The 71,743-nt window shown below is 39.3% G+C and overlaps 4 protein-coding genes across 7 annotated transcripts; 2 read left to right on the top strand and 2 right to left on the bottom strand.

Annotated features, from left to right (window-relative positions):
* Nucleotides 1-14,280: 14,280 nt before the first annotated feature.
* On the bottom strand, nt 14,281-17,945 carry LOC138890175 (uncharacterized). Its single transcript, XM_070173539.1, has 4 exons — nt 16,910-17,945; nt 16,617-16,723; nt 16,269-16,460; nt 14,281-14,964 (listed from the first exon to the last, which is right to left on the bottom strand). The coding sequence occupies exons 1-4, from the start codon at nt 17,943-17,945 to the stop codon at nt 14,281-14,283; spliced, it is 2,019 nt and encodes a 672-aa protein (XP_070029640.1).
* Nucleotides 17,946-25,263: 7,318 nt separating this feature from the next.
* LOC104227857 (uncharacterized) lies at nt 25,264-33,311 on the top strand. Of its 3 annotated transcripts, none has more exons than XR_711199.2 (5): nt 25,264-26,283; nt 29,400-29,541; nt 29,634-31,904; nt 32,262-32,703; nt 32,935-33,311. XR_711199.2 is itself a non-coding variant. In XM_009780214.2 (4 exons), the coding sequence occupies exons 1-4, from the start codon at nt 25,322-25,324 to the stop codon at nt 32,628-32,630; spliced, it is 3,744 nt and encodes a 1,247-aa protein (XP_009778516.1). In that variant the 5' UTR covers nt 25,264-25,321; the 3' UTR covers nt 32,631-33,311. The 3 variants fall into 3 exon arrangements, 1 of the variants encoding a protein (XP_009778516.1); XR_711198.2 differs by having other exon boundaries at nt 32,894-33,311; XM_009780214.2 differs by having other exon boundaries at nt 32,262-33,311.
* A 6,772-nt stretch (nt 33,312-40,083) lies between these two features.
* Nucleotides 40,084-44,398, top strand: LOC104227858 (5'-adenylylsulfate reductase-like 4). 2 transcript variants are annotated; one of them, XM_009780216.2, is made up of 5 exons: nt 40,086-40,552; nt 42,394-42,581; nt 42,658-42,782; nt 43,631-43,878; nt 43,954-44,398. In XM_009780216.2, the coding sequence occupies exons 1-5, from the start codon at nt 40,346-40,348 to the stop codon at nt 44,083-44,085; spliced, it is 900 nt and encodes a 299-aa protein (XP_009778518.1). In that variant the 5' UTR covers nt 40,086-40,345; the 3' UTR covers nt 44,086-44,398. The 2 variants fall into 2 exon arrangements, with proteins under 2 accessions (XP_009778517.1, XP_009778518.1); XM_009780215.2 differs by having other exon boundaries at nt 40,084-40,552; nt 43,631-44,398.
* A 17,537-nt stretch (nt 44,399-61,935) lies between these two features.
* LOC138890174 (uncharacterized) lies at nt 61,936-63,388 on the bottom strand. The gene is made up of 3 exons (XM_070173538.1): nt 63,176-63,388; nt 62,861-62,992; nt 61,936-62,046 (listed from the first exon to the last, which is right to left on the bottom strand). The coding sequence occupies exons 1-3, from the start codon at nt 63,386-63,388 to the stop codon at nt 61,936-61,938; spliced, it is 456 nt and encodes a 151-aa protein (XP_070029639.1).
* Between the last annotated feature and the right edge of the window lie 8,355 nt (nt 63,389-71,743).

Genomic DNA, 71,743 nt, shown 5'->3' with positions numbered 1-71,743 from the left:
CATGGGCTAGAGACATGAGGCATATGTTCCATGAAAAATATTATTATCTTCTGCTCGTGGGTCTCAGAATAATACGCAGTTGGAAAAAGTTATCCGGAAGGAATATTGAGATTATTAAGTATTTTTCATGCATTTCATACATGTGCATTGACCCATGACCAGATAGCGTTATATACGCGTATATATGTAAATATATGTATATGGTATATGGGAAAAGGTTACGGCGTTATATACGCACCACCACCTGATCAGCTGGTATATGATGATGATGTTGCCCACAATGGCCGAAATATGATTCAAACGGCGTTATATACACATATATATGTAAATATGATTCAAAGGGCGTTATATACGCGTATATATATATATATATATATATATATATATATATACATATATATATGTATATATATATATATATATATATATATGTATATATGTATATATGTATATGGAATATGGGAAAGGTTATGGCGTTATATACGCACCACCACCTGATCAGCTGGTATACGATGATAATTTTGCCCACAGTGGCCGATATGATATGATGGAATGCCCTCAAAGGCTGATGATATTATGAAACATGTACCTATGCACGACATGACATTCATACGCATATGTATGATGTTAAAAGTAATTTATGATTTATAAAGTTATTCAGACTTACAGGTTGAGTCATGTACTATATATGTCTTCCATATCTCTCATGTATTTATTTATGTGCCTTACATACTCGGTGCATTTTTTGTACTGACGTCCCTTTTGCCTGGGGATGCTGCGTTTCATGCCTGCAGGTCCCGATAGACAGGTCGAGAGCCCTCCAAGTAGGCTATCAGCTCAGCGGAAAATGTTGGTGCGCTCCATTTGCTTCGGAGTTGCTTGTTTGGTTAGTATGATTTAGACGCATATTGTTTGGTATGGCGGGACTCTGTCCCGACCCTTATGACATTTATGTATTCTTAGAGGCTTGTAGACATATGTCATGTACGTGAAAGATTGTACGGCCTTGTCGGCCTATGTTTTGAGTTTATAAAGGATCATGTTGGCCTATTAGGCCCGTATGCATGTGTATATGATGATGTATTAAGAAAGATACGTTACGTTGGTACTCGATTGAGTAAGGTACCGGGTGCCCATCTCGGCCCATCGGTTTGGGTCGTGACAAAAGTGGTATCAGAGCAGTTCTTTCCTAGGGAGTCTACAAGCCGTGTCTAGTAGAGTCTTATTTATGGGTGTGTCGTGCACCACACTTATAAGCAGGAGGCTACAAGGCTTTTAGGATTGTCACTCTTTCTTCTTACTCTAGATCGTGTGGTAGATATCACTTATAAGAATTCAAATTCTGAAATTCTATTTTATTCGTAATAAGACGATGCCTACATCTGAAAAGAAGGTTGGAAAAAGAGATAGTTGTGGGAGAGCTGAGTTGGAGGAACTGGATTTTGGTATGATGCATATGATAGGTAAATATGAGGTCTTTAGCAGATCATGGGTATACTGAAAGGTGTAAGCTTCCTGATAAGAATCCTTAAGGCAAGAATGCATATCCATCTTTATGGTGAAGGACAATGAGAGATTAATAAGATAAGTACAAGTTTCAGTAAGTAAAAGGAGCAAGGTGAAAATGGGTATGAGGTACCCAGTTAATGAAGGTTAACATCATTTATAATTGAGGCAGAGGAATATAAGATTTTTGAGTTATATTCAATAGTAATAGAGGTATATACAATTGGTCGCACCCATTCCAGATATGCTCTATGGGGATTAACAGAAGTAGTATAAGAAGATATGTGGATGAATTTTTTGCGTCGGTTGACATTTCCGAAGGATATTGCAAATATGCTAATAAATCTCTTTATAAGATACCCAGATGGTGCACTCTGAAATAGTGCAGCCAGATATGAGTACTACAAAGACATGCACTATAAGCCTTGAAGGGATAAATATTACCTTAAGTGTGGCTCTCATCCCTAGTAAATCAAGGATGTTAAGAAACCCAAAGAGCCATTGGATGGAGAAAAGGGAAGCTAAGAGCAAAAGAATGTCTTGTTCAAGTTTTCAGAATAAAGTGATAGGCATAAATGTTAGCGGGAAATAAGAAAAGAGTTAATGAAGCATTATGAGTAAGATGTGATACATTGATGGAAACGGTAGATCAAAATATGACAATATTACAAAATCTATAGTCAAGTGAAGGAAGAAACGAGAAGTGACAGGCCTTAGGACAACAAAAGAGTACAGACCATACAATCATGTCCTCATTTCAAGAAATAAGTTTGCAACTCTATCGTGATTACCAAGAGGAAAAGTTAGACCCCAGAGTAATAGAACCAGTATGGATTGGTGAACAAGATAAACTAAACATAAATTAGGGACTGAGTGACTGATGATAGTCGCCATCATAAGAATTTCAGATTTTGTTCCGCCAATAATAGAATGGACGACAAAAGAAGATTCATGAGAAATTCAGAGAATGGTCATTCAGGAAGGCGCTTCCCTACAGCAGGCAATGTGAGCCACGTTCAGCTTAAGGGACTGTATGTGCCAGTTATACTAAGTTTCACCCTCGTGACTAAGGAATTTTACTATCCTTGGTACCGAAGGATTACCGCAAGGCAAGTAAGGGTCATCGATGATGTGAAAGGATGCCAAAGATGAAAAGGTGAAACATCTATATGAAGGTCGTCGTAGCTCCAAATCTTAGTACTCCCCTAAAGGGGGAAATATGGAATGATAAAAGGAAGAATGCAATAAAAATGAGAAAGGGATGAGATTGCACTTACCCAAATGCTACAGATATGCTACGACTCTAGAACATTATGCAAACGCGATGTCAAGGAGAAGAAGTAAGGGTTCCTTCCCAAGATGTTATTGACAATTAAGGAGCCAGTGCGAGACGTAAGTTAAGACCAAGGAAATAACTCAAGAAAGATTCCGCGAAATATTGACATGAGAATGGGCCAACGAGTAGTTAGTAGTTGATTCACAGCATGCTCCCCCCCTCTTAGCTGTTTAAATTTTGTATATTTCCTTCTATTGCATATATCTGCACAGGTTGTTTTTGGTAGGTCCTGTCTAGCCTCGTCACTACTTCGCCGGGGTTAGGCCAGGCACTTACCAGCACATGGGGTCGGTTGTGCTGATGCTACACTCTGTTCATCTCTTTGCACAGATCTAGGAGCAGCTTTTGGACCTCAGCAGTAGGATTTGATCGGGAGCTGACTTCAGTCCAGAGACACCGAGGTAGCCTTGCTGACGTCCGCAGGCCCGGAGTCTCTCTCTCTCTCTTTATTCAGTTTGTTATCTTTTGTACCGAAACAAACAATTTATAATTTTCGTTTAGACAATTGTATTTAGTAAATCTTAGAAGTTCGTGAGCATTGTGACAACAATCTTGGGTAGAGGATTATGTTAAACTTCCGCATTTAATTTCAATTATCTAAGTTTAAAGACTTTCGCTTTTATTTAATTGTCTCGTTTTGTTATATTGTTGCGAATGTTATCAAAAATGTTTTAATACTTGGCCGGCCTTGCTCCAATAGTAGGCGCCATCACGACTCCCGATGGTGGGAAATCCGGGTCGTGACAAGTTGGTATGAGAGAACTAGGTTACTTAGGTCTCACAACTCACGGACAAGCTCGGTAGAGTCTGAGGGATCGGTACGGAGACGTCTGTATTTATCCCACAGAGGCTACTGAGTTAGGAAAACTTCACATCTGTTCTTTCTTGTCGTGCGGTTCTGTTTCCCCAATACTGATTGAATTTCTACTCCGTTCTTTCGTAGATGGCGAGGACACGCGCTTCCTCATCTACCGCGTAGCAGCCTGAGCCCCTAGCAGCAGCTCCTATTAGGGGCAGAGGGCGAGGCTGAGGCCATGCCAGAGGCCAAGGTAGGGGCAGAGCTCAGCCCCGAGTAGCAGTTCCAGAGGTGGGGCCTCATGTTGATTATAATGAGGAGGTTCCAGCTCCAGCAGCTCCGGTGGGCCCAGCTCAGGTCCCAGAGGGTTTCATTGCCACCCCACTTCTTCAGGACGCCCGGGTTCGATTGGTGGGCCTTATGGAGAGAGTCACCCGAACAGGTTTGCTTCCTGTAGCACCAGCCACTTCTCAGGCTGGAGGAGGGGCTCAGACTCCTACTACACGCACTCCGGAGTAGGTAGCTCCCCAGATTCGGACTCCAGCGGTTCAGCTAGTTGGGGTAGTTCAACCGGGTGCCATAGCTCAGACCGACGATGGCGGCTATGTCCGTTGATGCTTTGTGGAGACTGGATAGGTTCACCAAGCTCTTCACTTCTACTTTTGCCGATGCATCTACTGAGGATCCCCAGGATTATCTAGACAGCTGCCACGAGGTTCTCAGAAACATAGGTATTGTTGAGACCAATGGGGTTGATTTTTCTACATTTCGCTTGTCTGGATCCGCCAAGACTTGGTGGAGGGATTATTGCTTAGCGAGACCAGCCGGATCGCCATCTTTGACTTGGGAGCAGTTTACAGTGTTGTTTCTAGAGAAGTTTCTCCCCGTTACTCAGAGAGAGGCCTATCGAAGGCAGTTTGAGCGCCTCCAACAGGGTTCTATGACTGTTACCCAGTATGAGACCAGGTTTATCAATTTAGCTCGCCATGCTCTCATCATACTTCCCACCGAGAGACAGAGGGTGAGAAGGTTTATTAATGGTTTTATTCTGCCGATTCATCTTCAGATGGCCAAGGAGGCCGGGAGCGAGATCACATTTCAGGAGGTAGCCAATGTGGCCCGTAGAGTTGAGATGGTTCTGTCACAGGGAGGTGGTCATGGATCGGATAAGAGGCCCCATCATTCAGGCAGATTCAGTGGTACCTCGTCTGGAGGTAGAGATTCGTATGGTAGAGGCCATCCTCCTAGGCCCTTTCAATCAGCTCTCCAGGTATCACATGGTATCTCAGGTGGTCGTGGTTCTCAGACGCATTATTTGGATCAACAGTCCTTCAGTGCACCACCAGCTCCCATCAGTGCACCGCCGCTTCAGAGTTTCCGAGGTGGTCATTCAGGGCGACAGGGTCAGCAGTCTCAGCAGCCGAGGGCTTGTTACACTTGTGGTGATATGGGTCACATTGCCAGGTTTTGCCCTCAAGTTTTGGGTAGTTCTTAGCAGCAGGGTCCTCGTCCTATGATTCAGGCACCAGTTGCTCCACAGCCTGCCCAGCCAGCTAGAGGCAGGGGTAGAGGACATAGAGGTAGAGGTAGAGGTCATATAGGTGGAGCTCAAACCACCAGAGGTAGGGGTCAGCCAGCAGCCGATCGTCCCAAGGATGTGATTTAGGGAGGTGGGGGCCAACCCCGATGTTATGCTTTGCCAGCCAGGTCAGAGGCTGAGTCATCCGATGTTGTTATTACAGGTACTATTTTGGTCTATGATAGAGATACTTCAGTGCTATTTGACCCTGGATCTACGTATCTATATGTATCGCCCTATTTTGTACCCTACCTGGTTATGCCTAGTGAGGCCTTGAGTATTCCTATGAATGTATCTACACTAGTGGGTGATTCTATAGTGGTTGATCGGGTTCATCGTTCATGTGTTGTGGTATTTAGGGGACTTGAGACCCGTATTGATTTGTTGCTCTTAGATATGGTGGATTTCGACGTTATGTTAGGGATGGATTGGTTGTCCCTGTATCATGCGATCTTGGATTGTCATGCCAAGACTGTGACTTTATCCTTACCGGATTTGCCCCGTTTAGAGTGGAGAGGGACTCCTAGTCATTCTACCCGCAGTGTTATTTCGTATGTGAAGGCTCGGCGTATGGTCGAGAAAGGGTGTTTGGCCTACTTGGCTTATGTTCGTGATTCCAGTGCTGAGATTCCCTCTATTGATTTTGTGCCCATGGTTCGTGAGTTTCCTGAGGTTTTCCCATCAGACTTGCCAGGGATGCCACCCGATAGGGATATTGATTTTTGCATCGATTTGGCTCCGGGCACTCAGTCCATTTCTATTCCGCCATATCGCATGGCCCCGACAGAGTTGAAAGAGTTGAAAGAGCAGTTGCAAGACTTGCTTGAGAAGGGTTTCATTAGACCCAGCATATCGCCTTGGGGTGCGCCAATTCTGTTTGTAAAGAAAAAGGATGGCTCGATGAGAATGTGTATTGATTACCTGCAATTGAATAAAGTTACAATTAAGAATAAGTATCCATTGCCGAGGATTGATGATTTGTTCGATCAGCTTCAGGGTGCCAAGGTATTTTCAAAGATTGACTTGGGATCTGGCTACCATCAGTTGAGGATTAGGGCATCCTATGTCCCTAAGACAGCATTCCGCACTCGGTACGGGCATTATGAGTTCTTGGTTATGTCATTTGGGTTGACCAATGCCCCAGCAGCCTTTATGGATTTGATGAACCGAGTGTTCAGGCCTTATTTGAACTCGCTCGTGATAGTCTTCATTGATGATATTTTGATATATTCCCGCAGCCGGGAGGAGCACGAGAAGCATCTTAGAGTGGTTCTTCAGACCTTGAGGGATATTCAGTTATATGCTAAGTTCTCGAAGTGCGAGTTCTGGTTAAGCTCAATTGCATTTCTGGGTCACGTTGTATCAGCAGAGGGTATTCAGGTGGACCCAAAGAAGATAGAGGCAGTCAAGAACTGGCCTCGACCAGCTTCAGCTACAGAGATTCGGAGTTTCTTGGGGTTAGCAGGTTACTACCGTCGGTTCGTGGAGGGGTTTTCATCCATTGCAGCCCCGATGACCAGGTTGACCCAGAAGGGAGCCCAGTTCAGATGGTCGGACGAGTGTGAGGTGAGATTTCAGAAGCTCAAGACAGCTCTGACTACGGCACCGATATTAGTTTTGCCCACAGGTTCAGGGCCTTATACAGTCTATTGTGATGCATCTCGTATTGGACTTGGTGCAGTATTGATGCACGATGGCAAGGTCATTGCCTATGCTTCGAGGCAATTGAAGGTTCATGAGAAGAACTATCCAGTGCATGATTTGGAGTTGCCAGCCATTGTTCACGCATTGAAGATTTGGAGGCACTATCTGTATGGCGTGGCATGTGAGGTGTTCACGGATCATAAGAGTCTTCAGTATTTATTCAAGCAAAAGGAGTTGAATTTGAGGCAGAAGAGGTGGTTGGAGTTGTTGAAATATTATGACATCACTATCCTATATCACCCGGGAAAGGATAATGTGGTGGTCGATGCCTTGAGTAGGAAGTTAGCCAGTATGGGCAATCTTGCTTATATTCCGGTCAGCGAGAGACCGCTTGCTTTGGACGTTCAGGCTTTGGCCAATCAGTTAGTGAGGTTGGATATTTCTGAGCCTAGTAGAGTATTAGCTTGCACGGTCGCTCGTTCTTCATTATTAGAGCATATCCGTGATCGGCAGTTTGATGATCCCCATTAGTGTGTCCTTAGGGACACGGTACATCGTGGAGGTTCCAAGCAGGTTACCTTAGATGCTGATGGAGTTTTGAGATTGCAGGGTTGAGTTTGTGTGTCTAACGTGGATGGGCTTCGAGAGTTGATTTTAGAGGAGGACCATAGCTCCCGGTACTCTATTCATCCGAGCGCCGCGAAGATGTATCAGGACTTGCGACAACATTATTGGTGGCGTAGAATGAAGAAGGATATCGTTGCCTATGTGGCTCGGTGTTTGAATTGTCAGCAGGTTAAGTATGAGCATTAGAGGCCTAGTGGTTTATTTCAGAGGATTGAGCTTCCTGAGTGGAAGTGGGAGCGGATCACTATGGACTTCGTTGTTGGGCTCCCGCAGACTCGGAGGAAGTTCGATGCAGTTTGGGTCATTGTTGATAGGCTGACCAAGTCAGCACATTTCATTCCTGTGGCAGTCTCCTATTCATCTGAGAGGTTAGTTGAGATCTATATCCGGGAGATTGTTCGCCTTCATGGTGTGCTGGTATCTATCATTTCGGACCGAGGTACGTAGTTTACCTCGCGTTTCTGGAAAGCAGTCCAGCGAGAGTTAGGCACCCAGGTTGAGTTGAGTACAACATTTCATCCTCAGACGGACGGGCAGTCCGAGCAGATTATTCAGATATTGGAGGATATGCTCCGAGCTTGTGCCATTGACTTTGGAGGTTCATGGGATCAGTTCTTGCCTTTAGCAGAGTTTGCCTACAACAACAGCTACCAGTTGAGTATCCAGATGGCTCCTTATGAGGCTTTGTATGGTAGGCGATGTCGATCTCCGGTTGGATGGTTTGAGCCGGGAGAGGCTCGGTTGTTGGGTATAGATTTGGTTCAGGAGGCTTTGGACAAAGTCAGGATCATTCAGGATAGACTTCATATAGCTCAGTCCAGGCAAAAGAGCTATGCAGATCGAAAGGTTCGAGATGTGGCTTTCATGGTTGGTGAGTGGGTATTGCTCCGAGTGTCGCCTATGAAGGGCGTTATGAGATTTGGGAAGAAGGGCAAGCTTAGCCCTAGGTTCATTGATCCATTTGAGATTCTTGATCGAGTGCGAGAGGTGGCTTATAGACTTGCATTGCCACCTAGCTTATCAGCCGTACATCCAGTGTTTCATGTGTCCATGCTTCAGAAATATCATGGCGATCCATCCCACGTGTTAGATTTCAGCACTGTCCAGTTGGACAAGGACTTATCTTATGAGGAGGAGCCGGTAGTTATTCTAGACCGGTAGGTTCGCCAGTTGAGGTCGAAGAGTTTTCCTTCGATTCGTGTTCAGTGGAGAGGTCAGCCTCCTGAGGCATCAACCTGGGAGTCCGAGTCCGATATGCGGGACCGTTATCCTCACCTTTTCCCCGACTCACGTACTTCCTTCTTATGTCCGTTCGAGGACGAACGATTGTTTTAGAGGTGGAGAATGTGACGACCCAAAGGGTCACCACCGGTTTTCTCCCTTTTTCCGTGCTTCCGAGGCCTTGAAAATCTCACCTTTAGTTGCCTCGATTTGCGTGCGCAGTCCGGGCGCATAGCCGGAAAAGCTTATGTGTTAAATTATGTGAAATTTGATAAATTGTGGCTTTAAAATGGTTAAAGTTGACTTTGGTCAATATTTTGGGTAAACGGACCCGGACCCGTGATTTGGCGGTCCTGGAGGGTCCGTAGAAAAATATGGGACTCAGGCGTATGCCCGTAATCGAAATCCGAGGTCCCGAGCCCGAGAAATGAATTTTTAAAAGAAATTAATTTTTTGAATTTTTTTGGAAATTTGAAATGAAAATGGAATAGAAAGCGTTGGTATCGGGCCTGTATTTTGGTTCCGGCGCTCGGTACAGGTTTTATATGTGGTTTAAGCGCTTCCTATGAAATTTGGTTGAAATCGGACGTAATTTGACGTGTTTTGGACCTAAAACTCTAAGTTTGAAAGTTTATGAAGTTTGATGAAAAAAGTGATGATTTTGAGGTTTGATTCCCCGTTTATGATGTTATTTTGGCAATTTAATCGCATGGTTAAGTTCGTAAGATGTTGCTGAGTTAGTGTGTGCGTTTGGTTAGGAGCCCCGAGGGCTCGGGAGTGTTACGAAAGTGTTTCAGAGTGGTTTTGGCCTTAGAAAAGTTGCAGAAGTTTCAGTTCTGATGTTCTGGTATCCAGTTCTATGCGATCACATAGGTAGCATTGCGATCGCATAGAGTAATCCTTCAGGTGCCCCACATTTGTTCTATGCGATTGCATAGATTCATCCGCGATCGCATAGCTTAGCCAGATCCTTCAATGCGAACGCAACCTTTAATCCGTGTTCGCATTTCATTAAGTCCAAACCTGGAATGCACAGCCTTTTCTTCTATGCGTTCGCAGCAGCCCTTCCCCGATCACAATGACCAGCTTCCCCTTTACCCTATGCGATCGCATTACCTTCTTCGCGATCGCATAGGGCATTTTTGCCCAGTGATTTTAAATACCCAAAACAGAACAGTGACGAGAGTTAGTCTATATTTCACACGAGTTCTTCTTCTCCACAGCTCTTGAGCAATTTTTGAAGCTCTTCTTCATCAAAGTCTTTTGGGTAAGTAATTTCCCACCTATTTCCTTCACTCTTCTTCATTAATTACTGAAATTCTAAACCTAAATCATGAAATCAAAGTAGAAATTAGGGGTTTTGGGTAGAGTTAGGTTTTTGGGAATTTTGAGTGATTCAACCTCAATTTGGGGTCGGATCTTAAAATAAATTATATATTTGAACTCGTGGGGTTATGGGTAATCGGGTTTTGGTCTGAGCCTCGTGTTTGGACCATGTGGGCCCGGGGTCGAATTTTGGTACTCTTTGGAAGAATTCTAGGAACTTCATATCTAAGCTATGAGATTTTGTTATCGAGTCTTTATTGATATTATTGAATTAATTATGTCTAGATATCGTTGTTTCGGAGTCGGATTATAAAGGAAAGGCGGTATTTGAGGGTTGATTGCTATTCTTTGGACCGAGGTAAGTGTTTATTCTAACTTTGGCTTGAGGAAATAGGATTAGAGTGTTGTTTGCTATATGCTAATTGTTGAGTACGGTGTATAGGCATGGTGACGAGTATCTATACACCGGAGTCTAGCATGACCGTGAGTCTTACTTGTGTTTATTCGGATTTTGTGATACCTCTTCCTTGTTAAATTGATAAATTTCATATAATGTGAAGAGTTTGAGGAAGAATTATGATTTGTACATTCTTGGAGCATTGGCTCGAGTATATCATAAAGTGTGAAAGTATATGAAATGATTGAACCCCTTTGGAGCGTTGGCTTAGGTGGTAAAGTGAGATAAGAGGTAAAAGTGAAAGAAAGAAAAAGAATTATTGAATTGCTCCCTTGCCGGGATGCTTGTTGCTTTGTTGACTATCTCCCTTGCCGGGATGCTGAGATTATTGATATTGTTCCCTTACCGGGTTTTTAACTGCTTAATTGTGCTCCCTTGCCGGGAGTTAGCTGTTTATTTGTATTCCCTTGCTGGGATTTCTATCATTATTTATCTACTTTCTTGCCCCTTGTTTGTGATTGTTGCTTGTGTGAGGAAGAGTGATAAATCACGAAGGGTAATGCTGTGCCGCACGATGTACCATTCCGTGCCGATTTTATTGATTATATGGTGAGGAAAGAGAGTAAAAGCAAGAAGGGTGATGCCGTGCATATTTCATTTATATGATTGCTTTGGTGAGGACGAGAGCGTAAAGCACGAAGGGTGATGCCGTGTATTTGTTGCTTTCTGATTCTTTGTTGATATCCGAGTTATGTTGTTTCTTTCATTACTTGTTCTTATTTGATTTACTTCGAGGTTATAGATTTCCTTACCCTATTTTCCTTGTGATTATTGTTTGGGTGAGGAAGAGCGTAAAGCACGAAGGGTGATGCCGTGTATTGTTTTGGTGAGAACGAGAGTAAAAGCGCGAAGGGTGATGCCGTGCAAATTTGTTGACTTTTGATTCTTGTTGACATTCTGGCTTTGCTACTTCCTTCTGTTATTGAGGATTTCTATTTGAAACTGTTAGCTCCCCATAGCATGCTCCCCCCTCTTAACTGTTTAAATTCTGTATATTTCCTTCTATTGCATATATCTGCACAGGTTATTTTTGGTAGGTCCTGTCTAGCCTCGTCACTACTTCGCCGGGGTTAGGCCAGACACTTACCAACACATGGGGTCGGTTGTGCTGATGCTACACTTTGTGCATCTTTTTGCACAGATCCAGGAGCAGCTTTTGGACCTCAACAGTAGGATTTGATCGGGAGCTGACTTCAGTCCAGAGACACCGAGGTAGCCTTGCTGACGTCCGCAGGCCCGGAGTCTCTCTCTCTTTATTCAGTTTGTTATCTTTTGTACCGAAACAAACAGTTTATAATTTTCGTTCACACGATTGTATTTAGTAAATCTTAGAAGTTCGTGAACATTGTGACACCAATCTTGGGTAGAGGATTATGTTAAACTTCCGCATTTAATTTCAGTTATCTAAGTTTAAAGACTTCCGCTTTTATTTAATTGTCTCGTTTTGTTTATATTGTTGCGAATGTTATCAGAAATGTTTTAATACTTGGCTGGCCTAGCTCCAATAGTAGGCGCCATCACGACTCCCGATGGTGGGAAATCCGGATCGTGACAGTGGCTAAATCATTTCCCCTTTCCCCCTAAATAGAGGAGCTTTAACCCATTGTAAATAATCCCAAAATTCAATAAGAATTACCTCTCTTTTCTTGCAATATTATTCTTTTCCTTATTATTTTATTTCAGTTATTGTTTAATTGAAGATACAAAATGTACTATATGGATTTATTAAAAGTATTCTGCTATTTTTAGGAATCTTTAGCCGTATTAGAGATTTGTATACCACTAAAAAATATAGAAAATTTATATTTAAAAGAATGTTTTATAATTTTATTTTGTAAAAATTTGGCAAAAGATAAATTAAATGAAGTAATATGCTTAGTGACGATTCATATAATCCTCCTAACTTGTTCGAGATTGAAACATAATAATAATAATAATAATAATAATAATAATAATAATAGTGCTATTGTATTCATATACTCGTGGAGTAAAAAGAAGCTCAAGTCAGTGAGGACTCAGGCAAGGGATCATTTTCAATTAGTGTGACCAATATCTACTCAAGAAGTCCGTAGCTCGAGCTAAAACGTGCACAGCAATTTGGAATTTACATGAACTACACATGATAATTTTAAAAGAGATAATTCTGTAATCTTTTTAAAATAAATTATGATAACATTACTGATTTTGGAAAATAAACGTGGAACTAGAGATACAACTTTTGAATATCAATAAACACTTCACAAGATTTACTTACAGAGTGAAAAAAAGGATTAACATTATAGTAAAATGTCAAAGAATAAAAAACGAAATCATTACTATGCACTTATTTTGTTTGATTTACCATACAATTAAAAAAAAAAAAAAAAAAAAAAAAAGCGAAATCACCACTATGTACTTATTTGTTTGATTTACCATATGATAATCATAGATCAGAGAAATGATGTGTAGAGATTTAGGAAAATTTCCTTTTTTTGTTATGCCACATATGCTGTACAGAATGCAAATTTATACACCTAAAAATAGAAATGATGACTATGGACAATTATAGCTATACTAAGTACAAGTGTGTCATTCTTTAATATGTTATCCTACTCATTATTTCCACTATGACATGTGCATCTATAATTGCATTTGGATATTGATGTTCTGGAAGGAACAAATGTCTTCCAGCTGTATCCATTATGCTACAAAAATGGACTGGATGTGTTAATAAATTGGGCCAGACCTTATGACATATTTGGGCTTCCAGTATTTTGTTTATTTGGACCAATATGTTATATTGGCCCAGTTTCTTGTTTGAGCCCGATAGCCCCTGAATCATATGTGCTGGTCTTCCATTCTCTAGGTCATTTGAGACACTTCTGCTTTCATCTCTTCTTCATCTTCTTCTTCGATTGCAGCTGCTCTATGTCAACCAGCTCTTGATTTAGGAGCCAGGTTGTTGATTTCCAGTCCAACACCCCCCTCAAGTTGGAAGTTTGAGAAAACAGACCCAGCTTGGAGACGATGGCCCTGTGTAGGGGTCCGGAAAGGGGTTTTGTGAGGATGTCGACTAGCTGCGATTTGATCGGAACGAAAGACAAAGAAATGAGTCCGGTGAGGTACTGTTTGCGGACAAAATGACAATCAATTTACACGTGCTTTGCGCGTTCGTGGAAAACGGGATTTTTTACGATGTGAATAGCCGCCTAGCTATCTGAGTGAAGGGAGACTAGCAACGAGGGGGGAAATGAAAGATCTGTGAGGAGGCGTACAAGCCATGTAAGTTGTGAAACAACCTTCTTCACAGACCGATATTCGGCTTCAGCAGAAGAAAGGGATATTGAAGATTGTTTCTTTGATTTCCATGAAATAGGGGATCCTCCGAGGTTGATGTAGAAACTACTGATTGAGCGACGAGATTCCGGACAAGTTCCCCAATTAGAATCACAAAAACGGTTAATTGTAAAGAAAGGTCGAATTCATGAAAAGCCCAAGTGATGGTGAAGACAACAGATAACAAAGACAGTGTAAACCAGCATTGAAATGAGGTGTACGGGGACTTTGCATATACTGGCTTAGATGCTGAACTGCGAAGGAGAGGTCAGGGCGAGTATAAGTTAGAAAATTGAGTTTTCCGATCAGTCGTCTGTAGATAGTTGGGTCTTGAAAAGGTTCGCCAACATCGGCTCGAAGCTTGCAACTGGGGTCTAGCGGAGATGAGACTGGCCGTGAATCAAGAATACCAAATTCAGAAAGAAGCTCCAAGGTGAACTTTCTTTGACTGATAATTAGTCCATTTTGTTCCCTTAGTCCATGCCAAGAAAATAATTAGCTTCTCCAAGATCTTTAATTTTGAATTCCAAATTGAGGAATTCTTTGAGATTAGAAAGCTCTGTAGGGTCATCTCCTGTAAGAAGTATGTCATCGACATAAACATCAACAATAGAAATTCCAGCAGTTGTCTTTTTGAAAAATAGAGAATAGTCGTTAAGAGAGTGAGAATATCCTTTGAAATTTAGTACACCAGTAAGTCGTGCGTACCATTGCCGGGAAGCCTGTTTAAGTCCGTATAAGGACTTTTTTAACCTGCAAACATGATTATTAGAAGGTGAAGGCAATCCTGGGGGGAATCTCATATATACTTCTTCCTGTAGATCACCATGAAGAAAAGTGTTATTGACATCTAATTGAAACAGTTTCCAGTGTCGTTTAACTGCAACTGCTAAAATACATCTAACAGTTGTCATTTTCACCACTGGACTAAAAGTTTCAGTGTAGTCTATTTCTTCTCTTTGAATGTCCCCGCGGATAACTAGGCAAGATTTAAATCTTTCAATGCTTCCAGCAGATTTGTATTTAACTTTATAAACCCATTTACAAGGTAAAGATTTCTTGCCTCTCGGTAGTTCAACCACGTCCCAGGTTTGATTGGTTTCCAAAGCTAGAAGTTCTTGTGTCATTGCTTCCTGCCAACTGGGATGTAAAACTGCCTGGGAGAAACTTGTAGGTTCAACGATGTGAGAGATAGAGTTAAAAAAAACTGGTTTGTAGGAGAGAGGTCAGTGAAATTCATAGTAGTAGGTGAGATTGGTGTTGCAAGACAAAATTTGGTTAGATCAGTCAAGTACACAACATTGCACACATAATCTGCCAGATATGATGGTGGATTGTGGTCCCTAGTAGACCGCCTTAGTTCAGGTGGAAGGGGTAGGGAAGATGGAGAGGAAATACACTTGGAGATAGGAGATGAGGTAGGAGCGTTGTGAGGTGAAGTTATGGAAGGTTGTATAGGGGAGTTAGAATCTGACTTTGTGGAAAAATGGATATCAGATGGAGAGAAAGAGTGATTCGGGTCTTGAATAGTAGATTCGGGTCTTGAATAGTAGAAACTTTTTTAGGAAAAATTGGTTGTTCAGATGAAGGATACAAGAATGGAAATATGTCCTCATCAAAAATAACATCTCGTGAAATAAAAATGGCTTTAGATTGAAGATCCAACAATTTGTAGCCTTTCTTTCCAAAAGGATAACCTATAAAAATACACTTGACAGATCTAGATTCAAGTTTTGCTCTGTGATGAGGTAAAGTAGATGCATAACATAGACAACCAAAACATTTGAGAAAATCATAAGATGGAACTTTTCCAAAAAGAATTTCGAAAGGTGTTTTGAAATTAAGAACTCTAGAGGGAAATCGATTTATTAGAAAAGTAGCAGTTAACGAACAATTACCCCAATACATGGTGGGGAGATTAGATTGAAATAATAGAGCCCTGCATGTCTCTAAAAGATGTTTGTATTTTCGCTCAACCACTCCATTTTGTTGTGGTGTGGCAACACAAGAGGTTTGATGAAGAATTCCATTAGAGGATTTTTTTTTGAAAGAATAGATCCTGATCCTAATTCCAAAGCATTATCGGAACGAATGATTTTAATTTTTGTGGAAAACTGTCTTTCTACCATTATTAGAAAAGATTTTAAAACTGAAAAGGCATACTTTTTGTTCGTAATAGATAGGTCCAAGTTGCTCTACTATAGTCATCAACTATAGTCAAAAAATATCTATAACCGTCATGTGTTGGGAGCTTGTAAGGTCCCCTAGTATCAACATGAATTAGTTGAAAAACGGAATTTGTGTTTATATGACTTGAATAAAAAGGCAACTTTGCCTGCCTAGCTTGAGAACATACATCACAAGGATGATTAAATGTGGCAAGAGAAGGAAAATGAAAATTTGATAGATTTTGCATGCTAGATATGGGCATGTGCCCCAATCTTTTGTGCCATAGGCTTACATTAGAGTTGACTCTAGCTGAACAAGAAACTGAATGAGACACAATGTGCTTCTTAAAGTTGTTGCAAGAAAAAAAAGACTTAAAAAATGATTGATTTCCATGAACTTGTCCGGAACATAGAAAAACTGGATTAAGTAGATATAGACCTTCCTTCACTTCACTAACTACCACTGGCCTCTTCAGTGAAGGGCCCTGCAAGAATGTACCAAAAGATGAGAAAATCAAGGTACACATGAGTTGTTTAGTGAGTTTGTGAACTGAAATTAGATTAAACTTGAAATCTGGAACATACAGCACATTATTTAGGATTAAATCTGGCAGAACATGGACACTACCAACTTAACTGACCTTAACCTTATATGAATTCGGCAGATTGACGTATAGAGATTTGGTTAGAGGCTTTATATTAAATAAAATGGAATGATCAAAAGTCATATGTTCTGAAGCTCCTGAATCTATTATCCAGGAGGTAGAATTCATGTAAGGAAAACAGGAAAGACAATATAGATTAGGGGCATTGATGGTTTTACCAACACAGTTGGCACTAACATTTGCATTAGAACTCTGCTCACCCTATTGTACCTTTACTTGTTGAAGAAGTTGATAAAGCTGACTGAACTGTTCTTGAGTTATGACTTTACCTGCTGTATTTTCTACCATTGTGTTTGCTGTCAAAGCTGTGTTTTCTTCATGCATGATTGTTGCATTGCTATGAGTTCCTCCATTATATTTTCTGGATTTGGTGAACTTGAAAGTGGAGGGAAAACCAATGATTCTATAGCATTTATCAATGGAATGGCTAGGTTTCTTGCAATAGTTGCACATCAGGTTACTCTTCTTTCCTTCAAGGTTTGCTTTGAATTTTCCTTCCCCATTAGCATACTTTTGAAAATAGGTTTGCTGATTTCCTGCCAGAAAAGCAGTTTCGACAGGGTGTTGTGCAACATGAATTTTCCTTTGTTTCTCATCTTGAATGAGAAGAGAGTAGGCTTGATTGACACTAGGCAAAGGGGTAAGCATTAGAATGTTACTCCTTACAGCTGAGTAGATATCATTAAGTCCCATGAGGAATTGGATGAGTCTGCCATCTTGAAGGGATTTGAAAGTCTTTGATTTTCCTCCACAGTTGCATTCACATGTACAATGCACACAAGTATTCAAGGTATATAACTCATCCCAAATCCTTTTCACCTTTGTATAGTAACCTGCTATATCAGAGGTTCCCGGTACTATATCACTCAACTCCTTTTGTAACTGATAAAGCTGAGCACCATTACATTGCCCAAATCTAACTTCAAGTTCTTTCCAAATCTCATTTGCAGTTTTAGAATAAAGGACACTTTCAGCTATGTCCTTAGATAGAGAGTTCAAAATCCATGATATAACCATATCATTGCAGCGATTCCAATGCTTGAAATCAGTGGAAGTTGCATCTGGTTGATAAAATGTTCCATCGATGAAACCAAGTTTGTTCTTGTCAGAAAGTGCAATAATTATGGCTCTACGCCATCCTCCATATCCTTTTCCATCAAAAACTGAGTTGACAAGAACCATTCCTGGTGAATCAGATAGATGAAGGTAATAGAGGTGAGTGGAATCGATGATGATAGCAGCTGGTTGGTTAACTGTTCTAGCTGCAGAAATATTTGAAGAGTCATCTGTGGAGTTTGGTGCCATTTCAATAAAAGAGAAAGAAAAAAAAAACTTCAGATAGCTACTGCTCTGATACTATGTAGAGATTTAGGAAAATTTCCTTTTCTTGTTATGCCACATATGTTGTACAGAATGCAAATTTATACACCTAAAAAATAGGAATGATGACTATGGACAATTACAGCTATACTAAGTACAAGTGTGTCATTCTTTAATATGTTATCCTACTCATTGTTTCCACTATGACATGTGCATCTATAATTGCATTTGGATATTGATGTTCTGGAAGGAACAAATGTCTTCCAGCTGTATCCACTATGCTACAAAAATGGACTGAATGTGTTAATAAATTGGGCCAGACCTTATGACATATTTGGGCTTCCAGTATTTTGTTTATTTGGACCAATATGTTATATTGGCCCAGTTTCTTGTTTGAGCCCGATAGCCGCTGAATTATATGTGCTGGTCTTCCATTTTCTAGGTCATTTGAGACACTTCTGCTTTCATCTCTTCTTCATCTTCTTCTTCGATTGCAGCTGCTCTATGTCGATCAGCTCTTAATTTAGGGGCCAGGTTGTTGATTTCCAGTCCAACACGATGACAACTTAAAATTTAATTGAAGGAATGGAGTATCTTCGAATCTTTAGAAAGGAAGAGGAGCCAATTGCTTAGAAGTGCAATTTGGTTGAGTCAAAACAATTCCATTTTCTTTAATTTAAAACAAATCAACTGGAAAATTTCTTTTTAAAGAAAAGATATAAAGTCTTACTACAAGGTCTTTGTCTGTCGTAGTGGTTGAGTAAGAATTTATTTCTAGGTCCACATGCATTTTTCTTTTCAGTCGTAGTAATATTTTCTTCGTTGACATGCAAAATCTCCTTTTATTACGTTCTTGTTTCGTATATTCATGGTATGAATATGATGGAGTAGTATTAAAAACATCTATTTAATTCATGGCGGAGCTAGAGTGGCGAAAGCGGATTCGGTCGAATCCAGTAGCTTTGGTTCGAACTCTATATTTATCTTAAAAAGCTCGTTGAGTAGGTATAAATTAATTAATTTAGAACCCAGTAATTTGAGGCGATGAAAATCCCAAACCCAAAAGTTTAAAATCCTGGCTCCGCCTCTGATTTAATTTACCATGTATGACAACAACAACCCACTAGGATCCCAGTAGTGGAGTCTGGGAAAGGTGGAGTATACGCAGAAACCCTCGGCTCAGAGACAATAGATCCGTAACAACAACAGAAACTTGAGAAATAGTATCGGTATCGTAAAAGACAGTAAATAAATAGAAAGGCCAAAATGTGAAAGACATAAAAAATGTGAAACACAACATAAACCGCTAGCAATCATAGACAAAATACTATCAGACTAGCCGGCACAACGAGGAGAAACGCTCGACTACCCCCAACCTACAACCTTAATCCTCGACCTCCACACCTTCCTATCAATTTACAAACTATCACAAATGTGAAGATGACTAACTGCCGACAGGGGCGTATTTAGTGTAGAAGCTATGAGTTTAACTGAATCAATTAATTACTTTTCCTCATAGTCTGTATATTTGCCCAAAAAATTATTAAATATGTACAAAACTTGTGCATATTTATACAAATCCTGGATCTACTTCTGACTGCCAAACACGTTTCGATGGTATATTGTGCAAAAAAAAAAAAAATTATACAACATTTTACCAACAAAGGGGAAATTGTTTAGAAAATTTATTCCTTCCACTAGCCACCAAAACATAAAATATAGAAAAAGAAACGAAAGCAAAAGGAAGAAACAAGATATTATAGGATTTGTATAGATAAGAGATTGTAAAAGATTTTTGCCACTCTTCGTTTACAGATCGTAAAGCATCAAAACTTATGATGGACAAGTTTAAATTTGGTGCCCCATAATTAATTTCCACATTTGGGGAACTGATTAGCTTAACAAGACTAAAGGCAAACATGGCCTGACCCAACTTTAGGCTACTGATTTACCATATAATTATGTTCTTTTGATGTCCTTTAAGTTTATGAACTCCATTCACAAAAATAGTCATTCATTACATGATTTTGCCTCGTTGGCTCCCATCCCTCCTTTTGTTTTCTCCATTTCATTACAATAACAACGATAATAATTATGTCTCCCTCTCAAATAAGTTAAATCAAGTATATAAATCTTGACTCACTACTATACTTCATGTAAACTTACCTATACCAATTTTAAATTAAACACATGCCAATATTATGCAAATATAGCAAAATATTAATAGAAATGATGTATATTCTTTTAGACGCAGAGCCGGTTGGAGGGTAAAGCCAATCAAGCAATGGCTATATACCCCCAAATTATTAGGGCCTTATTTTTTTTAATTAATAATAGGTTAATTCTATGGTAATTTTATATACAATATATTGAATATTTATGATAAAAAGTATAAATATTTTATAAAAAGATAGAGAATTATTTTGCCAATGTGATTTATGTTGACTTATAATTAATTTACCTTCTAACAATCTTCTTCTTCTTCTTCTTCTTCTTCTTCTTCTTCTTCTTCTTCTTCTTCTTCTTCTTCTTCTTCTTCTTCATAAAACTTATATTTTATATTCTTTTCTTTTTCTTCTTACTAACTTGTCTATTCTCCATAAGATAAGGGATGAAAAGTGGTAAAAATTTATCTGCATCGAATGTGTATAGTAAGCCAATGAATGTATGACGTATGTCTTAAATGTATAACTTTGGATACTTAACCATGGTCGGGTAATATTTTTACTTTGATTTGTTGATTCTTAAGATTAAATGTTTAGTTAGGTGTAAACTCCTAGAGCGGATGACATTTTACGGATGAAAGACATTAAATAAATTAGGATTACTTCTTTTTCATTCTTAATTTCAAGCAATGGAGCAATAATGAAATTTTATTCTGACATATTGAGTTATGAATTTCTAGAATCAAATTCTATTGTTTTAACATTTTATTATTTCATTTAAAATTTAAAATTTATTATTTTTACAGTTTTACTTCATAGTAGTATATTGCTTTACTATTATTATTTATCAGAATTTACATATGTCAACTATAAAGTATGAGGCCCATAACATTATGATTTTTTTTAAAAAAAAGTTTAAGGCCTCTAAAAAAGTTTGGCTTTAGGCCTCCAATTTTCTTGAGCCGCCCTGTTTAGACGTAAGAAATATCTGAACAGCCAAAATCACTCTTAAAAAGCATAAGGCGTACAGTAAAGTGCTAAAGTCTAAAACATATTTGCAACTAATACAATTCGACTATGTAAATCTTTTTCATTCTTTCTGTCCTATCTTTAAGTAATATAAGGAAGCTATTACTATGTAAATCTTTTTCATTCATTTGTTGATCCTTATGTGAACTGATTTCTTATTTGATTATGTTGTCAAGAATGTAATATGCAATTTACTACTCATGCCTCTGAAAGAAAAGAAACCCCATTATGCATGCCCTAAAGAACACTTTCTTCTCAAAGTCAAATTTGTTTTCCAGAATAAATTATTCTTCTGATTTAAAAAAGAAGAAGTTGAATTATGAAACCAATTAGATATTTATTTTAGAACCTGAAATTGTGAATTTAAAACAAAAGCAGAACAGTAAAGTCATGAATTAAGATGGTAAAGTTTGGGTTCTAGTTGAGCAACTAGTTTAAAGGAGGGACATTTGCATCTGTACCCGCTTTTTGGGTCACATTTTAACTTGTGCCTGCTTTGCAAAAAAATTGCAAACGTACCCGCTTTTTCGCGTAACTTCAGCATACGGGGCTGAAGTAGCAAAGACAATCACGCAAAACTTCAACATTCTAGTAGACGGGCCTGAAGTAGCAAGTGTGCTGAACTTTTTGTTTGTAATTGCTGAACTTAAGCATAGTAGCTGAAGTTTTGTTCTCTATTTGCTGAAGTTTTTGTTTGTAATTGCTAAACTTAAGCATAGTAGCTGAAGTTTTATTCTCTATTTGCTGAAGTTTTTGTTTGTAATTGCACTAATTAAATAAGCTGAAGTTTTTTTGTCCTGGATTCATTAGTTTTGTCATTAAGCTTTTTCAAAAACTTCAGCTGAAGTTGCTGAAGTTATTTAGTTCATTTATAAAAACTTCAGTACTAAAAGCTGAAGTTTTTTTGTCTTGGATTCATTAGTTTTGTCATAAAGTTTTTTTAAAAACTTCAGCAGAAGATGCTGAAGTTATTTAGTTCATTTATAAAAACTTCAGCACTATATAAGCTGAAGTTTTTGAAAAAGCTTTCTAACATACTAGATAAATAATCAGATTGCCAACAATATCTAAATCATAAATTTTGGAAACAATAAACGTAAAAAGAACAGAATTATCATTGTCTACTAACTTACGTACGTGAAAATATTATAATCTGTTACATAATTATTGTCTACTAACTTACATAATTATTTATAATCTGTTTTTAAATAATCTGATAAACATATTTATGGCAATCATCCCTTGAACTGAAGTTTCATAGCAGCACCAACAACAACAGAAGAAAGAAGAAGAAGAAGAAGAAAACGAAGGAGGAGAAGGAGGAGGAGAAAGGGGACTGAAGTTGTTTAAAAAGCAGGTACAAGTTAAAACTTTTTTTAAAAATGAGTATAGGTTAAATGAGGGCGATCAAATGGGGCGCCCCGTGCAATATTTACTTTAAAGGAAGGCACAAATTTGAAAGGACGATGTTTGGGCTTCAGAGCTGAGGAAGAAGGAACAAGTTTGAAAAAGGCCCATCTGTTTGGGCTCTATAATTGGGCGAGAATCGTGCAAATTCGGGTGGTTTGCACAAATAGTCACTCGTTGCAAAGTTCATATTTTGACCCCGATAAGAAAAATCTTAGGGGAATAACTTCCGGCCAGAATTTGAGAAGGTTTCTGGTAATCGCCATCACCATGATTTACCACAAAGCATAGGAATAGCTAGAAATTTCATAAGGTGATCGCCACGATTGCCACGAAATATGGCAATCCCCAGAATTTTTCATATGGGAAAATTCTTACGATTTTCAAAAGTGTTTCCCAAAATTTTGTCCGAAGACTATTTTTCCAAATCTTTTCTTATTACGGTAAAAAATATCAATGACGGTCCTAAAAAGATCCACCCAACGTAATTTTCTGTTCAAATTCATGCCTGCGATCCAATTCTTAATGATCAATGGGCAGTACCAAATTCATGGCCACTACACTTCCTATTTTATTGCATGTCATGTCAAATCTCCAACTATTGATAACTAACATCACCACCCTACTGGAAAAAATAATAAATAAAAAGATCTCTCAATATTAGAATAAGATATCTCAATAATGGATGTGCGAACTTCGGATAAATGCTTGTAGGGGTCAAAATCCATCTTTAATAAAAAAAACGGTGCTAGTAAAGCATTCTCGGGACGTCGCGTGTCAAAGTAATCTAATTATCGGCAAAGGCCATGGTCGAAGAGTCAACAAGGACTGTGGTCGAGATTCTTGATAGAATTATAACGGCTAGTTTCAAGATAGGACATTAAAGAAAATATCCTAGTAGATATTCTCTGCACTTGCACTATTAAAGTTTTCTTTTTAGGAACATGTTCCCCATAAATAGAAAAAGATATAATGATAGGGGACATGTGATATTTGTTTGTAAAAAATATATTTTGACTTGAGAAAGAGAATCGGATCTCATTACTAATATACAAACATCACCTTTTCACTGAGATTCTTGTCTATACTTTTTTATTAGATCCGAGAATAGCTAAAATATTCGAAGGATTGTCCATCACTTATCATTGTTAGAAAGAACATTCACCGATTCTATCCTTTCTAGGGTGACTCATTCATTCTATTTACTTAAATGCAATTTATTGCTATTCATTGATATTGAATGCTACACTATTGCCTTTGATTTTTGGAATGTTTATTGTATGTTGCTGCCGTTATCGGAGTATGTCTACATAGTATTTGTTGCTTCTTTAAGAACTTCATCTTAGAGATATTCTTGTTAGCTAAGATTAACCCTCATTTATAAAAATTTAATTATTTGAACTAAGATCTATATTTTTTTGGTCAAACAACGCTATCTTATCAAAAATTAAATGCTTCTCTTTCTGTTTGTACAAGTAACTTGACCAACCTTACAAGTGATATGTTAATAGTGTATGTGGAGAAACATTTAGAATGTTTCGATATTAGCAAGCACTGAATTTCAATATTTGTTAATAATGGGTTGGGCCATCAGTATTTGCACATATTAAACTTCAATATTTGTAAAATATTAAAAAAATAGTTTGATGAGCTTTATGAGTGAAATATTTTCTCATTGACAAATCTTGAAATCTTTTTCAAGATGAAATTCATATCCTAAAGACAACTTACGAATTTAACCCATCTTTGCAGCTTCAACTTCAAATATTCTTAATTTTCAATTTTAACCACATATTATCCAAACGCCCACTAATAAATGATGCCTTTATAGGAAATCAAATACCTCTCTTTGTTATGAGAATTTACTCGACAACCTCAAAAGTAAAATTCATAAAGTGGTTTTCTTTCTTAAATGAGATAATATTTCATCGTAACAATGCACATATTCAACTAGATTTCATTTTTCACATTTAATTAAATACATGAGATATCATTGCTTATTTTAGTTTGTAAACAACCTATTGGCTAAAACTAAACTAAAAAATTCTAGTTTTAGCAAGACTTTTTTACTTCAAATTATTTCAATTAATTGATTTATTATTTTTAATTAGATTAGTTTCATTGATCACAATTAGTGTTTGACCATCGTCCAAGAAAATAATTTACACGCAAATAACAAATCTTTCGTTTAAAAGAATTTTGCATTATTAGAATTATTTTTATTGCTTAACATATGCAACATCTAAAACTCATTGTTTCGATCTACCCAAATCCATTTCAATTAAGCCCATTAAGAGGGCAATTAAGCAAATTAAATGTGCTGCAATAGAACTTTCAATTCAACCTATAAATTTTAAATTTTAAATAGGCTTCTAAGGATAAAGATTTTTTCAAGAAAGGTTCCTATTTCCAAGTCTTAGAAGTGGGGTATGTGGAGAAATTTCACCTATCTCACCCCATCATTTGATAGTATTAATGATAATTATAAATAGTTATGGATTCTGATAATCAGAAACAAAATCTGATAATCTAAACCAAATCCAATAAAACAGGCCTATAACCTTATTAGGAACCTTATTTAATTAGGACTACTTCACTTTTCTTCCAACAGAAGAACTTTGAAAAGTTAAAATAAGCCCTTCCATTTTTCTGTACTTGACAAAAACACCCTTCCCTCCCAAGCTTACAATTTTTCCTATCCTTCAATCCCCCCCCCCCCCCCCAACCAAAACCTCTCCTCTCCTCTTCCCCCTTTTTCTCATGGCTTCCGTTACCGTCGATTCTTCCTCCGTCACCGTCACCGACGGCCCACTTCATGCAGAATCAATCCCAACCGTCGATCTCCGCCTCCTTTCTCAATCTGAACTTTTCTCCCTCTCCCTCTGTTCCCCTTCCGCTTTCAACCCTCGCCGTGATGACGACGTCATTGTCCCTAAAATCGACCGTTCTGTTTTCAACGAGTCCGCTGGGTCCCGCAAACAAACTTATTCCCGTCTCCGCCTTGCCCCAGCCTCATCCGCCGCTTCCTCCTCCTCCTCTGCCCTCCGTAGCCGTACCCCTCACCTCCGTAATTCTCTTCACAATCCATCATCTTTTAACAATGATCCGGAGAATTCCCAAATCGTTGCCCTCCTTAAACAGCTATTCGGGTCGGGTACTGAAACGAATCCCAATCCCTCCGATTTGATACCTATTCGGGTCGATTATTCGGATTCGTTATCCGTGCCCGTACCCTTGACCGTGCGCGTGCCCGAGTCGTCCAATGTGGGTTCAATTGGGCAGAAAAGAAAACGGGGTCGGCCTAGGAAGAATGAGAATGAGAACCAGAACGAGAACGTCGGGGTGGGTGGGGGTGGGGTTGATAAAGGGACTAATGTGGCAATAAAGGACATTGTAGTTTATCAAAATGTGGATGATAATAGGGATAGGGATGATAAGGAGATGTTGAATAAGGATGGTGAACCGGTGGATTTGGCGGTCCTGGGGACGTTGGAGGATCCGTTTGGCGAAGAGATGAGGCGGAGGACGAAAGGATTGGGGAGTTCAGAGGAGCTGTTAAGGTTTCTGGGGAGATTGAATGGGCAATGGGGGAGTACTAGGAAGAAGAGAAGGATTGTGGATGCAGGTGAGTTCGGGAATGTGCTGCCAAAAGGTTGGAAGCTTTTGCTTTCTATTAAGAGGAAAGAAGGCCGTGTATGGTTGCATTGCCGACGCTACATAAGGTTTTTTTGTTGGAATGTTGTTTCTCTTATTGTTTATTGTTGTTACCTTGTTGATTTTCTTGCCAAGATTGTTTTGGTAGATAGAATCAACACTTGCAAGGAGCACTAAAACCAATAACTATATTCCTGCCTGCCATCCACACCAGAATAAATATAGTTTTCCGAAAAGACCAACTACTGGAGGAAGACCTCCAAGGCATAAAGAGAAATGGGGTTAAGGAGTGAGCCAAAGAAGGATCTTTTGTGTTAATCATGCATAATCTCGAATTAACAATTCCGGTACGTAGACCAAATAATAATGGTTAGGGATATTAGAGAACCCTAATTTGCCTTAACCATAATCTTTTAGTATTGAGTAAATGCACTTGAATAAAACGGAAGGAATTTAGAGTATTTCATAGAGCCAAATCTAACTAATTTAGGATTGAGGCATAGTTGATTGATTGATCATTTATGGTAGGCAATTGGATCTTGATTTCTCTAGGGGGATGATTCCCATCAAAGCTTAACATAAATGATATGAAAATAAATAAAGTGATCCGGTGTGACTTTTCATCGGGAGGTTGAGTTATACAACTAGCATTTTGTTTCTGATTATATTTATTTGGGTAATATGTTTCTCAATGATAGAATTCATTGGTTTGTGTATAGACTCCTTCACTTGTGCCTAGTGCAACTTTACGAAAGTTACTCCCTCCATTTCATTTTATGCGTCTTAGTTTGACTGCGCACAAAATTTAAGAATGTAAAGAAAACATTTTAATCTTATTAAAGATATATATAAAACATACCAAAAAAACCCCTTGAATTCTGTTGTCTTAAACATGGCACATCATTTCTACAAATTGCCATTAAGGATAGAATGAGAATGTTGGAATTATAAACTTACTTGATATAGAAAGGTTGCATTCTTTTTTAAACGGACTTAAAAGGAAAGTAAGACGCATAAATAGAAACTGAGGGAGTATTTGCTTTGAGATAGGATCATGATACTATTTTGTGTACAAATTTATGAAATTATTTGTATGTGTATTTTGAGTTTGTCGTAACTTAGATGAAGGAATTTGTAGGATCCTACTTAGTAGTGATTAAGTAACACAGAATTTTTCCTTCTTTCTACATATGAAAGGAAAACAAATCGTAAATTCCATCCCTGCAAATAAGAGGAAATATTTGTCTAACCAGCAGGTAGAATATTGTCCATTTATCTGCACTTCTTGAATACTAATTATTTTCTCTAACACTCCAAAATTTATCATTTGCCAATGAGCTCACACAACTTTATTTTTTTACTAAGGTATGCCTCTTTTGTTGGTGGTCTAACTGGTATCATCGATGTTCTGTTTAGTTTTGCTTAGCTCTCAATTAAACAACAAGTTTGTCAATATATGCTGAGTAAATGTTTAGTGCTCTTAGTGCTCATATCCTCGATGCTGGATGTAGCTCTTATGCATGTGACTTTCGCTTTTCCCCCACAATAACCTTGTTAAGTTTGTTCTCTTTGATATCTGCAAGGACATTTAGTTATACTAGTCTTTAGGATACGCGCGTTGTGTGTGTACCTTAGGTTAATGAGTTCAAAATTTAAAATTGAAAATTGTGTTTGAATTTTTATTAAAAGAGTTAAAGAAAATAGTACAAGTTTATGAAAATAATGATCTTTCGGTATTTTCCTATGCATATGCGGTATTTCCCTATTTTAATTTGTACATTAGTATTCTTTTAGTTTAGGACCCCTATATTACATATATAGCTACAATTTTTATATATGTTTCCTCGTTCAATTATATAAGTATTATGTATCATTTATTGATTATTATCGTTTCATTTGGTTTTATGTATGTAATTAGAGTAACTTGCGTAAAAGTTCATATATTTAGTTAATGTTCAATTTTATGTGTTTGTTCCAATTGAACTGGTAAAATCTAAATTGAATTTAAAGTTCTAAATTTTAGGACTTTTTATTTACTTCAAATAAGGAAGGGTTCAAAAATAAATTTTGGTTGATCTCAAATTCCTAAAAAGTAGGCAAACAATTAAATGACTTTTTTGTCCAATATGAACTCTATTTTAAAAGGGTAAGATAGATGATCGATATTTTGCTAAGAGGCTTCGTGCTTTTAATATAGTCTAGATTATATACATGTTTTGTTGAACGAAAAATAGACTGTTCATGAAGGTTAACTGTATTTGACATCACATATTGATCCTAACTGTTCTTGGTTCGGGTTTCAAGTTATTTGGAGGTTTTTTGTAAGAGTGTGACCAATTGGAACTTGGAAAAGTTTCTGGGCTTTTTAAGGAAATAATTTACTTATTACTTTATGAATGTTTGGGCGCATGAGATTTGCAACAAGAATCTAAATGTTCAAAATGTGACACAATTAGTTTGGCTACTAGACTTGTTTTTGTGTAATTTAAATATTTAGTAAGAAGAAGAATGGAGAGTAAAGGGACCCTATGCTCTTGAGATTTCACATCGGTAGATGTCATGCTGCTGTTTAGGTGCGGATCATATAAGGATATCCAACTAGAATTCAGGATCGTCTAGGTTACCGGGAAAACGTATTATTACAGGAATCTTGTTTAAGAAAAATTTATAGGCTATGGGGAGCAGCTTTTGTGTTAAGTTAGATTCATCTTTCAAGAAAATGTTGGTTTCCTTTGTAAGTAAAGTCTACTAGAAGTTGCTTGATCTAGTCACTCCCATGGCATGGCTTTCTCTCTCTTTTTATTCCTTGAAAACCATGAACTACCCCAGAAGACCAGCTTGAAACCACGTTAATTATGTTTGCAGGGCGTGCTTGTACTATATATATGTATTGTATGCACATACATTTGCTTCCTTTCAGGATCTTCTTGACCTGCATCATGTTACTGGATTTACTTATAACATCTTAAGGGTTCTTTTCCCGTGATCATCCTGGCCTTCATTTTCTCTAATGGGGTCTTATTATCACAATTTGCAATTGCTGAATTTGTAGCTTGAACAAAAGCCGAGCTTATCTAATGGTTTACCACATGATTTTGAATTATTACTATGATGTTTGTATGCTCCTCCGTCTGTGTTATATGTGTCCAATTTAGATGGCTTAAGACGCAATTGGTTTTCTCAGCCCTAGTGGACGGCAATTTGAGACATGCAAGGAAGTCTCTTCATATTTGCTCTTTCTTCATGGTGAACGAAATGAAAATCTTCCAACATATGCGAAGAGTTGTGGAACTGCTGAGATCACTAATACATGTGCTTTAGTTAGTGTAAGTTTAAAACCCTTTTTTGGCTACATTTTTTCTCTTCCTCCTTTTTTCCCCCTTCTAGACAGAGATTTGATTCATCAAATATGTTTCAGACTTCAGACCTTCAGGATGTCAGCAACAATGAAGGCCCTCTTTTTCACAACTCATCCCCTGCTGTTGATCATGGGGAGTTGCAAGTTTTATTGAATTTTGGGGAACTGTCAGAGGTCCAAGTAGGAGATCTTTTGCACTGTGACAAATGCAATGTGACCTTTAATGGTAAGGATGATTTATTGCAGCACCAGTTATCTCATCGGCGAAGGAGATCTAGAAATGGTCAATCCATTACTGATGGGGTAATAATTAAAGACGGAAAGTTTGAATGTCAGTTCTGCCATAAGACATTTGAAGAAAGGCGTCGGTACAATGGTCATGTTGGGGCCCATGTTAAGAACCAGGTAAAGACTGTGGATGGATCTGTTTCAATCAATGTGGGAGAGTTTGTTGAACCTGTGGCATCTAGTGGAGCCATGCTGAGGGAGTCCATAATGCAGGATTCAGTTGTTTCACTGAGGAACGTGACAGAAATTGCTGATTTAAGTGCAGATTATGGTAGGAAATTTGCACCTTCTGGTAAAATCCAGGAGGAGGATCACATGGAGATTGACGATAAACTAGAAGGTTTGAGCGAGGCTTTGAATACTGCCCCAAATAAAACTAACATGTGTTTAAGTTCTGAAGCGATTACATGTAATAACATGGGTAATATTTATTGTGAAACACCTTGTGACTCACTGATTGCTGACGTTGTAGCTGAAGGAACCAATAAGGGTTGTCATAAACAGGAAGGGAATTCTGAGAGCTGTTCCCCTATTTCATTGAAAGAACAAACATGTGTGAATACACGCAAAGTAATTGACTCTTCCATCATAGAAGAGCCTGAACAGGAAGGTTTACTTTGTTCAACTGGCATTGTTGATTCGTGTGGTGTTAGTGTGGAAGATGGCAAGTTTTCCCCTGCAGTGGAAGAGAGCAAAGTAGAGGGTGATAGGTTTGTAGATAATGAGTCATCAACTGCTTTATGCAGTAATGTCAGTGTGCTGGATGAGAACAGCTTGACAAATGCCAAACAAGTTTCATGCACTGAAGATCACTCAGGGAAGAACATTGATGTTCTGAATCGTGTACCCTTTCTGGCAGAAACATCTAAAGAAAACAGAGGTTTGAGCAGCACAGGTACCCCATCTTGTGACAAGGAAGGATCCGCAGTAGATTATGTAAAAAGAGTTTTTCATGGTTGCATAGGTGAGCAAAAACCTAGTAACATGATGTGTAATATAGAAAATGATGAGTGTGGCAGTCTTGTTGATTCAAATGACAATAAGCTGATTATGAAGGAGGATAGTTGTTCATTTGTTCCACATCCAGATAAACATGTAAATACTGCTGAAAAAGATGTAAGTGATGGTTCAGCTTGCTTTCTAGAGGAGCCTGAACAGCAGAAAGGTGATGAGAACGGTCTGCTTTCTCCTGCATGTGACAAGAACGGTGTTGAAGCTCAACTTCTTAATGATTCAAAGACAACTACAGATGAGCCTAAGGTTAGTGAGCTGCAGAGTGTTAGTAGTAATATAAAGGGATTTCCTTGTAACAATCATGCTGTGCAAAAAGCTGATGCCAGTGATATAGAGAAGGAAAAAAGTCTTGCATTCTGCTCGCTTTTTCCGGCCACGAATTTGAGAGCATCTTGTGCTGAAGATCATGATACTAAAGTTTACCAAAGCACAATTGAGGTTAATGATCAGCAAAGGGCTGCAAACGCATTGTTTTCTTCAACCAATGTACCAGAAGCTTCTACCAGGGAAAATACCACGAACAGGAGCTATAACAACCCTTTGAATGGATCCAAATTTGATGGTCTTGAAAACTCTAGGCATCATGATCTAAATGTTGTTTTCGGCAACTCTCATGTGGATCTAGATGCGAATTTGAACTGTACAACCTTCCAACTTGGCATGGAGGAAACATATGGAGTTCAGGCTAATCTCCTTGGAAGATTTGAGTCCGATAAACAAGGAGAAGTTGGGATTGATTTAAGTGATTCAGCTTTCAAGGGGAAAACAGGAGATCTTGAAAGTAACTTCAACACGGTTTTTCATAGTCAATTGTGGGATGAACAGAAAGTAGATGAAGTTGGTGACTCTGGAAAGAAGATTATTACTGGGTTTGGTTGTGGAGATGCCAAACCTAATGAGGATGTCATGGCTGGCAGCATTTGGAGAACGGGTGTAGAAAATGTCATGCACGGTGACTCAGCAGACAATTCAACCTCGGTAGTGCAGTCATCGAACTGTTTCCAGACCTATGATGTTTTGTCAGATAAGGTACGTATTAAAATAATTGGTCTACTTTAGCATGAGAAATATACCATTTCTGCCATGCACTTGGCGAAATATGCTATTGTGTATTAGTTTCTTAGTCGTCGCATTTCTCTTTTCCAATACTTCTACATTAAATTGCCATTTTTTCCCATTAGAACGAGATCGTAAAAACTTGCAGATATTTCTAGTGATGAATATTGTGTTTGTGAATCTATTAGTTCAAAGCTGTTTATTGATCTATTAACAATTAAATTTTGCTATATGGCTTCTGACTTTGATTTATACTGGAGGCCAACAATAATTTAAATTGGTTATATTTGACAATCTTATCATTATTTCTCAACATGCTAATTTGGACAGGTTCAAAGTCTCTTCGGAGAAAATGAGAAGTATGACGGCAACACAGGCTTTGATGGGTTGAGATCAGACAGGACTGGACCTGTAGAATATAGTTTCATGAGCACACAGAGTTTAAATTCTCTTCAAGAAGAGCCTAGAGCTTTACCTTACGATGTGGATATAGAACAAGGATTTAATACGTCATTTTGGCTTGGAAAAGATGATGTAATGCCAAATTTAGCTGGCAGGAATCAGGTAATGTTGGTATGCGTTTGGTGCAGAAATGAGTTTTATCAAGAGCCTAACCAGTTAGGAGCAGAAGCAGGTTCAATTGGTTCCATGTGTCCAACCTGCAGTGGAAGGATCTCAGGGCAGTTTAGCTTTTTGTAGAACGACTTGTCATTGACAATTCAATGATCTGCCTTCAACGTAATTTTCAGACAGAAGATTAGATCAACGGAAGGTATTTATTCATCCCACAAGCTGACAAATAAATAAAGAAAGTCTAGACTTTGACTTGGATCTTGATTGATGTTAGTTAAGTAGCATCTAACCTTCCTATTCTTTTGACTGAAATAAGTCTAACTACTGACTTTGTTTTAGAAAGATAACGAGACCTTTAGCTTCTTTAGCCTTTTTGTTTATCAATGCAGTCCCAAATATCTGCTTTTATCCCTCACCAGTAGTCATACAGGATATGGTAGGATCCATCAATAGGTCCAAAAGATTACCTGGATTATTAGATTGGTCGCGTCACGTATTCTGCCACTTTCTGCTGAATCTGTCTCCCATTTGAGTTGAGGATGGATGATGAAGAAGCAACGTGGATTGGTCGGCAGTGGGATGGAGGATGGATGAAGAAGCAGCTGATATCAGTTTGCAGAGGTGACAATGTGACATTAATATCCTCCTGCTGTGGTCTCACTTAGATTCTTCTTTCAAATGATTCTGTTCTTATTGATTTGGACATTTCTATGTCTCTGGCAGATGTTAATTTTGCAGCTGTCTTCTTTTTGCTTTTTGTTTACTGATGTGACTTTTAAAACATGCAAAACACAACTAATTATTTAAGTAATGAAGTGACGAGTAGGGTAGAAAAGAGTCTAATGAGCATTAGCAGCTTAGCAGATAATTTGATTATACTAGTAACTTTACCTGATTTCGCAAATTAAAATGTTCTCTTGACTGCCTAGTGCCTGCCTGGATGATGGCGCCTAACACCGCAGTCAGGCAAGCCAACAATAATTGATTAACTTGGTTCTCATTTTAGTATTTTCGAAATTAAAATTTCCTTCAATTTAATAGTTAAAGATGGAATTTACAAAGTAAATAAAAATATTTTCACAATTTCAATACTGAACAATTCATAATCACCCCAAAATTCGGTGTCACAAGTGCATGAGCATCAACTAGGAAGATAAAATAAAATACAATATCTGTTTGGAATACAAATTAGACAGGAAAATACATAAGTAATTCTGAAGGAGACTTTGTTGGCTGCGGATCGTAATATGGAAATGCAGCTTACCTAAGTCCCCGCAAATAACCACGTCTTTGCTCTCACAAGGCCACTAGACATGTATGTACTTAGCACAAAAAATGTGCAGCAAGTGTAGTATGATTTTAAATCAACGTGTACCCAGTAAGCATCCAGTCTAACCTCAACGAAGTAGTGATGAGGGGTCGACTCCGACACTTATTATGGGCTAATAATAAAATGTTGATATATTATTTAAGCATGGAATACATAACATAACTGAAAATTTAATAACCGGAAAGAATCAGCAATTCTTTTATTAATAGATATTCCCAAATCTATTTTCATCATTTAACAATTTATATCTCAAGCCAATAAAGCAATGTCAATTCTTGTTAGTTCCAAAGAATTATCATGCGCAACTCATGCCAAGGTTGTACGGCCCGATCCAACATATAAATATAAATTGTGCACTGTCAAGGGTCGAACGACACGAACCAACATATAAATATAAACTGTGTACTGCCGAGGGTCGAATGACACGAACCATAGATGCATCTATTAACCTGCTGAGGTGATCGACTCGCTCCCATGGGAGTAGTGGAAGTTTACCCCACTCACGGAATATAATTGCGACGTGGTTGCACATAGATTTCTTAAGTTATTATAATATTCTAAAATTCTTTTTCGAAATATACGAAATTCAAATGAAAACTTTCAAATCACGAAATCTTCATTTTCAACTCTTTTCAAGGCATTTAATAAGCGTACTCGATCTCAATTCTTTTCAAGGCAATAATAAATATAATTAAATAGCGGCATCAACAGGGCATGTTGTATACCTAAAACTACCCGGACATATGCATAATTAGTAGCTACGTACGGACTCTCGTCACCTCATGCGTATGTAGCCCCCACAAATAGAAACACGCATGAATTCAATTCACCTATGGGGTTAATTTCCTCTTACAAGGTTAGAAAAGAGACTTACCTCGCTCTGAAGTTCCATAGCCAGCTCCCAAGCCTTTCCAACAACTCAAACTGATGCCCAATGCTCCAAAACTAGTCAATAAATGTGCAAATCCATAAATATATACCCCAATACTTATTATAATCCGATTTACAATAATTTTCAACCCCACTCGAAAAGTCGATAAAATCAACCCTCGGGCCCACGTGCCCGAATTCCAAAAAATTTCGAATATAAACATTACCCATAACATCACGAACTCAAATATATAATTTATTCTCAATTCTATTCCCAAATTAGTGGTCAAAATCCAAAAATATCAATTTCTAGGTTTTCTACCAAAACCTCAAATTTCCACTAATTTTTCATGAATTTCCATGTTAAAATCTCTATATAATCCAATTATTTTACTTGAAATAGGTGTCAATCACTTATCTTGACATAGATGATGAAGACGGAGCTCCAAAATCGCTCCTAGGTCCCCCATGGAGGAAATGAGATGAAATGAGCCAACCTCGTTTTTGCAAACTTTTACACTGCCCAGGCGACCCTTCTTCGCGTTCGCGGGCCCCCATCGCGTTCACGATGAATAAAATTCTCAAAAGCCATTTCCAAATCGTTCTCAGAGAGCCTCTAGTATAATGGTCATAACCTTTTGTACAAAACTCCAAATGACAAATGGTTTAACGTTTTGAAAACAAGACACCAAGATCTACAACTTTCCTGTCTTGGTCATCTCCCAATTCCGTATAGATGTCGAGATATAAGTTGCCGAAGTCAGCCCTGTGCAACACAAATTTCTTCTTCATCTTCCCGGACATCCTGGAGTGTACCAGCCATAACGTTTTGCACACAAATCCAAATGCTAAATGGTTTGATTTTCTGAAAACTAGACACAGGGCTACAACTTTCATTTTTGGATTTCTCCAATTTCTTTATAGATTGCAAGATATAAACTTCCAAAGTCGTTCGGACAGCAGGAATTCCGTCTTCGCGAACGCGAGAACCTCTTCGCGAACGCGAAGAACAAAGTCCCAGCAGCAAAATCTTTCTTCGCGAACGCGAGAGGCTCCTCGCGAACGCGAAGAACAACACCAGACATCAGAAAACCAGCATCTAAAGTAACCCAAAATGATCCGATAACACCTGAAACACCCCCGAGGCCCCCGGGACCCCGTCCAATCACACCAACCTATCCCAAAACATGACACAAACTTGCTTGAGACCTCAAATCACACTAAACAACATCGAAATCATGAATCGCACCCCAATTCAAGCTTAATGAACTTTAGAACTTCAAACTTCTACATTCGGTGCCGAAACCTACCAAATCACGTCCGATTGACATCAAATTTTGTACACAAGTCACATTCGACATTACGGACCTACTCCAACTTCCGAAACCGAAATCCGATGCCGATATCAAAAAGTCGGCTCCCGGTCAAACTTCTCAAAAACCTTCAAATTTCTAACTTTCGCCAAATGACCCAGAAATGACCTACAGGCTTCCAAATCCACATCCGTATGCGCTCCCAGTACCAGAATCACCATATGGAGCTATTCCCAGTCTCGGAATCCCAAACGGGCATCGATAACATTAAGATACACTTCCACCCCAAATTTATGAAATCCTTCCAAATGCCAACTTTCCACAATAGGTGCCGAAATGCTTCCGGGTCATCCAAAACCCGATTTGGACATATGTCCAAGTCCAAAATCATCATACGAACCTGTTGGGACCTTCAAATCTCGATTCCGAGTTTGTTTACTCAAAAATCCAACTTTAGTCAATTCTTACAACTTAAAGCTTCCGAAATGAGAATTTTCTTTTCAAATCAACTCCGAACTTCCCGAATTTCAATTCCGACCACGCGTATAAGTCATAATACCTGAAGTGAAGTTACTCATGACCTCATACCGCCGAGCGACGCACTAGAACTCAAAATGACTGGTCAGGTCGTTACATTCTTAGTTTCTAATTTCCATTTTCGTTTTGTTTTTAGTTCAATCAATTCAAAAAACATAAGATTTTTGGGCTTATACTCTAGCTGATAACTTGGGCTTATGTGTAAGATCCATTTCCTTTCTCTTATTTAATGTGTTACCATGTTTTCCACGGATCAATACATAAAGATCAGTTTAGTTTTCAATATTAAAGATGTAACTTTTTTTGGTTGACCTTCACTGTGCTAAACTCTCAAGTATATGCCTCATGTAATTACTTGAGCAGTAAAGGAAAGAGAAGTTAGATTGACAATGTTTTCCATGAGGAAGTAATGTTGTGCAAACTCTTTTTGTAGCAAAGAGAAACTAAAATTGCCCTCCAAGTGTTGGGAATGCAACTGTCATCCCTAGTGGCACCTAATTAAAGCTAGAATAGGGACAAAGTATCAACAAATAATAATATTGTAGTATGTATTTATGCACCCAATGGAGATGCGTATTAACTAACTCGGTTACCATCATTATAGAAAAATATGAATGTTTATCTATTAACTCATACTCCCTCCGATCCAAAATAAGTGATTTTTAAGCTTTTTTCTTGTGGTACAAAATAAGTGATTTTTTCAGATTTCAAGAATGAATTAATTATTTTTTTTCCTACATTGCCCTTTGAATAATTAATGTTGGAGTATGTGTTAGGAGTGTTTATATGAAGAGATAGTAAAGGTTAATATGGTCAATTTTATAGCTAATTAGTGTTAAAATGTGAGTTTCTTAATATGCGTCAAAACAACCAAAAAATCACTTATTTTGGACCGGAGGGAGTATGTTCGGAATTAACCGATCGACAGTGGCTCAAGCAACTAGCTGTGCTCATTAAGGATCACAACTACCAATCATAGTCGTAGGTCAATAAATTAGCTGTGAATAATGTGCTTCCTTTGGGTAACATTTGTTATTTTCGGAATTTGGAGTTTTAAATTATTTCTTCATTCTGATTCAAGTTGCATGATTGAGCTGGTGGCAATAAGCTTTTTTCTTTTCATTTGATTAACGGGACAGAGAACATAGTTGGTGTAAGAGTTTAATTATTAATTTTGTATTATATTAATCTTTCTTTTTGTTGTTGAATAGATTATACCAAGATAACCTAGAACTACAATTGCTCTTTAAGCTATGATACGATTAATTGACGAAGGAACCAAAGTATAGCTATACATTGAGAAAATAAAAACTGTTCTTTTGGCCATAATTTACTCTTAGAGTTTAGAGGAGATCTGGAATACTATTTGGTACGAACACTACAATATTATCGTTGTATAAATTTATCCCAACATAAATTTATACCATCAACCAATTATAGTATAAACTTTGTCCCAGACTTAATCCTGGATATCCCATCTTATTTCACCTTATCCCGTCAAATTGATATTGTTTTATCTCACCTCTCAGGTGGGATAAATTAGTCTAGGGATTATAATCTCAGTCACCCAAGACTATAATTCCAGGATAATTTAGTGCGCGTACCAAATGACCCCATAAAATTCTTAGCACCCGATAACGATTTTGCGTTATGTTACTGTTGGAGCAAACTTAATTTACACTTGAACAATTTTCATATTTTGGAGTAAATTAAGTTGATGTAAAGGCAAAAGCTTTTTCGTACATTCTTCAAACATTACTTTGAGGTGAAGCTATGTTTTCTCCCACTATACCCCTGATATGATAGTTTCCTCACAGCTAACTCAAGTTAGAATTGCATTTAAGTTTATTTATGAGATATCATACAATCCAAACATGATATCAAAGTCCTTGGGCATATTGAAAATTAAATTAAGTAAATTAAACTTATGTCATATTTAACTATTAATTTAAATTTTTAGATGAGATAGTACATTAATTCAAATATTGTCCCTGTGAAAGATATTCAATGCACTTTAGCACCATATATCCCTAACATATGCCAAATTGTGTAATATGATATGAATGTTAGTTATACATATGGTCATTCCACTATCATACTTTTAATTACTAAAGGTATGAATACATACATACAACAACAATAACAAAAAAAAAAAAACAGTGCAATCTCATATGTATAGTGAGGTTTGGGGAGGATAGTGTGTACGCAGGCATTACCCTTGCCTTATGAAGAAAGAGAAGTTATGTCCGATAGACCCTCGGCTCAAAAACAGTGAAAAGGTATGAATATATACATACTCAAGCACATATTATCCTACCTAAATGTTTGTCTCGAAAAAAAAGAAGGAAGTTCAGTCTTAACAGGTTTATAATTTATCACTCATAACCAATCTAATGTGCTTTTCTAACTATTTGTGAGAAGAAGCTAAGTTGAAAGGCTCATATCGAATAAGCAAATTAAAAGACTACTTTAGCTCTCACATATCCGTACAGTTGATTTCATTTTAATTTATCAATGAATTTGTAACTTCTTTTTGCGATGTAATTAAAATTTTAACGACACTGTCACATAAAACTATTTTACAGTGACATGAAATTTAATTTAAGGTTTTAATATAAGAATTCAAGTTATTGCTAAAGTTCAGTTTGGTACAAAAGTTTGATCTTACCATTAATTTTGTTTGAATTTATATATGTCCTTACAGATTTAACCTAATCTTCTATATAATCAAATGGATTAAAATCCCTAATATAAACTATTGCTTCTTATATTGTTTCTTGATCAATCAATCTACATGGATAATTATTCTTAAAGAGTACATATAGGAGTTGGTTTTTCCCTTTTGGAATCAGTTATCGCTGTTATCTAATGATACTATAACTCATCTGGATAACAAATCTGAAATGTAAATTTATGTATCACATCAATAGTAATGGAAGAAATTATTAGAAATGATTGACATTCTAGTTTGATATATAAAACAAATAGTACATATTAAATAATTATAAATTTTGAAAGTAGTGATAAATTATAGTAGAAAATATGTTAAGTTAAACCAGATAGGACTTCTGAAATTAATGATATTTAGAGCTTCATAAAAATAAATAGAATGTCATATGTATACATGAATTGTATTTCTATTTATTGATTTTTTTAATCATTCAATTTTTGAAATTCATAAGGTAGATTAATTCGAATTCGTGCCATGTAACTTATCTAAGAAGGTAAAAGTTCTTTATAAAAAAATTATCTATTACAAAAAAAAAAACAGAATCTCAATTATTTCACCACATTCCGAATTATTGTTTCATTTGATTTTACTTTTGATTGAACACCTGTGGACTGTGGTAAAAGGGACCCTAAATTGTAATAGGATGTCAAAAGGACAATAGGACTCACATGTCATTATCGGTAGCAAAAAGAAAATCTAGTAAAGTATAACAAAATCAGCAAAATGTACAAACTGCACGATCACTTTACACACTGGTCCATATTACATAGTGGATCTTGATGTTCCAACAATCCAACACACAGAAAAATATACTGTTTTTATTTTTATTTTTAACGTTTAACCAAAAAGAATAATAATTCTATCCTCCTCTTAGTCCTCTCAAATAATATCTGTGAGCCTTAACGCTAACATGCGCCGGGCTCTCTCCTCCACCACCGCCACAACCACCGCCACCGCCAACGTCGATTTATTGCTCTAGGGTTTTCTTTTGGTGGGCCCACAATATTCTGATCCAATTCATTTAAAAGAATAATAAAGCAAACCCTTAGTCCTTCAAAAAATGGGTCTTTTAAGTGTTTGGGCAGCTGTTTTTGTGGTTTTATTAATGGTCTTTGAAGGGCTGGCCTCGCCGGAGACTAGGACGATGTCGTTTCGTTCAGTTTGCCCCTTGAAATCCATTAAAGATTCGATTTTTATGGGGTTTCATCAAGATTTGACATGCCCATTAGATGGGATCCAATCTTCTTATATGGCTGGAGTTATTCAGGTATATAAACAATTTTCCTTGTATTGTATAATATTTTCAGCCTTTTGTATGAGTCTGTTAGATTTTTGGGTGTTTTACCTTGTTAGCTAGGTGCAAAGATAATTTTTTTTGGGGGTATGTAGTGATGAATTGGTGATGATTCTTATCTTTTATGAGTTCAATTTTTGTGAAGTGATTAGAATTTTTGGATTATTTATCTGCCTTTAGAGAGTGAATATTGTCTTGGAGATTACTGGTGAAGAATTTTGAAATACTTTTTTGCTTGGACCTTGGTTCTAAAGTGAAAACATGATGTGAGTTACACCAATATATGGAGAGGCAAGTGTAGGATAGAATGCCGATATTATACTTTTATATGTTGACTTTGAAGACTTGGATTGGAAATAGTGAATCCTCGTTCATGGAGTATTTGGGTATTCAAGCCATATATGTAACAAACTGGAAATTAGCTACGTGTTATGTAAGCTTCTGTTATGTTTGTTTGTCAATTTCCAGGAAATAGTGAATACTGCATTGGGCCGTAGATCTGAGCTTCAAATGCTTTTCAATTGTTGTTGCTAGTCCAAATTGAGTTGGTTTATGCAGCTAAATCCATGTGATGTGTAACGAATACACTGTATTTACTAAATAACCCTACAACTTTGAGAAACTAAAGATTTGCCGAATCTGTGGATATGTTTCAGTCCCATGGCATCTTGGGCTAGCCAAATCAAAACGCTTTGAAGATTATTTTGCATAGTCATGTTGATTCCTGCTAGTTGGGAATATGTTTTAGACTTAGTAGAGAACTTCTGTTATCATCATCATAGTATTATTTTTTGTATATATATATTGCACTTCTATTTTATTGTGGTAATTATGATGATATGAGTTGAGCTTAATGAAAGGAATGATGATTCATATCACCATCCCAAACTTGTTTGGGACTGAGGTGTAGTAGTTGTTGTTGTTGTCGCGTTGATTATCTTCCGCCTTCATCTGATTTATTAGTTGGTTTTATGTAGTAATGGTGGTTCTAATGCTTTACATTTTCGTAGAGTTGTATGCGTGGTTCTCGTCAAGTGAATCTGCAATGGTAATGTGTCATGGTTGCTTTTTTAGAGATGAGAACCAAAGATACATAAGAGCTAGTCTAGGTCATTAATTTTCCCCGGAGGGTCCGTAGCAAGTGCATGATACATGACATGTGATGGGGCCTGGGTCTTTATTCATTCATTGTAGGAGGAACAAACACCATTGGATCACCATGCACTTGCTCTAAGGAGAAGGAATAAACACAATTTGTACTCACTTATCAAAAAAAAAAAAATTTACTGATGAAACAAGAAAAGGGAAAAGAAGAAGAAGGAATGAAGAGAGGCATAGCTCATGATGTCTCCTCCCAATTATTAAATAAAACAGTTCTTTATCTATGTGCCCCTCCCCATGAATCTAGGGTTACAATATGGAACCTTTCAGATGTAAGAGTACATAAGTACTGTGTCAAAACATTATAGGTTTGATGACTCGCAATTATCAAATTCTACGTAGTGGGAAAAGTTAGAGCACGCCGAGTTGAATCACTTTGGCTGTTGAATATGCATTACAAGTGGGTACACCCTCACCCTGTGTCATATGTTTAAATCAAAACTTTTGATGCGGTATTGCTGCCTCCTCCATCTTCATTAAACTGGTTTCGTATCTTCGTATGATGTATGATGACAACATGTATAAGTTGGTTCAAACACCCACTCCTGCCCTCACTCCTAGAACATTTATTATGTTATGTTATGTTATGTTATGTTATTTATTTATTTTCTTGAGGAGTTCTAATGTTTGGTTTTTCTTTTTTCACTTTGAAGGGAGATGAACTGGCATTGCATAGGGCACTAAATTTGATCCACCGGAATACACATGATTATGTTGCTTTGCTTTTCTATGCATCCTGGTGTCCTTTCTCTGGAAGTTTTAGGCCAAAATTTTCTGTCCTGTCTTCTTTGTTTCCTTCAATTCCCCATTTCGCAATTGAAGAGTCAGCTGTTAAGCCAAGGTTAGTGTGTGAAATTAATGTTTTACATTAATGTGCTTTCTCTATATTGTGCTGACAACTAAGAATGTCTTCTCAGCACTCTCTCAAAGTATGGAGTTCATGGGTTTCCCACTCTCTTCCTTTTAAACTCAACAATGCGCATACGGTATCATGGCTCTCGCACCCTTGATTCAGTGATTGAATTCTACAGTGGCTCTACTGGTAAGCATGTTTGTTAAGCTGTATTATTGTGTTTTGGACTTGGTGCCCCTAAAAGGGGAATCTGTATAGAATTAATGGGCGTTTGGACATAAGAATTGTAAAATTGCAAAATAGGGGGAAAATTTCTTTCAAGTGAAAATGGTATTTGAAATTTAGAGTTGTGTTTGGACATGAATATAATTTTGGGTTGTTTTTGAAGTTTTGTGAGTGATTTGAGTGAATTTTGAAAAACAGCTTTTTGGAGTTTTTCAAATTTTCGAAATTTTCCAAAATGCATCTTCAAGTGAAAATTGGAAATTTTATGAACAAACGCTGATTTTGGAAAAAAGTGAACATTTTTTGAAAAAAGGGGAAAAATTCTTATATCCAAACGGGCTCTTAGTAACATTATCCAACAATCCCTCTTCCCACCCCAAAAAAAGAAAGTACTAAAAAAAGGAAAATTGCCGGATGTGTTCTGAGTGTTAAATACGAATTAATCGAAATTGTTGGTGATTTCGCTTTTGCTAAGGTGATTTTACATTTTCTGGCAGAAGGTGATTTTGCATCTTGAAAATGCAGCATTTCGGCAATTTCTACGCCTCACTTTTTCTTTTCAAAACTTCCATTTCCCTCTTTTAGTACTTTACTTTCAAATTATTGACGAGTCATGTTGCCTGTCTAATTTGGTATACATGTGCATACATCATTAACTATGTTTTCTAGCTGCAAGTAGGTTTCAAGCTAATGCATGTTACTTCAGAAGTGTAAAATTGCTGTTCGTTTATTCTTTTAGGATTGCAGCTTATTAAGTACAGCCATCGTTCCGACTTTCTTTATCTTAAGCCCTCTCTCTAAATATGAAACAGGTTTTCAGATTGCTTCAGTGGATGACACTTCTCTTGGCAAGACTAGATGCTCCTCGAATCATTTGAAATTGCACGGCAGTGACCAGGAAAACTGTCCATTCTCCTGGGCCAGATCTCCTGAAAACCTTCTTCAGCAGGAAACTTATTTGGCCTTGGCCACTGCATTTGTGTTAATGAGACTGCTTTATAAGTTATTTCCAGCTTTACGAAAGATTGCTCATCTCAGCTGGGAAAGGTCCAATTTACATGTAAGAATAAGAAGCTTGTGGGAGCTTCCTCTGCTTTATCTGAATCGAGCAATACAGTTATGTAATTCACTGCAGGAGCCATGCAAGAGAAGCAACTTGCAGGAAGGAGCTATGAACGCCAAGGCATGGGCTTCCAAGTCTTTAGCTTCTGTTTCATTTGGAGAGTCGAGCTCTAGCCGGGTGGTACCGGTAAGCTCTTCTAACTGATTCATTTGATGGCCAATATCTAAAATCATAATGGTCTTTGAGAATTATTTTAGCCACCGTCATTGTGGTTGGTGTTATCTGATTGGGGCAGCGCTGTGCAACGTCGAGCATTCGAAACAATCTGCTTCAATTTCATGTAATGTAGATTAGAATTTTTTCCCTCACCATCAGGAAAATAATGTATCAAATTTGTATATAGCTTTAACTAATAGGCAGAACTTTTGAATTCAGATCTGTGTTTGTGTAGTCCAGACGCTGTCTAGTTCCATTTGTATGCTAATTTTGACTTGAATTAGATCCTTTGCGAACAAAAGTCGGGTAACCGATCTAAGTTCAGAACATGGTTTTGCTTTCTATCTCTAAACACTCTGCATGCAAGACCCTGATGAGAAGAAGTGCAGAAGCGAGAAAACTATTTTGAAGAACTTGCTTGAAACAATATGCCATCCAGGAAGAACTAAATTTGGTTGGTCTGACGAAATGATGAGCTTGAAATGCTTAAACTTTATAAGTTGTTATTAAAGGAAGTTCTGAAGTTTGCCGCATACTAGAGGAAATTCCTATTTGCTATTTTTTACTAAGTTTATTTTATGGTTTTTTTGTTATATGATACTCGTTTCCTATTATACCTGAGTCTTGAAGCTAAGCTTGTGTGTGATATGAATCATATGATTAGCCTCCGCCCCATCTTTTACCTCTTCTATTAGTATCATTTTAACTCTAGGACAAGAGAGTTATATTACAATTTGTATAAGTTAAAATAAAATGAAAATCATTTCGCGAGGCATAAAACATAAGTAGACCTTCCTTCCCCCTTTTCCTATTTTAGGCATTCAAAGTGGTTGTCAACTGACAATTGGTAAATTGTCTCATCGTAAGGTAAGACCTTTTGGTTTTTGCTTTACTGTGTCACTTTTGTATTATTGACACACTAACTACACAATGTGTCAAACTCAATAATGTGATTTTTGTTTTTGCTCTATTGAATTACTAATCTGTACTATTCCCTCTTTGCACCAAAGTATTCGAAGAAAATGAGAAAAAAGAGGTCCTTATCAAAGGGAAAAAAGAAGAGAAAAATGAGGTAAGCTAAAATATGAAGAAGGAAGTGGTGCAAGCATCTTAATCATGAATAACAGATAACTGTTAAACTTGTTTGGTTTGTGGGATTAGGTTGAGGTTGTCTTAACTTTGATTTGGCTTAAATCAATTGATTAAGATAGAAAAAGAGCTGATACTACAGTGTGAAGTTTGAAACAACCAAACCCCCCTCCTTTTCTGAAGCAAATTATCAAATCCTTGTTTAGTCTTCTGGACAATCCAACCCCTCGATATCACGAACTTGAAGAGTTGAGGTATGTCCTGTAAAAAGCTGTTAAATTATCTTATATCATTCACTTCTTGTTGTTGCTTGCTGCGCTCCTAGTCTTTGCTTCACAATCTGATCATATTGGGAAGCATTTTTGTAAACCACCCTCAGTGTATTTTCTTTTTAAGCACCATTACTCTCTCCAAAGCTCGTTCAGCAAGCTTGTAAAATTGTGTTCACTTTCTAGTTTCTTTGTGTCCTGCTGTTAGCATCTATGAGGAATATAAAGAGAATTGCTGTATTATATGGGGAAAACCATTTTAAAAAAATGGCCTATTCTACGAGTCCTAAATTCGCTGCACAAGTGAGTTTTACACTAAACAGCCTTGCTTGTTGTTTCCAGAGAAGGGGATGACAACTCTTTTCTGGGTGCAATCCAATTCTATATCCGACTGTTGATCCCGAAAGGTTCCTGTGATATTTACGGTGGATGTGGCTCTGACCATGTGAATTGATTGTGATACAGTCTTGTTTTAGATAATGTTTTTGTTTCAAGTAAGAAAGAACTTACTTAGGTGTTCATTTTGGTTAAGTTTGTGAAGCTTGCTTAATTTTGTCTTCAAGAAGACGTATAATCTGGTCATAAGCGGGTTAGAATCCAGTAGTATGCATTCGACCTCCCACCAGCACAAATACCCACGTAAACAGCCTCTTGCATAGATGCAACAAGGTTGTATGTAAGACCCTTGTGGTCCGGTCTTTCCCTGGATCTCGCGCATAGTGGGAGCTTAGTGCACTAGGCTGACCTTTAATAGTCGAGATACATGTTTGACCAAAAAAGTATTAAACTGTCATGATCCGGATTTCCCGCCCTCGGAAGTCGTGATGGCGCCTACTCGTGAAAGCTAGGCAAACCGAGTATTATAGATTCACTTAACTCTTTTATTTGGCCCTTTTTAACAGTTTAAATCAATAAGCGATCAACAGTGAAATATTAACAATAATTAAAGACATGCGGAAGACGTAATCTGGTAACTTAGCCAAAAACAAGTACGACAATATCAAGTACATCTCTACCCGGAATCGGTATCACAATATCACAGACCATCTACGAATACTACAAACAAGTGTCTGAAAGAAAGATACAGTATGTCTTTGAAGTAAATAAAAACAGAACATAAAGATGGAAGAGAACGCCGGGGCCTGCGGACGCCTGCAGGACCATCTCGGGATCTCCGACTGGATTGAAGGCAGCTACCCAAAGCTCTGGTCCAAAAGCTGTCGCTCTGGGATTTGCACATAGTGCAGAGTGTAGTATCAGCACAACCGACCCCATGTGCTGGTAAGTGTCTGGCTTAACCCCGGCGAAGTAGTGGCGAGGCTAGGACCAGACTACCAAATAAACATGTGCAGTTATATAATATATAGCGAAAAGTTAAAAAGAAATAAACAAGTAAAGATGGGAGGGGGACATGCTGCGGGGGAATACCATTTACCAACAGTAATTTAAGAGAAAAACATAAAGAACAATTTAGATTTCACAGCAAAAGAATAAGGAACTCGTAACCAACCAATAAGCACTGTTATTATCTATTGTTGCGGCGCACAACCCGATCCAAATCATAAAAACACTATTGCGGTGTGCAAACCGATCCAAATCATTTATCACTATTGCGGCGTGCAACCCGATCCAATCATATTATTGTTGCGTCGTGCAACCCGATCCAAACGTAATATTGTTGCGACGTGCAATCCGATCCAAATATAATATTGTTGCGGCGTGCAATCCGATCCACATATACAGTTCAACACCAATCACAAAGAGAGTCCCGACAAGGGATCAATAAAGAAATAACACTATCCCGGCAAGGGAATCGACAATATAAGTAAATACGTCCCGACAAGGGAAAATCAGCTATAACCAAACTTATTCCAACATCTAACTTCCTCAACTAGCACCAATACTCAATCATAAGCAATTTCCACGAGAATAACCATAATCCTTGCTCAACACAGAGAATCAACAACTTAGGCATTCATAGTATTTGTTAAGAACACAACAATTTCAATTTAAGACTCATAGTCATGCTTGACACCAACGTATAGATATTAGTCACCATGACTATACGTCGTACCCAAAAAGTAACACGTAGCAAATAGGACTCAACTCCTAATCCCTCAAGCTAAGGTTAGACCAAACACTTACCACGAACATCCACGGCCAACTCAAGCCTCAAACACCGCTTTTCCTTTTAAATTTGGCTCCAAATCAATTGTATCTAGACATAATCAACTTAATAACATCAATAAACGCTAAACAATTCAATTCCAATGCTTAATTATATATTTCTTATCATTCTTCCCAAAAAGTCAAAAATCGACCCCGGACCCGCTTGGTCAAAACACGAGGTTCGGACCAAAACCCGATCACCCATTCACTCACGAGCCCGAATATGTAATTAGTTTCGAAATCCCATAACGAGGTCTAAATTCCAATTATACAAGAAGCCCTAATTCTACCCCAAATCCCTAATTTTCTACCCTTAAGAACATGATTTAGGCCTAGAAATCTAATGGATGTTAATGGAAATTGAAGAAAATGAGTCTAAAATTACATACCTATGAATTTGTGGTGAAGTTCTTTTTCAAAAATCACCCAATTTGGAGTTTGGAAGAAGAAGTTATGAGTTTTGGGTTAAATCCCGTATGTGTTCTGTTGCTGTTTAAATGACTGGGCAAAATTGGTCTCTGCCGATCGCGATAAGGAGTATGCGATCACATAGGGTAAGCGGGATTGGGCATTGCGATCGCGGACTAGGGAGTGCGATCGCATAAAAGAAAAATGGTTCCCTTCCCAGGTTTGGTTTAACCCATTGCGATAGCGGGAGAAGCAATGCAATCGCATAGAACAACTGGTGATCCCCCAGAATTTACTCTACGCTATCGCAGAAGTAGCTATGTGATCGCATAGCACAAAATAGGCCCCCCTGGAATTACACTATGTGATCGCGAGCCTTCATATGCGATCGCATAGTACAAAAGAACTGGATACCAGCAAACAGTAGAAAACCAGATTTTCTATGTCCAAAAACACTCTGACGTCATAGTCTTCTGAAGAACCACTCTAAGATGCTGCTCGTGCTCCTCCCGACTAAGGGAATAGATCAAAATATCACCAATGAAGACTATCACGAACAAATCCAAGTAAGGCCTGAACACTCGGTTCATCAAATCCATAAAAGTTGCTGGGGCATTTGTCAACCCGAATGACATCACCAAGAACTTATAATGCATGTACCGAGTGCGGAAAGCTGTCTTAGGGACATCGGATGCCCTAATCCTCAACTGATGGTAGCCAGATCTCAAGTCAATCTTCGAAAATACCTTGGCACCCTGAAGCTGATCAAACAAATCATCAATCCTCGGCAATGGATACTTATTCTTGATTGTAACCTTGTTCAACTGCCGGTAATCTATACACATTCGCATCAATCTGTCCTTCTTCTTAACAAACAACACCGGCACACCCCAAGGCGAAACACTAGGTCTAATGAAACCTTTTTCAAGCAAGTCTTGCAACTGCTCCTTTAACTCTTTCAACTCAGGCGGGGCCATACGATACGGCGGAATAGAAATGGGCTGAGTGCCCGGAGCCAAATCAATGCAGAAGTCAATATCCTTGTCGGGTGGCATACCCGACATGTCTGAAGGAAATACCTCAGGGAACTCACAAACAACAGGCATAGAATCAATAGGATGAACCTCGGCACTAGAATCATGAACATATGCCAAATAGGCCAAATACCCCTTTTCGACCATACGCTGAGCCTTCACATAAGAGATAACACTGCGGGTAGAATGACTAGGAGTCCCTCTCCACTCTAAATGAGGTAAACCCGGCAAGGCTAAGGTCACAGTCTTGGCATGATAGTCCAAGATAGCGTGGTAAGGTGATAACCAGTCTATCCCCAATATGGCATTAAAATCAACCATGTCCAGAAGTAACAAATCTACACGAGTCTCAAGACCCCCAATCACAACTATACACGAACGATGGACTCGATCTACCATAATAGAATCACCCATCGGTGTAGACACATATATAGGGGCACTCAAGGAATCACTAGGCATGACCAGATATGGTGCAAAATAAGATGACACATAGGAGTATGTAGACCCTGGATCAAATAGGACTGAAGCATATCTACTACAAACCAGAACAGTACTTGTGATAACTGAATCGGAAGCCTCAGCCTCAGGCTTGGCTGGAAGAGCATAACATCGGGGCTGGGCCCCACCACCCTGAACTACATCTCTGGGACGGCCTGCTGCTGGCTGGCCTCCACTTCTAGCTGCCTGACCTCCACCTCTAACACCTCTACCTCCACCTCTAGCACCTCTACCCCCACCCCTAGCTGGCGGAGTGGGCGGTGGAATACCTGGTGCCTGAACCATAGCACGGGAACCCTGCTGCTACGACTAGGTACCCACCAATATCGGACAAGCCCTCCGGATATGACCATACTCACCACACTCAAAGCATCCACTTGAGTGTTGCGGCTGAGGAAACTGAGACTGGCCCTGGCGACCTGAATGACCACCCCGAAAACTCTGGAGCGGCGGTGCAATGATAGGACCTGGCGGTGCACTGTAGGGCTGCTGATCAAAATACTGCATATGAGAACCACGGCCACCCGAAGCGCCGTGAGAAACCTGAAGTGCTGACTGGAAAGGCCTAGGTGGATGGACTCTACCATATAAATCCCTGCCTCCAGACGAGGCACTACTGAATTTGCCTGAATGATAAGGCCTCTTGTCCGACCCCTGACCACCTCCTTGCGATAGAACCATCTCAACTCTCCTGGCCACATTGGCCACCTCCTGAAAAGAAATCTTACTCCCTGTCTCCTTAGCCATCTGAAGTCGAATCAGCTGAATAAGTCCCTCAATGAACCTCCTCACCCTCTCTCTCGGTGGGAAGTATGATAAGAGCATGACGGGCCAAGTCGATGAATCTGGTTTCATACTGAGTAACGGTCATAGAACCCTGCTGGAGATGCTCAAACTGCCTCCGATAGATCTCTCTCTGAGTGATAGGGAGAAACTTCTCCAGAAATAGCTAAGTAAACTACTCCCAAGTCAAAGCTGGCGATCCGGCTGGTCTAGCCAAACAATAATCTTTCCACCAAGTCTTGGCGGAGGATCCGGACAAGCAAAAAGTTGTAAAGTCGACCGCATTGATCTCCACTATCCCCATGTTCCTGAGAACCTCATGACAGCTATCTAGATAATCCTTGGGATCCTCAGAAGATGCACCGCTGAAAGTAGTAGTGAAGAGCTTGGTGAACCTGTCCAATCTCCACAAAGCATCGGCAGACATAGCTGCTCCATCACCGGTCTGAGATACCACACCTGGCTGAACTGCTCTAACTAGCTGAGCTGCTAGAGTCAGAAACTAGGGAGCCATCTACTTCAGAGTGCGAGTAGTAGGAGCCTAGGCTCCTCCTCCAGCCTGAGAGACGGCTGGTGCTACAGGAAGCAAGCCTGCTTGGGTGACACTCTCCATAAGGCCCACTAGATGGACTAGAGCATCTTGGAGTACCGGGGTAGCAATAAACCCCTTTGGGACCTTAGCTGGGCCCACCGGAACTGTCTGGGTCGGAACCTCATCATCAAAGTCAACCTGAGGCTCCGCCGCTGGTGCTGCTGCTCTGGGCTGAGCTCTGCCCCTACCTCGGCCACTAGCATGGTCGCGGCCTCGCCTTCTGCCCTTCATGGGAGCTGGTGCTGGGGGCTCGGGTTGCTGATCGGTGGATGAGGAAGCGCGTGTTCTCGCCATCTGCGAAAGAACAGAGTAGAAATTCAATTAGCACTGAGAAACCAAACCGCACGATAGGAAAGAATAAATGTGAAGTTTTTCCTAACTTTGTAGCCTTTGGGGGATAAATACAGATGTCTCCGTAGCGATCCCTCCGACTCTACTAAGCTTGTCCGTGAATTGTGAGACCTATGTAACCTAGAGCTCTGATACCAACTTGTCACGACCTGGATTTCCCGCCCTCGGGAGTCGTGATGGCGCCTACTCGTGAAAGCTAGGCAAGCCGAGTATTATAGATTCACTAACTCTTTTATTTGGACCTTTTTAGTAGTTTAAATCAACAAGTGATCAATAGTGAAATATTAACAATAATTAAAGACATGCGGAAGACGTAAACTGATAATTTAGCCAAAACAAGTACGACAATATCAAGTACATCTATCCAGAACCGGTGTCACAATATCACGGACCATCTATGAATACTACAAACAAGTGTCTGAAAGAAAGATATAGTCTCTCTCTGAAGTAAATAAAAACAAAACATAAAGATGGAAGAGAACGCCAGGGCCTAAGGACGCCTGCAGGACTACCTCGGGATCTTCGACTGGACTGAAGGAAGCCACCTAAAGCTATGGTCCAAAAGCTGCCGCTCCGGGATCTGCACATAGTGCAGAATGTAGTATCAGTACAGCCGACCCCATATGCTCGTAAGTGCCTGGCCTAACCCCGGCGAAGTAGTGACGAGGCTAGGACCAGAATACCAAATATAATATACAGCAGAAAGTAAAACAAAAATAAACAAGTAAAGATGGGAGGGGGACATGCTACGGGGGAATACCATTTACCAACAGTAATTTAAGAGAAAAACATAAAGAACAATTTAGAATTCGCAGCAAAAGAATAAGGAACTCGTAACCAATTAATAAGCACTGTTATTATCTATTGTTGCGGTGCGCAACCCGATCCAATCATATTATTGTTGCGGCGTGCAACCCGATCCAAACATAATATTGTTGCGGCGTGCAACCCGATCCAAATATAATATTGTTGCGGCGTGCAATCCGATCCACATATACAGTTCAACACCAATCACAAAGGGAGTCCCGACAAGGGATCAATAAAGAAACAACACTATCCCGGCAAGGGAATCGACAATATAAGTAATTACGTTCCGGCAAGGAAAAATCAGCTATAACCAAACTTATTCCAACATCTAACTTCCTCAACTAGCACCAATACTCAATCATAACCATTTCCATGAGAATAATCATAATCCTTGCTCAACACAGAGAATCAACAACTTAGGCATTCGTAGTATTTGTTAAGAACACAACAATTTCAATTTAAGACTCACGGTTATGCTTAACACCAACGTATAGATATTCGTCACCATGTCTATACGTCGTACCCAACAAGTAACATGTAGCTAATAGGACTCAACTCCTAATCCCCCAAGCTAAGGTTAGACCAAACACTTACCTCGAACTTCCACAGCCAACTCAAGCCTCAAACACCGCTTTTCCTTTTGAATTTGGCTCCAAATCAATTGTATATAGACATAATCGACTTAATAACATCAATAAACGCTAAACAATTCAATTCCAATGCTTAATTATGGATTTCCTATCATTCTTCCCAAAAAGTTAAAAATCGACCTCGGGCCCGCTTGGTCAAAATACGAGGTTCGGATCGAAACCCGATCACCCATTCACCCACGAGCCCGAATATATAATTAGTTTCGAAATCCAACCCCAAAACGAGGTCTAAATTTCAATTATACAAAAAGCCCTAACTCTACCCAAATCCCTAATTTTCTACCCTTAAGAACATGATTTAGGCCTAGAAATCTAATGGGTGTTAATGGAAATTGAAGAAAATGAGTCTAAGATTACATACCTATGAATTTGTTGTGAAGTTCTCTTTCAAAAATCACCCAATTCGGAGTTTGGAAGAAGAAGTTATGAGTTTTGGGTTAAATCCCGTATGTATTCTGTTACTGTTTAAATGACTGGGCAAAATTGGTCTCTGCGATCGTGACAAGGAGTATGCGATCGCATAAGGTAAGGGAGATTGGGCATTGCGATTGCGGACTAGGGAATGCGATCGCATAGAGGAAAAATGGTTCCCTTCCCAAGCTTGGTTTAACCCATTGCGATAGCGGGAGAAGCAACGCAATCGCATAGAACAAGTGGTGACCCCCCCAGAATTTACTCTACGCTATCGCGGAAGTAGCTATGTGATCGCATAGCACAAAATAGGGCCCCGAAGTAGCTATGCGATCGCATTGCTGGACACCAGCAAACAGCAGAAAACCAGATTTTCTAAGTTCAAAAACACTCCGACACCTATCCGAAACTCACCTGAGCCCTCGGGGCTCCAAACCAAACATGTACAACCCTACAGACTTACTTGTGCGATTAAATCGCCAAATAACCTCAACAACCACGAATTTAGCATCAAAATCATGAAATCACTTTAAGAACTTCAAATTTTCCAATTTTCTCAAATACGGTCTGATTTACGTCATTTCAAGTCCGTTCCTTACCAAATTTCACAGATTCGACTTAAACCACATATAAGACATGTACCGGGATTCGGAACCAGAATACGGGCCCGATACCATCAAATTTTAAACACATTTCATTTTCAAAAACTAATAAATATTCCAGAAAATAATTTTCCTTAAAAATTCATTTCTCGGGCTTGGGACCTCAGAATTCGATTCTGGGCATACGCCCAAGTCCCATATTTTCCTACGGACCCTCCAGGACCATCAAATCACGGGTCCGGGTGCGTTTACTCAAAATGTTGACTGAGGTCAACTTAAATTCATTTTAAAGTCAAAATTCATCATTTTCACATATTTTCACATAATGGCTTTCCATCTACGCGCCCGGACTGCGAGCGCAAATTGAGGTGATGATGAAAGAGGTTTTATGGCCTTGGAGCGCAGAATTTCTTTCTAAAACAAGTGATGACCTTTTGGGTCATCACATAAACCTTTTAGTTAAATTAATTAATAGAGAAAATGAGGGTAAATCTTAGCTAAACATAATTAACTCTAGATCCAAACATATTGAATACGAAAATCGAAGGAGACCAAGCTTATATAACATTCATTAAGATGATTAACAGACATCAAATGTAAATGATAAGCTTACATTTTTGATATCTTATTCCGTACTTGTAAGAGCAAAGAAGGAAAAGAGGGAAAGTTGTTGATAACCATGAGATCTATCTTTGTTGATTCAACAAAGATGATTACAAGGGGTTGTAACCAAAAGTTGAATTGTTGGTTCGTTATTGGAGATCTCCTCTTGTTCTCATCTTTAACATATTGATCCTTTTTTTTCTTGGATCTGATTCCCCCTTGCCTTCTCCCTATATATATATATATACACACAACTTTCCCTTTTATTCAACCGTCTTTACCCAACGTACCCTCTCATGACTACTCTTCATTACTTGCCCAAGTATTACGACGTATGTGCTATCGTGCAGGCCTTCCGACGGCTCAATCTCGACGGTGGCCGAGATACTCGTCCATGTTACGCCTTGTGGGTACGACTATGGCTTGGTCGACCCCTTACTATTCCTTTTAACGATAATCGACTTGTGGTCAGATTTTGACCCATAGAGTTAGTCCCTCCGCCCTTTGGGGTCGCCTCTTGGCTAGCTCGATGGGCAGATTCTGTTAATTTAAAAGTTAGGAGAAATCTAAATGTTATACGAGGAACGAGATCCTTATAGTGAAGTGGCGGCGTGACACTTCAAGTATTTCATCGGGCCGTTACGTCATTTTAGAGTTGGATCGTTGCATCAATTCATGATATCATGACTGTCCATTATGCGTTATCATGGCGCACGTTTCCCAGACACCAATATCATTTCTTGCGCCCCTTCATTTTCTAATTGGCGGCTATTTTTTTTCCCGCTCAAGGCTTTTTATGTCTCTATAAATAAGGGAGAAACCATCTATTTGATTGTTGCAAACTTCCTTCCATCTATAGCTTTTCATTCTCCTGCTTCCACTGGAATTCAGCGTGATTATTACCCATTTTTCCTTTCGTCATTCTTGTTTACTGTGATAAAAAAAGACATTGGCTAGTACTTCTTCCCAGACTGATAAAGCTATCGAGACTCCGGTGCCGGAAAATGACGTGTCCCTGCTCGAAAAGGGAGTGGAGGTGGTGGAGGACGATAGGTTTCCGACGGTGGATGAGATAGTACCCCGCCCAGGGAAGATGAGGATCGATTTCAACAGCCCTGCCGGAAATGAACTGGAGCCCGTCCCTTCCACTATGGATGAAGCGGCGATTGCGGCGCTCAAGGCCAAGTGGGGTATCCCTACCCACATCGAAATGGTACCTGTGGCGGAGAAGGATATTGTACATTTGCACCGCCGGGGATACTGCACGTTTTACGCGTATCCATTTGTTATCGGATACACGCTCCCTCTTCCCTCTCTGGTGGTGGACTTTTGCCGATTCTACGAAGTGTGCCCGACTCAACTCTCCTCGTATGCGTACAAACACTTTCTTATGCTCATCAAGTACGCGGAGCTGGCCGGCTTAGGAATTTCCTTGGGGCACATGCTTCATATCTTTGCCGATCACTTTCTTCGGGGTACGATGATCTATATGCGTCATCGAGGAACCAAGACTTTGGTGGTGAAAATGGATGACAAGGCCAATCGCCGCTTTTGGGAAAGCTACTTCTATGTGCGGACAGAGCACCTTGTGGAAGACTCGGTAGGATTTCCAGAGACTTGGAACTTTGCTCGTAAGTTTTCCTTTGTTTACTTTGTAATTTTTCTTAAGACGGTCGTCGACCGTGTTCCTTTAGGAGACATCGCTGAGTACTTGTTTTGCCTTTGCAACTGAGAGATTACCTCCACCGCTGGTTGCTAATATCCGCGAGTGGGTGAGCGTTGTAAGCACGTGATTTTTGCTTCGCGAAAGTTACTCCAAAAAGAAAAGAAAATCAAAAAATATATGTCTTGTCATTGAGTGATTTGTATTTAATGTTAATTTGTGTGTTAGGTATTAACCAATGTGTGTGTAATTCTATTTTTAATTTTTATAATTTTACAAATTATTTAGGAATTTGGTTTAAATTTGGTTAATTAGAAAGGGAAAGGGTTGTGGGAAAATCAGATTGGGCCCCAAAATGAGGCCCAAAACCAGGCAAAGACCCAGTCCAAACCAGGCCTGCCTAAGCACGCACCCAAACGACGCCGTATCGGCGCCTTGGTTTAGATCCGTTGATATGATTTAAATGAACGGTCCTGATCAGACCGCCCATTTAATCATAACGACACCGTTCAGGGCGTTTTGATCTGAGCCGTCCAATCCCTTTGATCCAACGGATCCAGGCCCGCCCTCAAGACCCGTTAATTTGATCCGACCCATTTCCTTACCTGGTCTCACCCACCTTCCCACCTAAACGACGACGTCTTGCCTAAAGGAATAGATCCTGGCCATAGATCTCCCTTGATCCAACGGCCAGGATCTAAAACTCTAGAGCGTATATAAACCCCCCATCACACCCCACGCCCCCTATCCAAGCACCCCTTCAATTGTCTTCTTCACCAAACCCCGAACCCCATGAAACCCTAACGCCGCCCCCTTTTCCCTCACCATTAAAGCCGGCGGCAAGGACGCCGGTGACCACCCCCTTTACACCCCTGAGGCACCTCAACCCCCTGAATCCAAATCCACTTACAGCTTGGCTCGAATCCTCCCCCACCTTCTCGAATCTTCATTTGAAGATTCGAGACAAGACTCGATTTACACCAAACCACCCCAGATTCACACTAGACAGTCCCCTGACTACCCTTGTGACCAAACCAAGCCTGGTTTGGTCCAAATCTACCCACAACTCCTGGAATCTCAAATCTAAAGATCCAAACCCTAGAACACAAGAACCTGGGGAATCCGGCCAGTTTTAATAGGGGTTTGGGGTCTAATAGACTTTAATCAAGGGGTTCTCGGTTGAGAACACCCCGATTAAAGTTTGTTCGGCCTCAAATGGTCAAATCTAGTTCAGACCTGGGTCGGCTTTGGTTGAACATTTTTAGTAAGTTTTCCTTTTTCTTTTCTGTTTTATTTGAGTACTGTTTGAGTTTGTTAGCATGTTCTGTTGTGATTGTTTGGTATTTCTGGTACTTTCATTCCAATTTCTTCTTTGTAAGGCCTTTTATTTGGTCGATTGTTTCCTGTGCATGTCTGAATGCATTCTGTGATATACATGTTTGATTAGATTAGTCGTCGCATAAATAATTCATATGGCCTCCCAATATTGTGCAAAGTTGTCTGAAGTTATTTAGGATCCCGTACGTGTTGTTTATTTAATCGACTTGTTATACCTGGTTATAATTAGTATAGTCGACCTGATAAACGTCGTCGATTAATTTTCTATGACTGAATGATCAAATGGATTAACAACTTCACATGACTGATCGAACCCTGTCATTGACTGAATGCCCGACATTGTTTGAAATTAGTTTGTTTGCATTGCAAAACAACTGAAAAGATTCAGTCCAGGGCAGCTCTGAATTTGAACTTTCAGGAGTTCAAAAATGCCCTACTGTTGCAATGAGTTAATACAATAATAACCAGGGTTAACAAGGGTAGTTTGGGTGTTAACAAAAACAGAAATAATTAGTTTAAGTGGGCTGACAAATATGGTACTAAATTAGGATTAAACTAATGTATTAGTGGGGACAAAACATAAGAGCATGGGAGTTTAATACTTAAATGAACCCATGACTCTTGAATAGAGCAATAGGCCAGGCGTGGGGAACAAAATGACTTGCATCAAGAAGATGTTTAGGCATGGGAAATGAAGGGGATGGGCAGTCACTGAGGCTGTGAAGTTCTAGGCAGCCTTTAGGGTTTCTCATTCAGTTATAAATAGAGTTGTTTTTAGTTAAGAAAGGGGTGGACATTTTTAGTCTTAAGAGAAAACAAGAAACATAAAGTCTCAGAATATTGTAACCAAACACTGTCTGAAAATTACATAAGAGTTCAAGTTGGTCAAGCTGTCTTGGCCAATTGATGTTGGTTGCCTGTTGAGCTACTTGTGATTGTTGAACTGCTGGTGTTGTTACATTGAATACTCTGTTGTTTCTGTTGGTTCACTACTCTGTTTCTGGGATTGTTTGTTGGTTGCCCGACCACCTGTGGGTTCAGTGTCTGAAATTGCTGTTGGTCGTTCGTGAACTAGTGGTGCCATTGTTGGTTGCTGTTGCTGTGTTTGTTGCTGTTTACTTGCTGTCGCTGTATTTGCTGCCTGCTATTCAGCTGACCATTCTCCTCATTCTTTTGCTTTGCTATACCAGGTACATGATTAATAGTGTCGATGTAACTTGAAAAGTTGAGCATGAATACAAAGAGAAGAGCTGAAGATGTTTATTTCATACATAGACTGTTACCTCAAACATCATGTAATATATAATAGTTTACATCCTTGTTTGGATACTGGAAGTAGCCTGCATGCCTAGTAAATATCAATGTAGGGTAATTGAATATTAGTTTGTATATATGGGCTGGTAGTTAAAAGTATTCACAAGGCAGTACATTACATATTAAGCTTTAGCCAATTTTGTTCAAGCATGTCATTGAATGCCTGTCACGCATAAAGCTATCCATTGTTAGCTAAGTTCATTTCCTTTTGATAAACTGCCTTATTATAATTGATAAACCACACCTTTAGAACAAAGAACACAAGTTTACGGTCTCAACCTCATAAAGGTCGAGCCCAAGTTGAAATGGACCAAGCAGGCCTCGTCGGAAAATCAGTGGCCCAGGCCTGGCCAATCCCGCACAAACTGGGTTTGGGCCCATGAGATTCGATCGCTTGTCCGTGGGGCGCGACCTTGTTTCTGATTTTTAAGCATTCTGAATCCTGCTATAAATGACCTGCAAGCATATAATTAACTAGGACTATCTCTGCTTTCAATTAGTAGAGACAAACACGACAAGAAACGCAGTTGCTATAGGATGTCCTTTTAAAATGAAGACGAGATGAGCCTCGACAAATAAAAACGCACAAGCTGCGGGGCCCTCTAAATATATATATTGGAATACTTAGAATTCGGGACAGGCCGTCTAGCGAATTTTACGGCCTTCTCCAAACAACAATGCGCTAGTGGCTTTAGGCGCGCTTTTAATAATCTATTTTTCCTAACTCGGGTGCACATTTATGTGACCCAAATCCTTCTCTCAACCGAGTCGAGATATGTCGATAACCACGGGTGCATTGATGTAACGTGGTCCGAGATATGTTTTCACGACGTTGCAAGTCCTATAAAAATAACAATGAATGATAAAAGCGGTTAAAAGTTAAAATTTGCACATTGATTCATAATTGTATTTAAAATCAGATAAATAAACCGAATATGATAGTTGAGCGACCGTGCTAGAACCACGGAACTCGGGAATGCCTAACACCTTCTCCCGGGTTAACAGAATTCCTTATCCGGATTTCTGGTACGCAGACTGTAATATGGAGTCACTCTTTTCCTCGATTCAGGATTAAAATTGGTGACTTGGGGCACCCTAAATCTCCCAAGTGGCGACTCTGAAATAAATAAACCAATCCCGTTTCGATTGTCCTTTAATTAGAAAAAACTCCCTTGTACCCTCGCGGCTACGTAAAAAGGAGGTGTGACAAGCGTAATTCTTCCCCACACGGTAGAAATTCGCGAGTGGGCGCCCTTCCCTGAGAAGTTGGGCGCAAGCCTCTTACTAGTGAGTTGGCTTGTATTTTTCATTTGTTCTCTACTTCATAGTTTTTTTTAAAAACTTTGTCGTTGTACGATCTAATCCTTCCTTATTGACAGGTCGAGGAGTGAGGAGGACGAGGGCTCCTCTACTCGCATTCCATCTGCCGGCGCCCTCTACCCGTCCTACACCAAGGGCGGCTGCCCGGCCAGCACCAAGAACAACTGTTCGGCCTGCACCTGCGACCGAAGCTGTGCGCTCGGGGGGGTTACTCAGCCAGAGATTCTGACTCCCGCTGTCCATTCCACGAGTGAAATCTTCCCGTTCTAGTAGTGGGGAGGCCCCATCGAAGAGACGTAGGGTAGTGTTGGAAGAAGCTTCTCCGGCCGAAACATCTTCGAGGGGCGAACTTGCCTCGGCGGTGTCCGAGACCGATGGTGATGCCAACCTTGCTGCAGAGGCGGTGCCCGTTGTGGGCATTCAAAAGGTTATTATGATGGAGGAACGGGGATCTAAGGCAGTTGTTGTCGTTCCACGTAGGCCGTCATCGTCTCGACCAAACCGCGCCCCTTCTTCTGCCGATGAGAGTGGGAAAGGCGTCATGGTTGATGATTATGAGTCTGAATCCGACATTGACCCTGAGGACGTAAGGATGTTCGAGGAGGGCTTTACCCAAACTGTAGTAAGAGCGGGTAGCCCTTCCCGAATACTTGAAATTCCATCGGAACTCAACCTGCTGCAAGGCACGGCGATTTTGTGCCGCAGTTCGATCTTTTATGCTCTACCGCAGAAAGCGGAGCTCTTCAGGATGTCAACAACTCCGAGTTGTCACGCAGTGTGGCCGGGATGGGCCTAAGGGTGAGTTCCTTTTTGCTCTCTTTGTTGTGACTTTTGCCTTTATTGACTCCTTTATTCTCCTTCTTCTCTTTTTTTTAAGTCTTACATGCTGGAGGTCGAGAGTGCTCGTAAGGTCGAGACGCGGGCTGAGATTTTTTTGAAAATGCTCGAGAAATAGCAGCATTATCGTAACAGGTGTTGTGAGATGCACGAGCGACGCAGGGCAGGTAGTACCCAGTTGTCATGCCCCAACCTCGGGAGGCGTGACCGGCGCTCAATCGAGTGAACCCAACTGAGCAAGCCTTTTTAACAATTTCTACCCAACCCATTACGATTAAGAAACCATGCTTTCGTTTATTTAGACAATAGCAAAATCGTACATTCAACATTGTTAATTCATTTTCATATCTCGGACCTTAAGCCGTGGTTAAGTTTTTAAGATTCATACAGTTACCGTTTAGAAGAACTAGAATTTAAAATTACTGTACAGTACATTGTCCCATCCGACATCTGAACACAACCCACACAAACGTCTACGGACCCTCTAAAGATACAAAAGACAATTATGACAACGCCGACAATAAGGTTCCGTCCATACCTCAAAAGTGGAAGTCTACAACAAGGATGTACAACATAACCCCTTGGAGGAGAAAGGGGCTCACCAAGACTTTGAGAGGAGGATACTCCGCTACGCGTGATCGGCACTGTCCACTATGGTGCCACCTACATTCATTCAAAAATGTAGCCCCCGGCAAAAGGGACGTTAGTACCATGGAATAGTACTAGTATGTATAACTAGAAACCATCTTGTTAGAAAGAACAACCATACAAGAGAAAAAGAACTCATAAGGACTACAAAGCTTCAAACAAACACCACGTCAGCAATATAAAAGGGTTCACATAGTTTTTACATAGTTCCAAAATTTTAGGTTGGGGTATTCCATATTGTTGCATCATCATCCACAATACCACTGCTTCCTTGAGCGGAGTCCGATCACGGCCCAATCGGCTAAGACGTCTTACCAAGACGTTACCCTTATTTCATTCTCACTCTCCAGTTTCAGTTATCAATACATTACCACCATGTGTGTATAACATGGCATCCGATCACGGCCCGATCGGCTAAGCCATCTCACCAAGACATTACCCTTTTCCGTTAATCATCTCACTTCAATCTTTGGTTTCACATGTATTAGTTCATCGACACTTGGGGCCACAATTACCACATTCCATAACTCACGTTTCACATTATTCCCATTTTCAACATTAACCTTGCCATTTAAGATCATAGATACAAAAACAATTTAAGTTATAAGCATAAAAAGGAATTCATCTAGTTCGGCATATTAATCACAATGTAACCTTGACTTGACATTTAGGCATTTAGCACATAGCTCATGTTCTCCACACATCCTCAATTTACAAGAATAACACATTAAACACATGGAGAAGCACTTTCCACATACATTTTCACAACATCAATTCATTTGACATAACAAGTACTACATCAATCAAATTTTGGACTTTCAACATTTGCACGGGCACCATGGAGGCTCAATTTCTAAGAGGAAGGGGTTTTAGCCATACATACTCAATATAGATTTCCTTAAATCCTTATAATAAATTCCGGAATTTCCTAGAAAATTCGATCTATTTTATGAAAATTACAAATTGAACCAAGAATTAAAGGCATGAATAAGATTCTAGCTCATTTAAGTAAATTATCAAGCACTAAGTGTTCACAATGATTTTAGGACTCTTTTGTGAGAGATTTCTATCATTTTACACCCCAATTGCTATCTTTTTAGTTCACAACCTACCCATACCCTATTATCTTTTATGCATGCAAGAAAATTCATTCTTATACCCATGAACCCTCAAGCTAATTACTCATTCTAGTGTGAATTTCGAAACCAAAGGTTAGGGCTCAAGTTCTTGCCTCTTGGGGTGAAGGCCTAGCAAATTTTATTTGATAATCTTCAAGGGTTTAGGCAAGAATTGAGTGGGGATTTGATGAATATCACCCTCTCTCCCGGCTTCCCAAGTGGCTTCCTCAATCTGTTGGTTCCGCCATAACACTTTTACGGAGGCAATTTCCTTATTTCTCAATTTCCTGACTTGCCTGTCAAGAATAGCAACTGGAAATTCTTCATATGACAGTTCCTCATTAACCTTAATGGTTTCAACTAGCACAATAATGGACGGATCTTCCACTACCTTCTTCAACATAGACACATGGAAGACTGGGTGTACCAATGACATATCGGGTGGCAGCTCGAGCTTGTACGCCACCTGACCAATCCTCCGAATGATTTTGTACGGTCCGACATACCTCGGACTCAATTTTCCTTTCTTTCCATACCGCATGATACCCTTCATGGGGGAAACTTTCAAAAATACCCAGTCACCTTCTTTGAACTCCAAATCTCTACGACAAACGTCTGAATAAGACTTTTGGCGACTCTGAGCAGTTTTTAACTTCTCCTTAATCATTTTGACTTTCTCCATGGCCTGATGCACAAGGTTCGGCCTTATCAATTCCGCTTCTCCAACCTCGAACCACCCAATGGGAGACCTATATCTCCTATTATACAATGCCTCAAATGGCGCCATTGGATACTAGCATGGAAGCTATTATTATAAGCAAACTCTATGAGTGGAAAATGATCATCCCAGCTACCCTTGAAATAGAGAACACAAGCACGCAACATGTCCTCAAACGTCTGAATAGTCTGCTCTGCTTGCCCGTCGGTTTGAGGGTGAAAAGCTGTGCTAAGATTTACCTGTGTGCCCAAACCTTGCTGAAATTTCTTCCAAAAGTTGGTCGTGAATTTATCCACTCAATCTAAAATGATTGAGACTGGAGTACCATGAAACCTAACTATTTCCTTGATATATAACTGAGCATACTGTCCAGTTGTGTCGGTAGATTTAACTCGCAAGAAGTGCGCTGATTTCGTGAGTCGGTCCACGATCACCCAAATTGAGTCGAACTTGCGCGGAGTGCGAGGTAACCCTACCACAAAATCCATGTTGATCATCTCCCATTTCCACATTGGAATTTCTATGCTTTGGGCCAATCTACCGGGCCTTTGATGTTCAACCTTCACTTGCTGACAGTTCGGACATTTTGCCACAAAGTCCGCCACCCCCTTTTTCATGATGTTCCACCAATAAACTTCCTTTATATCATGATACATTTTCGTAGACCCTGGGTGCACGGAATACCTGGAGGTGTGAGCTTCTGCCATGATCATTTCCCGAAGACTGTCAATATCTGGAACACATAGGCAACCTTGGTACCGTAGGGTACCATCATCCATGCCAAGGGAAAAAGCTGTGGTCTTGTGTTTATGAATACCCTCTTTCAGTTGTGCTAATAATGGATTATCGATGGCAATGCGGGCCACATATTGATTATGCGATCGCATAATTGGCCGCATATTTGACCTCAAATTAACCATTAAATTGTCTGACTCTGCGGCGACTATGCGGTCCGCATAGCTATTCTGCGATCGCATAATGGACCGCAGAAACGCACTTTTCTTGAAAACATTGTTCCTTAACTTTTTTATATGCGCAAATCAATCCAAAGGGGCCTCACACTAGTCCATTAGGGAGGAGTTGGAGAAAAGAGATGAAGAGCTGAGGCGGTGTATCCGTAGATGCAGTGAGCTCGAGGAGCTGATCCGTACCAAAGACGGGGAGCTCGAGGTGGGCAAAGGGGTTGCCACGGAGTGCGAGGACCTTTAGGCGAAGGTATTGTCTTTGCAAGTCGAACTTAAGAAAAATGCTACCAGAGTCGAAGCTTTGAGCACAGAATGGATGGGGAAGTTGGCCGAGATGGAGAAGAAAGTGGTCGATATGGAAAGTGCTGAGGATGATCGGACATCGGCTTTGGCGAGAGCGGCAGCGCTAGAGGACACTATCTGCGTCCTCCAATCTGAGCAGGAATCTGAGAGGGCAACGGCCACGCTGAGGGAGGCGCAGCTCGAGGAGCGTATTGATGGAATTGACCGGGAGGCTTCAAGCCTAGGAGACCGGGTCGTGGCACTCGAGGCCGAGAAGGCACAACTATTGGCCCAGGTCGAATCTGCCTCTGCCACGGTCCCCTGCCGCTTGTATGAGCTATGGGTCCACGCCGAAGCCCAGCGAGATATATTCATAGGTTTGTGGGAGGCGGCGAGTGTTCCTGAGGTGGTCTTTGAAGATGCATGAGTGAAGGCATGCGAGGCTCATGTTGCCTGCGACGACGGCCCTGTGACACCGGAGGCCGGTGAGGGCATTGGTACCGAGGGTGAGCTCCCTTCTAATAATGATGATGATATTGGAGAGATCAGCGGAAGGGATGATGCCGAGTGAAACTTTGCTGCAACCTTTGTACTTAGTTTTTTTTGTTCTTTTGTTGTTTATTTGCATCTTTTTTTCTGATGGTCTATTTCGGCCTTTTGTAAGGTGCGGCTGTTGCGTACGTATATTTAAATGATACAGTTGCTTCGCCTTTGTTTGTGTATCTCTCGATTTTCTTTTTCTTTCCCTCCCATTTGTTATATTTCTCTCTTTGACGTAGACCTTCAGATTCCTTTGTGATGAGTCCCTGGTCTTTCTAATTGGGAAACCGACCTTGCCCGGATTGAGTAAGATCTCGTCGTGCGAGGCCGAATGAAGTTACTTTGGGGTCTCCAAGTTTGGGCGAGGTTGACTTCCGATTTGCCAACTTGGGCGGAATCAACCTTAGTTCAAACGAGGTCGAATTGACTCTCGCCATCTTAGGCGAGGTCAGTTTCGACTTATACATTCGGGTGGGATCGAATTCACTTACCAATTTAAGCCAAGTCAATATTTCCATACGTATTCGAGCGAGGTCGAACTCGAAGTTACTATCTCGGGCGAAAGTTTCTTATATATTCGAACGAGGTCAAATTTGGAGTCACCGTCTTGGGCGAAGTCAATTTCTCACTTATGTTCAAATGAGGTCGAACTTAGAGTTGCCATTTTGGGCGAAGTCAATCTTTGACATATATTCGAACGAGGTTGAAATTTCATTTTATTTGACGGTGGACGGTGGCTATAATGCTGTTAATCCGAGCGAGGTCGAATTGTAACCCATTTGACGATGGTCAGTGGCCGTAAAGGTGTTAATTCGAGCGAGGTCGAACTTGTAATCCGTTGTAATTCGAGCGAGGTCAAACTTCTCTTTTGGCGAAGGCCGATGACCGTAGGGGTGTTGTTGTTTCGAGCAAAGTCAAAATTGTAACCCGTCGTAATTTGAGCAATGTCGAACTTCTCTTTTGGCGATAGCTGATGGCCGTAAGGGTGTTATTTCGAGCAAGGTCGAAATTGTAACCCGTTGTAATTCGAGTGAGGTCGAACTTCTCTTTTGGCGAAGGCCGATGGCCGTAGGGGTGTTATTTCAATCAAGGTCGAAATTGTAACCCGTTGTAATTCGAGCGAGGTCAAACTTCTCTTTTGGCGATGGCCGATGGCCGTAGGGGTGTTATTTCGAGCAAGGTCGAAATTGTAACCCGTTGTAATTCGAGTGAGGTCGAACTTCTCTTTTGGCGAAGGCCGATGGCCGTAGGGGTGTTATTTCGAGCAAGGTCGAAATTGTAACCCGTTGTAATTCGACCGAGGTCGAACTTCTCTTTTGGCGAAGGCCGATGGCCGTAGGGGTGTTATTTCAAGCAAGGTCGAAATTATAACCCGTTGTAATTCGGCGAGGTCGAACTTCTCTTTTGGCGAAGGCCGATGGCCGTAAGGGTGTTATTTCGAGCAAGGTCAAAATTGTAACCCATTGTAATTCGAACGAGGTCGAACTTCTCTTTTGGCGAAGCCCGATGGCCATAGGGGTGTTATTTCGAGCGATGTCGAACTTCTCTTTTGGCGAAGGCCGATGGCCGTAGGGGTGTTATTTCGAGTGAGGTTGAAATTGTAACCCGTTGTAATTCGAGCAAGGTCGAACTTCCCTTTTTGCGAAGGCCGATGGCCGTAGGGGTGTTATTTTGAGCAAGTTCGAAATTGTAACCCGTTATAATTCGAGCGACGTCGAACTTCTCTTTTGGCGAAGGCCGATAGCCGTAGGGGTGTTATTTCGAGCAAGGTCGAAATTGTAACCCGTTGTAATTCGAGCAAGGTTGAACTTCTCTTTTGGCGAAGGCCAATGGCCGTGTTATTTCGAGCACGATCAAAATTGTAATCCGTTGTAATTCGAGCGAGGTCGAACTTCTCTTTTGGCGAAGGCCGATGGCCGTAAGGGTGTTATTTCGAACAAGGTCGAAATTGTAACCCGTTGTAATTCGAGCGAGGTCAAACTTCTCTTTTGGCGAAGGCCAATGGTCGTAGGGGTGTTATTTCGAGCAAGGTCGAAATTGTAACCCGTTGTAACTCGAACGAGGTCGAACTTCTCTTTTAGCGAAGGCCGATGACAGTAGGGGTGTTATTTCGAGCAAGGTTGAAATTGTAACCCATTGTATTATTTTTATTGGAGAACGTTAATCGTCGTTGTATTGTTTACGCGTGCATTTGAGCAAGTCCCGGTTTGCTTAACTTCGCTTTTATTAGAAAATGTTGTGCGTTTCCTAGGTGTGTCCCACTGTGCTCAATTTCGCTTTCATTGGAGAATACTGTGCATTTCCTGTGTGTTTTGGTGGTGCTCGTCTCTTGTTCGCGCACCTATGAGAGGGTTCGTGTTCCTGTTCTAAACCAACAAGAAAGTGTGATAATTTAAACCCAAACGAAATTGCTAGTTACCTTGGTCTGGCAAGTCGGTGAAAGGAGGAACGACACAGTAGGGTCGCTCGCTTCGCCTTGTACTCGAATGATGGTTTCAGATTTGGCAGTCATGTTCGGCTTCGTCGTTAACCGCGTCTAGGCTTCGCGTGGGTTGGACTTACCTCGCCCGTTGGGATATCAAGGCCGAGTCCCAGTCCGACCCCGTCTGATATGCGCAAACAAATAAGGGAAACATGTCATACTTTGGTCATACATCATCTAGTGCGTGTGGGTACGAAAATACGGCAGGATATACCCGCTATTTCAGACGATCACACAATAGGCTATCCTCCCTTCTTAAGAGATGGAAGTACAGGCTTGTATAAAAGGTAAATACGTCGAATGGGATTACAGTCATGCCGAGAGCATAGTGACTGTGATTCTACTTTAAATATGCATATGACGTGTCAATTCCATCACTATAGGTGAAGCGTGGTTTCTGCATAGACATCGATCACAATTTCTATTTTATGTAGAGATCTGGCCTAGTTTGGTGCGGGTATCTCAAAAGCTTATCTACCGTTCTTTCGAGTTGGTGTTCATACCGAGATGGTAAGGTTATGACAGGCTAGAAGTGATACTTGGCTGGTTCTAGATCTAAAGGAAACTTAAAAATTTGGTTAAGAAATCCCTACAGACGGCGCCAAATTATTTGACCAAAAAAGTATTAACCTTTAAACTAATTAATAGAGAAAAGGAGAGTAAATCTTAGCCAAACATAATTAACTCTAGATCCAAACATATTGAATACGAAAATCGGAGGAGACCAAGCTTATATAACATTCTTTAAGATGATTAACAGACATCAAATGTAAATGATAAGCTTAAATCTTTGATATATTATTCCGTACTTGTAATAGCAAAGAAGGAAAAGAGGGAAAGTTGTTGATAATTATGAGATCTATCTTTGTTGATTCAACAAAGATGATTACAAGGGGTTGTGACCAAAAGCTGGATTGTTGGTTCGTTGTTGGAGATCTCCTCTTGTTCTCATCTTTAACATATTGATCCTCTCTTTTTCTTGGATCGGATCCCCCCTTCTTGCCTTCTCCCCTCATATATATTAACAACATTCCCCTTTATCCAACGGTCTTTACCCAACGTACCCTCTCATGACTATACTCTCCATTACTTGCCCAAGTATTACGATGTATGTGTTGTCGTGCAGTCCTTTCGACGGCTCGATCTCGACGGTGACCGAGTACTCGTCCCTGTTACGCCTTGTGGGTACGACTATGGCTTGGTCGACCCCTTACCATTCCTTTTAACGATAACCCACTTATGATCAGATTTTGACCCATACACACTTTATCTAATCGGCTTTTGTTGGAAGCGAATGTCTATTTTAAATCCATGGGAAAACATACATTAGGAAGGGAATGCATGCATATGGTTGTTTAGAACCGAAGTTCATTAACTACAATTTTAACATAGTAATTTAACTTGTATTATACTATGTTCTCCTTCAACTTAGGTATTTTAATTTGACTTTGAATGTTGATTAATCCGGAGTAACGTTTGAAATCCACTTTCGAGGTACTATTAGGTACTCGCAAGGACAGAAGTATATCGGAATGATCTATTCTCATTTCAAGAAATTGCATATTTTTTTTTAAATTAGTGTCACCATTGTGGCGAGAGGTTATGGCTGACCTCGACCTGTGTATTAGATGAAGTTTTTACATAGCCCAAGAAGTTACATACGCTAATATAAAATAGGATGATGAGAAAATTAGATTGCAGTTTACATTTGATTATTTTAATTCTTGAAATATGTGAAAGTTATAGATTATAAACAAAATTATCAAGGGAAAAAGAAAGTCATAACGTGTTAGAAAAAGTACTCTCGTCATCTTTAGTAAAACTAACCCACTTCTCATTTTGGTCTGTCTAGACAGGTTGAGCTTTTCTCTTAAGTGGAAACTCTTCCGTCAAACATCCAAGCTAATGTATAATAACATCATTATTATTACAAACTTTATGTGATATCTAACCAACTCCAATTTCTTACATTTCAAACTTTACTATTCTAAACACTTCTCTATCAGTTGAATAAATTGATTACTTGGCCACTACTTTTCTGGAATTAATGAGTAGCAAAGAAGGTTCAGGCATGATTTTCCACCTATAGCAAATGATATACTAAATGTTGAGAAAATCAAGATTTATCGACTCAAAATTAGTTAGTGTCATATAAGAAATATAACAACAATAATAACAATGCCAATTAGTATTAGAGTTCAAAATGCGGTTACATCTTTTAGAGATACATTCCAAAGAATACCGGAGAAGTGTGCACATAGTTTAACATAATCTACCTATATTTATCTATCTATATTATTATAAAAGCACGAATAATTTAGGCTAAATATTGAATGACTAAAATATCCTCAAAATATTGATCGACTTTAATAACCTTAAATATTTATATAATTTAAAGATATAATTGTAAATCACTAAAGGTTAGAATTCTATTCTGATTTAAAATATACGTGCGCCGAGCAAAAAAAGGGGGAAAAAGTTGAAGGGGTCCAAACAAACTTTGGATTCATCCTCTCGCACTCCAATATTTTATAACAATGTAATATACAAACCAAAAAAAAACACAATAATATGATATACAAACCAAAAGAATACCAAGTCGGCAGAGTTTTTATAAAAAGGCCTTATGTTTTAGATTCCAGTGAATAAAGGTATTATATATAACTCCTCCACTGGTAAATTAATTTGAATTTCTTATCAGTATTCCAAAGCAGATATTGACTTTTATAATATTTTGCTCAGCCTTTTTCTAAATTATGTATTTCACATATTTCATGTTGATAAGTTACCGGAGAATCATCATGTTACGGTAAAATTTCTATTCACGATTGTTAGATTCTATAAATTCAATATGGTCTACTTTTGAGGTATGCATTCCGGATAAAAATTTATATTTTATTGTGTTGTAAGAATGACTGTTAATTTATAGTCCATAAAGCGGTATTTTCTTTTAATTACTTACTATAGAGATTAATGGAAAAATGCACTTAGAGTTTCAATTCGAGAATCGTAACTCCAGATGTTGAAGGATGAAACTTTCAGTGTTGCAGTCATAGCACCACATTTTTACAAGGTTTGAAACGCGATTGATCAATGGAGGAAGAAGATAACTACTTTGCTTACAATTGGAACGACTTGAAGTCCCCTTATTATTGGTATATAACTTTTGGTTTGAGTTTTCTATACTCGGAATTTTACCATAAATCTACAATAATAGAAAAAAGATCACCTCCTACAGTGTTCTTGCAAATTATTTTTATTATTATTGGATAAGGAATGATTTCATGAATTAGTTTCAGTCGGTATACATTAGTTTCATATAGATCACGTCCGTAAAATTTTGGTAGATTATGCACTTACACATATTTAGTGGCACTATTTAAATACCCACCTTTTAGTCTAGGAGTCTTTAAAGCAGAAACTACACGAAGTTAAATTTTCTTTTTAGTATAAGTTTGTATCCTTTTGGAGAATAACCAATCATAATTTGAATCCGTCAAATATGTTTGCTACCTAAATTTCAGCTCTATAAAAATAGCTCAAAATATTGGCGTACAAGTGACTTCAAAAGGTTTGATGAAAACATCAAGGGACATAAATTATATTTCTTTTCAACCTAATCGCTCTAATTCTATAAGAAATATATGATGAGGTAGAACGTTCAACCTAATATCTCTAATCTTAATGTATAATTGTGATGAGCTTTTGTGTTGCAAGTGCATTCAGTATTCCGAGGCCTAAAAACCTCCCTTTTACCCCACCTTGATTTGTGTGCGTGGTCCGGACCTATATCCGGAAAGCCGTCTATGTGAAAATATGAGAAATACAAATTTCAGAGTTAATTTTTTTTATTATGGTTGACTTTGGTCAATATTTTTAGCAAACGGACCCGGATCCGTGTTCCGATGATCCCGGGAGGTCCGTAGTAAAATATGGGACTTGGGCGTATGCCCGGCAATGAATTCCGAAGTCCCAAGCCTTAGAAATCAAATTTTGAAAGAAATTATTTTACTGAATTATCTAAGAAATAAAGAAAAGAATTAATGTTTGAAACCATTGTTATCGGGCCTGTAATTTGGTTCCGGAGTCCGGTACAAACTTGTTATAATATTTGAAAGATAACTGTAAAGTTTGGTGAAAAACGGAGTATATTTG

The sequence above is a fragment of the Nicotiana sylvestris genome, chromosome 4 (assembly GCF_000393655.2).
Source record: "Nicotiana sylvestris chromosome 4, ASM39365v2, whole genome shotgun sequence".
Classification (NCBI taxonomy): Eukaryota; Viridiplantae; Streptophyta; class Magnoliopsida; order Solanales; family Solanaceae; genus Nicotiana; species Nicotiana sylvestris.
This window is presented reverse-complemented; position numbering and strand designations above follow the sequence as displayed.

What these genes read in the sequence shown, in the direction of transcription:
- LOC138890174 (XM_070173538.1), bottom strand. Translation starts at nt 63,388, where the DNA reads ATGGCGCCATTTGAGGCATTGTATAATAGGAGATATAGGTCTCCCATT. An exon ending in AGTTCAAAGAAGGTGACTGG is followed by an intron (nt 62,993 to 63,175) that starts GTATTTTTGAAA and finishes ATGTTGAAGAAG; the next exon opens with GTAGTGGAAGATCCGTCCAT. An exon ending in GAAATAAGGAAATTGCCTCC is followed by an intron (nt 62,047 to 62,860) that starts GTAAAAGTGTTA and finishes TTAAATGGCAAG; the next exon opens with GTTAATGTTGAAAATGGGAA.
- LOC104227858 (XM_009780215.2), top strand. Translation starts at nt 40,346, where the DNA reads ATGGGTCTTTTAAGTGTTTGGGCAGCTGTTTTTGTGGTTTTATTAATG. An exon ending in GAGTCAGCTGTTAAGCCAAG is followed by an intron (nt 42,582 to 42,657) that starts GTTAGTGTGTGA and finishes ATGTCTTCTCAG; the next exon opens with CACTCTCTCAAAGTATGGAG. An exon ending in ATTCTACAGTGGCTCTACTG is followed by an intron (nt 42,783 to 43,630) that starts GTAAGCATGTTT and finishes AATATGAAACAG; the next exon opens with GTTTTCAGATTGCTTCAGTG.
- LOC104227857 (XM_009780214.2), top strand. Translation starts at nt 25,322, where the DNA reads ATGGCTTCCGTTACCGTCGATTCTTCCTCCGTCACCGTCACCGACGGC. An exon ending in ATACATGTGCTTTAGTTAGT is followed by an intron (nt 29,542 to 29,633) that starts GTAAGTTTAAAA and finishes AATATGTTTCAG; the next exon opens with ACTTCAGACCTTCAGGATGT. An exon ending in ATGATGTTTTGTCAGATAAG is followed by an intron (nt 31,905 to 32,261) that starts GTACGTATTAAA and finishes TAATTTGGACAG; the next exon opens with GTTCAAAGTCTCTTCGGAGA.
- LOC138890175 (XM_070173539.1), bottom strand. Translation starts at nt 17,945, where the DNA reads ATGGCACCAAACTCCACAGATGACTCTTCAAATATTTCTGCAGCTAGA. An exon ending in AATGGTAGAAAATACAGCAG is followed by an intron (nt 16,724 to 16,909) that starts GTAAAGTCATAA and finishes CCTGGATAATAG; the next exon opens with ATTCAGGAGCTTCAGAACAT. An exon ending in CGAATTCATATAAGGTTAAG is followed by an intron (nt 16,461 to 16,616) that starts GTCAGTTAAGTT and finishes ACATTCTTGCAG; the next exon opens with GGCCCTTCACTGAAGAGGCC.